This window comes from Triticum aestivum, chromosome 3A (assembly GCF_018294505.1).
Source record: "Triticum aestivum cultivar Chinese Spring chromosome 3A, IWGSC CS RefSeq v2.1, whole genome shotgun sequence".
Taxonomy (NCBI): Eukaryota; Viridiplantae; Streptophyta; class Magnoliopsida; order Poales; family Poaceae; genus Triticum; species Triticum aestivum.
Genome location: NC_057800.1, coordinates 50,589,029 through 50,661,117, shown reverse-complemented (window position 1 = coordinate 50,661,117; position 72,089 = coordinate 50,589,029).

The following is a 72,089-nucleotide window of genomic DNA, read 5'->3' as shown; positions in this document are numbered from 1 at the left end:
ACTGGACTGATACCTTGATTCTCAAAACTGAGGGAAATACTTATGCTACTTTGTTGCATCACCCTTTCCTCTTCAAGGGAAAACCAATGCATGCTCAAGAGGTAGCAAGAAGGATTTCTGGCACCGTTGCCGGTGAGATCTACGCACAAGTCAAGACTTACCAAGTACCCATCACAAACTCTTATCCCTCGCATTACATTATTTGCCATTTGCCTCTCGTTTTCCTCTACCCCACTTCACCCTTGCCGTTTTATTCGCCCTCTTTTCCGTTCGTCTCTTTTTGCTTGATTTGTGTGCTTGTGTGTTGGATTGGTTGTTACGATGTCTGTGCCAAAAAGTATTGATCTTTACCATAGAAGGTTGGAAGAAATTGAAAACATCGTTAGAAGTTTTATGTCCTTGCAATTTGAGCATAATAATTTCTTCAGAAATGATCTTAAAGAGAAAAAATGTTTTATGGAGTATATGAATAAAGAGCTCGATGATATGTCTAAGGAATTTTATGGTTTGAAATCTTAGTTTGCTCATCTTGAAAAATTAATAGCCCAAATTTCAGATAAGCAGGCCACCTTAGTTAATAAGATGGCTGCCAAACCAGAAGTATTAGACGATAATAAGGATGAAGGTCTAAAAGTGATTGATGTGTCTCATATTAAATCTTTGTTTTGCAATATGAATCTTGATAATGATGGGACTGGACATGAGTCAACTTTAGCTAAAAGGCGTCCCAATGATTCGGAGTTTTTAGATCTTGATGCAAAAATTGGTAAAAGTGGGATTGAAGAGGTCAAAAATTTACATAGTAATGAACCTACTATTTGGATTTCAAGTAATTTAATTATGATAATTGCTCTTTGATAGATTTTATTTCCTTGTTGCAATCCGTGCTAAATTCTACTCATGCTTATAGTCAAAACAAAGCTTTTACCAAACATATCGTTGATGCTTTAATGCAATCTTATGAAGAAAAGCTTGAATTAGAAGTCTCTATCCCTAGAAAACTTTATGATCAGTGGGAACCTACTATTAAAATTAAAATTAAAGATCATGAATGCTATGCTTTATGTGATTTGGGTGCTAGTGTTTCCACGATTCCAAAAACTTTGTGTGATGTGTTAGGTTTTCGTGAATTAGATGATTGTTCTATAAATTTGCATCTTGCAGATTCCACCAATAAGAAACCTATGGGAAGGATTAATGATGTTCTTATTGTTGCAAATAGGAATTATGTGCCCGTGGATTTCATTGTTCTTGATATAGGTTGCAATCCTACATGTCATATTATTCTTGGTAGACCTTTCCTTAGAACGATTGGTGCAATTATTGATATGAAAGAAGGAAATATTAGATTTAAATTTCCATTAAGGAAGGGCATGGAACACTTCCCTAGAAATAAAATTAAATTACCTTATGAATCTATTATGAGAGCCACTTATGGATTGCATACCAAAAATGACAATACATAGATCTATTCTTGTTTTTATGCCTAGCTAGGGGCGTTAAATGATAGCGCTTGTTGGAAGGCAACCCAATTTTTTTTGTTTTTTGTTTTTTTGTTCCTGTTTAGTAATAAATAATTCATCTATGTTCTGTTTAGATGTGGTTTTATGTTTTTAATTAGTGTTTGTGCCAAGTAGAACCTTTGGGAAAACATGGGGGAAGTCTTTGCGATCTTGCTGTAAAAACAGAAACTTTAGCGCTCACGAGATTTGCTGCCATTTTTTACTGGAGAGTGATATTAGGTTGATTATTTTTGAAGATGATTAATAAAAAAATTCCTCACGTCCACCAATTTGTTTCAGAATTGTTGGGGTTACAGAAGTATCCGAAACCTACAGATTACTACAGACTGTTCTGTTTTTGACAGATTCTGTTTTTCGTGTGTTGTTTGCTTATTTTGATGAATCTATGGCTAGTATCGGGGGGTATGAACCATAGGGAAGTTGTAATACAGTAGGTTTAACACAAATATAAATAAATAATGAGTTCATTACAGTACCTTGAAGTGGTGGTTTGTTTTCTTATACTAACGGAGCTCATGAGATTTTCTGTTGAGTTTTGTGTTGTGAAGTTTTCAAGTTTGGGGTAAAGATTTGATGGATTTTGGAATAAGGAGTGGAAAGAGCCTAAGCTTGGGGATTCCCAAGGAACCCCAAAAGCCTAAGCTTGGGGATGCCCCGGAAGGCATCCCCTCTTTCGTCTTCGTTCATCGGTAACTTTACTTGAGGCTATATTTTTATTCACCACATGATATGTGTTTTTCTTGGAGCATCTTGTATGATTTGAGTCTTTGTTTTTAGTTTACCACAATCATCCTTGCTGTACACACCTTTTGGAGACACACACATGAATTGGAATTTATTAGAATACTCTATGTGCTTCACTTATATCTTTTGAGCTAGATAATTTTGCTCTAGTGCTTCACTTATACCTTTTTAAGAGCACGGTGGTGGTTTTATTTTATAGAAATTATTGATCTCTCATGCTTCACTTATATTATTTTGAGAGTCTTTTAGAACAGCATGGTAATTTTCTTTGGCTATAAAATTAGTCCTAATATGATAGGCATCCAAGATGGGTATAATAAAAACTTTCATAGGAAGTGCATTGAATACTATGAGAAGTTTCATACTTGGTAATTGTTTTGAGATATGAAGATGGTGATATTAGAGTCATGCTAGTTGAGTAGTTGTGGATTTGATAAAATTAGTTTCGGTAGAGAAATTTTTGTCACGAGAAAGTTATTTGTCCCTAGACAATCGATAACTAGACCGGTAATCATTATTGCAATTTTATTTGACGGAGAGACATAAGCTAACATAATTTTTATTCTTGGATCATATGCACTTATGATAGGAACTCTAGCAAGCATCCGCAACTACTAAAGATCATTAAGGTAAAACCCAACCATAGCATTATAAGGCATCAAGTCCTATTTACTCCCATACGCAAACAACCTACTTACTCGGGTATGTGCTTCTATCACTCACGCCACCCACCATAAGAAAATCATGAACATATTGCAAACCCTACAGCGGGTCCATGCTGCGAGGCCCATCTTGAGTTATGGAGAAAATTGTTCTTCCTTGTCCTCCGCTCCCAAAAGGGACCCTTATTCGAGGTGGGTGGTGCCGAGATATGGCGCATAGCCAGAACCAGATACCTGTCTGGCACGCCGAAGAATGCGTCCGAGGAGTGGCCCTCGGAGTGGTTTTATATTGAAGACGTAGCCCTCCCCGACCTAGTCCGAATGGGCCTTCCCGAATTTTCTAGCGCTCCATTAAAGAAACGCCATAGTTGGCGCCCTCGGAGCCTCGAGGAGGAAGATAGCACGGAAGTCAAGATGTTAATGGACAAGATAAAAATACTCGCCCAATCCGGACTATCCATGATCGAGGTCATGGCAACTTCCATAACGCAAGGCGTCCAACCACTCCACTCCAGAGGACTCCCCATGTGTACTACAACGGGGAGGATGATACATCTCACTACGGGCGTTAGTGTCCAGATGACTTTGCCGCCCTAGCCGCCATGCTGGCGGATCTTTATAAAGGAGAGAAAGAAGAATTCACTCGCCTTAAGTGCCGGGACGGATTCTCCATGTACAACCCCCCTAGCTGGGCAAGCTTTCGATCCAGAATCTTATTCAATCCTTGTCTTAAGCCACAACTAGTTGGACTCAAACCGACCATCTTTAACAGGAATGGCGGAAGGCTACCGCGGGGATCTATTGCCCCGCTCCGCAGCTGGAGAATCATATTTGGGACCTAGATCCCGGATTTGAGGAGGATCCGAATATATTTGTAGAGTTTAAGGATGGGGTCTTCTATCTGGCGAGCTATGGCGGCACATAGGTGGCCATTGTAGCTGATTACCCCGGTCTCCTGCCATCTTCCCACGTAAGTGCCCAGGGAGCATCTCCTCCAAAAGAGCTTCCACGTTATGCCTCACCCACCGCACTGTCTCATGCTCCGAAGGGGAGGCGCTCGGCGCGCCATGCTGCCCCGGAGGCGTCTCATAAGAGAGTGGCACCTGCGCCAGGCGGGTCTTCGAATAGGAAGGTAGATGACAACACTTCCGAGCCTTCGTCAAAGAGGTATGGACTCGAATACGCCCCCTGGAAGTCACATCAAACTGTGACATTGTCCGCTGCATTTTATCAAGAAGAGTGTTCGCCGGACTATGTCCGGGGATCCTGCCGGTCGCGCCTCTACCAATCAGGTTCCAGACCCTGCCTCTGGAGCGGGGGTTGATACGGGAGTGACGCCGAATTGCCCTCCTTCAGAGGATTCAGATGATGTTTCCGTCACGAACTCTGAAGTAGAGAGCGCCATGAATCATCAATGACGGAGGGCCGCTCTTCGCGGCCCCAGCTTTACTAAAGGGGCGTTCAATGCTTCAGCTCGGCTGATGCATACATCCGACGTGCTCGGGATGGGCTTGCCAAAGCCACTGACCAGAATTTGAAAGATATGCGGGTAAGTATGCGTTGTATTGATCTGGTAACCATATACCAGTAGCCCCCGAGACTTGAAGCAGTTGAAACGACTGATTTAAGGATCATTGTATAAACAGGCACTCACGGAGAAGAACAACATGCTATCTCTGGAGCTAGAATAGTGCCGGGCCCAACTAACTGATGTTCCCCCGAACTGGGGAAGTCCAAGGAGGCATCAAAGGGTAAGGTTCCCTTCTATCCGGAAAATGTAATCATGTGCTAGTTGTGTTTATATGAAGAAATATTGCTGCATTATACGATGGCAGGCTCGTTGGCTCAGATGGAAGAGAAGCTAAAGGCCGTACAAGCGGAGAAGGAACATGCCGAAAGGCAAGAGGCCGTTGGTCAACGTGTACTGACACGGACCAGGGACGAAAAGAACAAGCTGCAGGATGCCAATACCCAGCTCGGCGAAGAGGTGAAGGATGCGCAGACCAATCTAGCGGATGCTGTAAAAGACAACAAAAAGCTACGAGGCGGCATATTCACTATGCCTTTCAAATTTAAACTCGTACAGTTCGCTGGGGCTACTTCTGATAGGTTTATTCCTGTAGGTATTTTTACTGGGCGGCCCAAAGAAGAGGCATCCAACTTTCAAGGCGATATGTTACAAGAGCTGTCCGAAGTGTATGAGCGAGCTCGGAAAGTGATGCGGAGCGTTGCAAAGGATTTATGGCCATCCGAATCCCTCCAGGAAGTATGGAGCAACTTGTGAAGTTGTTCAAGGGAGCTCGGTGCCACTTCAGATTATGGAAGATATCTACTTGTCGGGAAGGTGCATGAGAGGCTTGGGCCATGGTGAAAACACGCTATACCGGACTTGATCTGAATCATATGGCCCGGGTCGGACCTCGGGAGTCAGATGGACAAGAGATTCTGGTGAGCTTGGTATATGACCAAGTAAAGATAGCCGCGCAGTTTTCACAACATGACTGTAAGCTAGACATCCTGTTAGACGGCATAAAGGAAGAAGTTTTTGAGTCCAAGTGACTATGTACTTCAATTAACAATTTTATCCCCTAGCCGAATTGTAAAATGATTGTCATGGCAGAACTTTTCGCTTCGACCTCCGAACCTGAAGGTGCATAGTGTTTCCGAATATCGGGCCGTTAATAAATACCGGGGCATGCGTGGAAACCAGGTGTAGGGGTCATAATTGCTTAAACAGACAAGTTGTATTCGGCTAGCTATTTTATATTACTCATTGATTGAAAGAAACATCTTCCAAAGAGAATAGCTCCGTTAAGGGTTCCTTTCCCTGGGTGAACATGCGTTAGTAAGCATGCCTGAACTGTGATTCGAAAAATCGCAGTATACATAATATCTGGGGGTTCATAGTGCAACGAGGGTAAAACGTATTTAGTCCGCCGACCGATTATTCCCTTAAGAATGCTAGCTTTTGCCTTCACCCAGTCTGAGGTACAAGTCCAGATGAGCCGGCTGTAACAATCGCAGAGGTGCTCCCTTTATGCCCTAGCCGAACTAACGGGAACATAGGGCATAAGCACAGGAGCCAGGTAACCCAGCTTGGCAAAAACTTAAGTCATAAAGGTGCATATCATGGCGAAGAAAAGGTATATATGAAAAAAGGACATATATGCGATGAGCTTGATGCTCCGAAAAATGATAATAAGCTTCTGCAAAAGAAGCCCCCAGGTGTTATGGGCATGTATATTTAAGGATGTGTACCTCACTAGTGTACGATCTAGCTGTACAAGAGCTATAAAGATAAAGAAAAACATGTACAGAGAGAGAAAATGGAAAGAGCAGAAAAAGAAACAAACAATGAGTTCGGCTCTAGGTGTAGAATCTTCGGAGTCTGGCGGCATTCCACGAGTTTGGCTCTAAGCGAATGTCCGATGCGTCACGTCGACGGTACGCACCTCCAGTGAGAACTTCATCTATAATGAAGGGACCTTCCACTTGGGCATGAGTTTGTCCTTTTTCTTTTCTGGCAAGCTTAGAATGAGTTCACCAACATTGTAGGTCTTAGCCCGCACCTCCCTGCTTTGGTATCTGCGAGCTTGTTGTTGATAGAATGCGGAACGGGCTTTTGTAACATCATGCTCCTCTTCCAGGGCATCTAGACTGTCCTGCCGATCTAGCTCGGCTTCTCTCTCTTCGTACATGTGCACTCGAGGTGAATCATGAATAATGTCGCAGGGCAAAACGGCCTCCGCGCCGTACACCATGAAAAATGGTGTGTAACCGGTAGTGTGGTTGGGCGTCGTCCGCAGCCCCCATAGTACGGAGTCGAGCTCCTCAACCCAGTGTTTGTTCGACTCTCTTAAAGATCATACTAGTCTGGGCTTAATGCCTCTCATGATAAGACCATTAGCTTGTTCGACATGACCGTTTATTTGGAGGTGATAGACGGAGGCATAATCGAGATTGATGCCCAGGTTAGCACACCATTTTTTCACTTCGCCGGCTGTAAAATTGGAGCCGTTATCGGTGATCATGCTGTGTGGGACACCATAACGGTGTACGACGCCAGATATAAAGTCTATCACTGGTCCGGCTTCTGTCATTTTAACTGGCTTGGCCTCTATCCACTTAGTGAATTTATCTACCATGACCAGCAGATATTTTTTTTTATGGATTCCCCCTTTGAGGGGTCCGACCATATCAAGCGCCCAGACCGCGGAAGGCCAAGTAATGGGGATTGTCTATAAGGCGGTAGGTGGCATATGGATCTGATTGGCGAAAAGCTGGCATCCCACACAACGTTGGATAAGGTCCTGTGCATCTGCTCGGGCCGTCTGCCAGAAGAAACCGGTACAGAAGGCATTGCTCATAAGAACCCAGGCTGCGACGTGGTGACCGGCAAGACCAGCATGGATATCGTCCAGGAGCTGCCGTCCTTCTTCTTCAGAGATACATCTTGGAAGTATTCTGATACGTCTCCAACGTATCTATAATTTTTGATTGTTCCATTCTATTATATTATCTGTTTTGGATGTTTAATGGGCTTTAATATACCTTTTTATATTATTTTTGGGACTAACCTACTAACCAAAGGCTGAGTGCAAATTGTAGTTTTTTTGCCTATTTCAGTGTTTCACAGAAAAGGAATATCAAACAGAATCCAATCGGAATGAAACCTTCGGGAGAGTTATTTTTGGAACAAACGTGATCCATGAGACTTGGAATGGACGTCAAGAAAGAAGCGAGGAGGCCACGAGGCAGGAGGGCGCTCCCAGGGGGCCAGGCGCGCCCCCACCCTCATGGGCCCCTCACAGCTCCACCGACCTACTTCGTCCTCCTATATATATACTCAAATACCCTGAAAACATCCAGGAGCACCACGAAACCCTATTTCCACTGCCGCAACCTTCTATACGCATGAGATCCCATCTTGGGGCCTTTTCCGGCGCTCCGCTGGAGGGGGAATCGATCACGGAGGGCTTCTACATCAACACCATACCCTCTTCGATGATGTGTGAGTAGTTTACCACAGACCTTCGGGTCCATAGTTATTAACTAGACGTCTTATTCTCTCTCTATTAGGATCTCAATACAAAGTTCTCCTCGATTCTCTTGGAGATCTATTCGATATAATTCTTTTTACGGTGTTTTTGTCGAGATCCAATGAATTGTGGGTTTATGATCAAGATTATCTATGAAAAATATTTGATTCTTCTCTGAAATCTTTGATGCATGATTTAAATATCTTTACAAGTCTCTTTGAATTATCTGTTTGGGTTGGCCTACTAGATTGATCTTTCTTGCAATGGGAGAAGTGCTTAGCTTTGGGTTCAATCTTGCGTTTTCCTTTCCCAGTGACAGCAGGGGCAGCAAGGCACGTATTGTATTGTTGCCATCGAGGATAAAAAGATGGGGTTTATATCATATTTCTTGACTTTATCCCTCTACATCATGTCATCTTGCCTAATGCGTTACTCTATTCTTATGAACTTAATAGTCTAGATGCATGTCGGATAGCGGTCGATGTGTGGAGTAATAGTAGTAGATGCAGAATCATTTTGGTCTACTTGTCGCGGACGTGATGCCTATATACATGATAATGCCTAGATTTTCTCATAACTATGCGCTTTTCTATCAATTACTCGACAGTAATTTGTTCACCCACCATAGAATTTGCTTCAATGAGAGAAGCCACTAGTGAAACCTATGGCCCCCGGGTCTATTCTCCATTATATTATTCTCCCGTCGACAAGCTATTTCTGTCGCCGTTTATTTTGCAATCTTTATTTTCCAATCTATACAACAAAAATACCAAAAATATTTATCTTATTATCTCTATAAGATCTCACTTTCGTAAGTGACCATGAAGGGATTGACAACCCCTTTATCGCGTTGGTTGCGAGGTTCTTATTTTTTTTGTGCAGGTACGAGGGACTTGCATGTAATCTCCTACTGGACTGATACCTTGATTCTCAAAACTGAGGGAAATACTTATGGTACTTTGCTGCATCATCCTTTCCTCCTCAAGGGAAAACCAACGCATGCTCAAGAGGTAGCAAGAAGGATTTCTGGCACCGTTGCCGGGGAGATCTATGCACAAGTCAAGACTTACCAAGTACCCATCACAAACTCTTATCCCTCGCATTACATTATTTTCCATTTGCCTCTCGTTTTCCTCTCCCCCACTTCACCCTTGCCGTTTTATTCGCCCTCTTTTCTGTTCGTCTCTTTTTGCTTGATTCTTGTGTGCTTGTGTGTTGGATTGGTTGTTACGATGTCTCTGCCAAAAAGTATTGATCTTTACCATAGAAGGTTGGAAGAAATTGAAAACAACGTTAGAAGTTTCATGTCCTTGCAATTTGAGCATAATAATTTCTTCAGAAATGAGCTTAAACAGCAAAAAGGTTTTATGGAGTACATGAATAAAGAGCTCGATGATATGTCTAAGGAATTTTATGGTTTGAAATCTCAGTTTGCTCATCTTGAAAAATTAATAGCCCAAATTTCAGATAAGCAGGCCACCTTAGTTAATAAGATGGCCGCCAAACCGGAAGTATGAGACGACAATAAGGATGAAGATCTAAAAGTGATTGATGTGTCTCCTATTAAATCTTTGTTTTGCATTATGAATCTTGATAATGATGGGACTGGAGATGAGTCAACTTTAGCTAAAAGGCGTCCCAATGATTCGGAGTTTTTAGATCTTGATGCAAAAATTGGTTAAAGTGGGATTGAAGAGGTCAAAAATTTACATAGTAATGAACCTACTATTTGGATTTCAAGGAATTTAATTATGATAATTGCTCTTTGATAGATTGTATTTCCTTGTTGCAATCCGTGCTAAATTCTACTCATGCTTATAGGCAAAACAAAGCTTTTACCAAACATATCATTGATGCTTTAATGCAATCTTATGAAGAAAAGCTTGAATTAGAAGTCTCTGTCCCTAGAAAACTTTATGATGAGTGGGAACCTACTATTAAAATTAAAATTGAAGATCATGAATGCTATGCTTTATGTGATTTGGGTGCTAGTGTTTCCACGATTCCAAAAACTTTGTGTGATGTGTTAGGTTTTCGTGAATTTGATGATTGTTCTTTAAATTTGCATCTTGCGGATTCCACCATTAAGAAACCTATGGGAAGGATTAATGATGTTCTTATTGTTGCAAATAGGAATTATGTGCCCGTGGATTTCATTGTTCTTGATATAGATTGCAATCCTACATGTCCTATTATTCTTGGTAGACCTTTCCTTAGAACGATTGGTGCAATTATTGATATGAAAGAAGGAAATATTAGATTTAAATTTCCATTAAGGAAGGGCATGTAACACTTCCCTAGAAAGAAAATTAAATTACCTCATGAAACTGTTATGAGAGCCACTTATGGATTGCATACCAAAGATGACAATACATAGATTTATTCTTGTTTTTATGCATAGCTAGGGGCGTTAAATGATAGCGCTTGTTGGGAGGCAACCCAATTTGTTTTGTTTCTTGTTTTTTTGTTCCTGTTTAGTAATAAATAATTCATCTACCTTCTGTTTAGATGTGGTTTTATGTTTTTAATTAGTGTTTGTGCCAAGTAGAACCTTTGGGAAAACTTGGGGGAAGTCTTTGCAATCTTGCTGTAAAAACAGAAACTTTAGCGCTCACGAGATTTGCTGCCATTTTTTACTGGAGAGTGAGATTAGGTTGATTATTTTTGAAGATGATTAATAAACAAATTCCTCACGTCCACCAATTTGTTTCAGAATTGTTGGGGTTACACAAGTATTCCAAACCTACATATTACTACAGACTGTTCTGTTTTTGATAGATTCTGTTTTTCGTGTGTTGTTTGCTTATTTTGATGAATCTATGGCTAGTATCAGGGGGTATGAACCATACGGAAGTTTTAATACAGTAGGTTTAACAAAAATATAAATAAATAATGAGTTCATTACAGTACCTTGGAGTGGTGGTTTGTTTTCTTACTAACGGAGCTCATGAGATTTTCTATTGAGTTTTGTGTTGTGAAGTTTTCAAGTTTTGGGTAAAGATTTGATGGATTTTGGAATAAGGAGTGGCAAGAGCCTAAGGTTGGGGATTCCCATGGAACACCAAGGTAAAATTAAAGGACAACCAAAAGCCTAAGCTTGGGGATGCCCCGGAAGGTATCCCCTCTTTCGTCTTCGTCCATCGGTAACTTTACTTGAGGCTATATTTTTATTCACCACATGATGCGTGTTTTGCTTGGAGCGTCTTGTATTATTTGAGTCTTTGCTTTTTAGTTTACCACAATAATACTTTCTGTACACACCTTTTGGAGACACACACATGAATCGTAATTTATTAGAATACTCTATGTGCTTCACTTATATCTTTTGAGCTAGATAATTTTGCTCTAGTGCTTCACTTATACCTTTTTAAGAGCACGGTGGTGGTTTTATTTTATAGAAATTATTGATCTCTCATGCTTCACTTATATTATTTTGAGAGTCTTTTAGAATAGCATGGTAATTTGCTTTGGTTATAAAATTAGTCCTAATATGATAGGCATAAAAAATGGGTATAATAAAAACTTTCATAGAAAGTGCATTGAATACTATGAGAAGTTTGATACTTGATAATTGTCTTGATATATGAAGATGGTGATATTATAGTCATGCTAGTTGAGTAGTTGTGGATTTGATAAATACTTGTGTTAAAGTTTGTGATTCCCGTAGCATGCACGTATGGTGAACCGTTATGTGATGAAGTCGGAGCATGATTTATTTATTGATTATCTTCCTTATGAGTGGTGATTGGGGACGAGCGATGGTCTATTCCTACCAATCTATCCCTCTAGGAGCATGCGCGTAGTACTTTGTTTCGGTAACTAATAGATTTTTGCAATAAGTATGTGAGTTTTTTATGACTAATGTTGAGTCCATGGATTATACGCGCTCTCACCCTTCCATCATTGCTAGCCTCTCTAGTACCGCGCAACTTTCGCCGGTACCATACACCCACCATATACCTTCCTCAAAATAGCCACTATACCTACCTATTATGGCATTTCCATAGCCATTCCGAGATATATTGCCATGCAACTTACCACCGTTCTGTTTGTTATGACACGTTACATCATTGTCTTATTGCTTTGCATGAACATGTAGTTGACATCGTATTTGTGGCAAAGCCACCTTTATAATTCTTTCATACATGTCACCACTGTTCAAGATATCTTCCGATATGCCAAAAAATCGGCCTATTTATCGCTTACCTCTGTCAGACCGATAAGATAAATCGGCCGATATGGCGATAAATCGACCGATATGCCGATAAACTGGCCTATTTACCCCTTATCATGGGTCGACCGATAAGTTCCCAATAAGCGATATCCCCAACATTGCATGTCACTCTTGATTCATTGCACATCCTGGTACACCGCCGGAGGCATTCACATAGAGTCATATTTTGTTCTAGTATCGAGTTGTAATTTTTGAGTTGTAAGTAAATAAAAGTGTGATGATCATCATTATTAGAGAATTGCCCCAAGTGAGGAAAGGATGATGGAGACTATGATTCCCCCACAAGTCGGGATGAGACTCCGTATGAAAAATAAAAAAGAAAAAGAAAAAAGAGGCCATAAAAAAGAGAAAAGTCCCAAATAAAAAAATGTGAGAGAAAAAGAGAGAAGGGACAATGTTACTATCCTTTTACCACACTTGTGCTTCAAAGTAGCACCATGATCTTCATGATAGAGAGTCTCCTATGTTGTCACTTTCTTATACTAGTGGGAATTTTACATTATAGAAGTTGGCTTGTATATTCCAATGATGGGCTTCCTCAAAATGCCCTAGGTCTTCGTGAGCAAGCGAGTTGGATGCACACTCACTTAGTTTCTTCTATTGAGCTTTCATACACTTATAGCTCTAGTGCATATGTTGCATGGCAATCCCTACTCACTCACATTGATATCTATTGATGGGCATATCCATAGCCCGTTGATACGCCTAGTAGATGTGAGACTATCTTATCATTTTTGTCTTCTCCACAACCAGCATTCTATTCCACATATAGTGCTATGTCCATGGCTTACGCTCAAATATTGCATGAATATTGAAAAAGTTTGAGAACATCAAAAGTATGAAACAATTCCTTGGCTTGTCATCGGGGTTGTGCATGATTAAATACTTTGTGTGATGAAGATAGAGCATAGTCAGACTATATGATTTTGTAGGGATAACTTTTTTTGGCCATGTTATTTTGAGAAGACATGATTGCTTTGTTACTATGCTTGAAGTATTATTATTTTTATGTCAATATTAAACTTTTGTCTTGAATCTTTCGGATTTGAACATTCACGCCAAAATAAAAAAAATTTCATTGAGAATTATGCTAGGTAGCATTCCACATCAAAAATTCTATTTTTATCATTTACCTACAAGACGACGAGCAAGAATTAAGCTTGGGGATGCTTGATACGTCTCCAACGTATCTATAATTTTTTATTGTTCCATGCTATTATATTATCTGTTTTGGATGTTTAATGGGCTTTAATATACCTTTTTATATTATTAATGGGACTAACCTACTAACCAAAGGCCCAGTGCAAATTGCTGGTTTTTTTTGCCTATTTCAGTGTTTCGCAGAAAAGGAATATCAAATGGAATCCAAATGGAATGAAACCTTCGGGAGAGTTATTTTTGGAACAAACGTGATCCGGGAGACTTGGAGTGGATGTCAAGAAAGAAGCAAGGAGGCCACGAGGCAGGAGGGCGCGCCCAGGGGGCTAGGCGCGCCCCACCCTCCTGGGCCCCTCGCAGCTCCACCGACCTACTTCTTCCTCCTATATATACTCATATACCCTGAAAACATCCAGGAGCACCATGAAACACTATTTCCACCGCCGCAACCTTCTGTACCCGTGAGATCCCATGTTGGGGCGTTTTTCGGCGCTCCGCCGGAGGGGGAATCGATCGCGGAGAGCTTCTACTTCAACACCATAGCCTCTCTGATGATGTGTCAGTAGTTTACCACAGACCTTTGGGTCCATAGTTATTAGCTAGATGGCTTCCTCTCTCTCTTTGGATCTCAATACAAAGTTCTCCTCGATTCTCTTGGAGATCTATTCGATGTAATTCTTTTTGCGGTGTTTTGTCGAGATCCGATGAATTGTGGGTTTATGATCAAGATTATCTATGAACAATATTTTATTCTTCTTTGAAATATTTTAAGCATGATTTAAATATCTTTGCAAGTCGCTTCGAATTATCTGTTGGGGAACGTAGTAATTTCAAAAAAATTCCTATGCACACGCAAGATCATGGTGATGCATAGCAACGAGAGGGGAGAGTGTGATCTACGTACCCTTGTAGATCGACAACGGAAGCGTTTGGTTGATGTAGTCGTACATCTCCACGGCCCGGCCGATCAAGCACCGAAACTACGGCACCTCCGAGTTCTAGCACACGTTCAGCTTGATGATGATCCCCGGACTCCGATCCAGCAAAGTGTCGGGGAAGAGTTCCATCAGCACGACGGCGTGGTGACGATCTTGATGTACTACTGTCGCAGGGCTTCGCCTAAGCACCGCTACAATATTATCAAGGACTATGGTGGCAGGGGGCGCCGCACACGGCTAAGAATATGATCACGTGGATCAACTTTGTGTCTCTAGGGGGTGCCCCTGCCTCCGTATATAAAGGCTCAAAGGGGGGGGTGCGGCCGGCATAGAGGTGGCGTGCCAGGAGGAGTCCTACTCCCTCCGGGAGTAGGATCCCCCCCCCCCAATCCTAGTTGGAATAGGATTCGCGGAGGGGGGAAAAGGAGAAGGGGGGCCGGCCCCCTCTCCTTGTCCTATTCGGACCAAGGGAGGGGAGGGGCGCGCGGCCCATCTCTGGTTGCCTCTTCTCTTTTCCACTAAGGTCGACTAAGGCCCATATAGCTCCCGGGGGGTTCCGGTAACCTCTCGGTACTCTGGTAAAATCCCGATTTCACCCGGAACACTTCCGATATCCAAACATAGGCTTCCAATATATCAATCTTTATGTCTCGACCATTTCGAGACTCCTCGTCATGTCCGTGATCACATCCGGGACTCCGAGCAACCTTCGGTACATCAAAACGTATAAACTCATAATATAACTGTCATTGAAACCTTAAGCGTGCGGACCCTACGGGTTCGAGAACAATGTAGACATGACCGAGACACATATCCGGTCAATAACCAATAGCGGGACCTGGATGCCCATATTGGCTCCTACATATTCTACGAAGATCTTTATCGGTCAGACCGCATAACAACATACATTGTTCCCTTTGTCATCGGTATGTTACTTGCCCGAGATTCGATCGTCGGTATCCAATACCTAGTTCAATCTCGTTACCGGCAAGTCTCTTTACTCGTTCCGTAATACATCATCCCGCAACTAACTCATTAGTTGCAATGCTTGCAAGGCTTAAGTGATGTGCATTACCGAGAGGGACCAGAGATACCTCTCCGACGATCGGAGTGACAAATCCTAATCTCGAAATACGTCAACCCAACATGTACCTTTGGAGACACCTGTAGAGCACCTTTATAATCACCCAGTTACGTTGTGACGTTTGGTAGCACACAAAGTGTTCCTCCGGCACATAGGAGTTACATAATCTCATAGTCACAGGAACACGTATAAGTCATGAAGAAAGCAATAGCAACATACTAAACGATCGGGTTCTAAGCTAATGGAATGGGTCATGTCAATCAGATCATTCAACTAATGATGTGATCCCGTTAATCAAATGACAACTCTTTGTCCATGGATAGGAAACATAACCATCTTTGATTAATGAGCTAGTCAAGTAGAGGCATACTAGTGACACTCTGTTTGTCTATGTATTCACACATGTATTATGTTTCCGGTTAATACAATTCTAGCATGAATAATAAACCTTTATCATGATATAAGGAAATAAATAATAAGTTTATTATTGCCTCTAGGGCATATTTCCTTCAGTCCCCCACTTGCACTAGAGTCAATAATCTATATTACACAGTAATGATTCTAACACCCATGGAGCTTTGGTGCTGATCATGTTTTGCTCGTGGAAGAGGCTTAGTCAACGAGTCTGCTACATTCAGCTCCGTATGTATCTTGCAAATCTCTATGTCTCCCACCTGGACTAGATCCCGAATGGAATTGAAGCGTCTCTTGATGTGTTTGGTTCTCTTGTGAAATCTGGATTTGTTTGCCAAGGCAATTGCACCAGTATTGTCACAAAAGATTTTCATTGGACCCAATGCACTAGGTATGACACCTAGATCGGATATGAACTCCTTCATCCAGACTCCTTCATTTGCTGCTTCCGAAGCAGCTATGTACTCCGCTTCACATGTAGATCCCGCCACGACGCTTTGTTTAGAACTGCACCAACTGACAGCTCCACTGTTTAATATAAACACGTATCCGGTTTGCGATTTAGAATCGTCCGGATCAGTGTCAAAGCTTGCATCAACGTAACCGTTTACGATGAGCTCTTTGTCACCTCCATATACGAGAAACATACCCTTAGTCCTTTTCAGGTACTTCAGGATGTTCTTGACCGCTGTCCAGTGATCCACCCGTCTACGATGAGCTCTTTGTCACCTCCATATACGAGAAACATATCCTTAGTCCTTTTCAGGTACTTCAGGATGTTCTTGACCGCTGTCTAGTGATCCACTCCTGGATTACTTTGGTACCTCCCTGCTAGACTTATAGCAAGGCACACATCAGGTCTGGTACACAGCATTGCATACATGATAGAGCCTATGGCTGAAGCATAGGGAACATCTTCCATTTTCTCTCTATCTTCTGCAGTGGTCGGGCATTGAGTCTGACTCAACTTCACACCTTGTAACACAGGCAAGAACCCTTTCTTTGCTTGATCCATTTTGAACTTCTTCAAAATCTTGTCAAGGTATGTGCTTTGTGAAAGTCCAATTAAGCGTCTTGATCTATCTCTATAGATCTTTATGCCTAATATGTAAGCAGCTTCATCGAGGTCTTTCATTGAAAAATTCTTATTCAAGTATCCCTTTATGCTATCCAGAAATTCTATATCATTTCCAATCAGTAATATGTCATCCACATATAATATCATAAATGCTACAAAGCTCCCACTCACTTTCTTGTAAATACAGGCTTCTCCGAAAGTCTGTATAAAACCAAATGCTTTGATCACACTATCAAAGCGTTTATTCCAACTCCGAGAGGCTTGCACCAGTCCATAAATGGATCGCTGGAGCTTGCACACTTTGTTAGCTCCCTTTGGATCGACAAAACCTTCCGGTTGCATCATATACAACTCTTCTTCCAGAAATCCATTCAGGAATGCAGTTTTGACATCCATCTGCCAAATTTCATAATCATAAAATGCGGCAATTGCTAACATGATTCGGACAGACTTAAGCATCGCTACGGGTGAGAAGGTCTCATCGTAGTCAACCCCTTGAACTTGTCGAAAACCTTTTGCGACAAGTCGAGCTTTGTAGACAGTAATATTACCGTCAGCGTCAGTTTTCTTCTTGAAGATCCATTTATTCTCAATTGCTTGCCGATCATCGGGCAAGTCAACCAAAGTCCATACTTTGTTCTCATACATGGATCCCATCTCAGATTTCATGGCTTCAAGCCATTTTGCGGAATCTGGGCTCACCATCGCTTCTTCATAGTTCGTAGGTTCATCATGATCTAGTAGCATGATTTCCAGAATAGGATTACCGTACCACTCTGGCGCGGATCTTACTATGGTTGATCTACGAGGTTCAGTAGTTTCTTGTCCTGAAGTTTCATGATCATTATCATTAGCTTCCTCACTAATTGGTGTAGTTGTCGCAGAAACAGGTTTCTGTGATGTACTACTTTCCAATAAGGGAGCAGGTACAGTTACCTCGTCAAGTTCTACTTTCCTCCCACTCACTTCTTTCGAGAGAAACTCCTTCTCTAGAAAGGATCCATTCTTAGCAACGAATGTCTTGCCTTTGGATCTGTGATAGAAGGTGTACCCAACAGTCTCCTTTGGGTATCCTATGAAGACACATTTCTCCGATTTGGATTCGAGCTTATCAGGTTGAAGCTTTTTCACATAAGCATCGCAGCCCCAAACTTTAAGAAATGACAACTTTGGTTTCTTGCCAAACCATAGTTCATAAGGCGTCGTCTCAATGGATTTTGATGGTGCCCTATTTAACGTGAATGCGGCCGTCTCTAAAGCATAACCCCAAAACGACAGCGGTAAATCAGTAAGAGACATCATAGATCGCACCATATCTAGTAAAGTATGATTACGACGTTCGGACACACCATTACGCTGTGGTGTTCCGGGTGGCGTGAGTTGCGAAACTATTCCGCAATGCTTCAAATGTACACCAAACTCGTAACTCAAATATTCTCCTCCACGATCAGATCGTAGAAACTTTATTTTCTTGTTACGATGATTTTCAACTTCACTCTAAAATTCTTTGAACTTTTCAAATGTTTCAGACTTATGTTTCATTAAGTAGATATACCCATATCTGCTTAAATCATCTGTGAAGGTGAGAAAATAACGATATCCGCCACGAGCCTCAACATTCATCGGACCACATACATCTGTATGTATGATTTCCAACAAATCTGTTGCTCTCTCCATAGTACCGGAGAACGACGTTTTAGTCATCTTGCCCATGAGGCACGGTTCGCAAGTACCAAGTGATTCATAATCAAGTGGTTCCAAAAGTCCATCAGTATGGAGTTTCTTCATGCGCTTTACACCGATATGACCTAAACGGCAATGCCACAAATAAGTTGCACTATCATTATCAACTCTGCATCTTTTGGCTTCAACATTATGAATATGTGTATCACTACTATCGAGATTCATCAAAAATAGACCACTCTTCAAGGGTGCATGACCATAAAAGATATTACTCATATAAATAGAACAACCATTATTCTCTGATTTAAATGAATAACCGTCTCGCATTAAACAAGATCCAGATATAATGTTCATGCTCAACACTGGCACAAAATAACAATTATTTAGGTCTAATACTAATCCCGAAGGTAGATGTAGAGGTAGCGTGCCGACCGCGATCACATCGACTTCGGAACCATTTCCCACGCGCATCGTCACCTCATCCTTTGCCAGTGTTTGCTTAATCCGTAGTCCCTGTTTCGAGTTGCAAATATTAGCAACAGAACCAGTATCAAATACCCAGGTGCTACTGCGAGCTCTAGTAAGGTACACATCAATAACATGTATATCACATATACCTTTGTTCACCTTAGCATCCTTCTTATCCGCCAAATACTTGGGACAGTTCCACTTCCAGTGACCAGTCTGCTTGCAGTAGAAGCACTCAGTTTCAGGCTTAGGTCCAGACTTGGGTTTCTTCTCTTGAGCAGCAACTTGCTTGCTGTTCTTCTTGAAGTTCCCCTTCTTCTTCCCTTTGCCCTTTTTCTTGAAACTAGTGGTCTTGTTGACCATCAACACTTGATGCTCCTTTTTGATTTCTACCTCCACAGCTTTCAGCATTGCGAAGAGCTCGGGAATAGTCTTATTCATCCCTTGCATATTATAGTTCATCACGAAGCTCTTGTAGCTTGGTGGCAGTGATTGGAGAATTCTGTCAATGACGCAATCATCTGGAAGATTAACTCCCATCTGAATCAAGTGATTATTATACCCAGACATTTTGAGTATATGCTCACTGACAGAACTGTTCTCCTCCATCTTGCAGCTATAGAACTTATTGGAGACTTCATATCTCTCAATCCGGGCATTTGCTTGAAATATTAACTTCAACTCCTGGAACATCTCATATGCTCCATGACGTTCAAAACGTCGTTGAAGTCCCGATTCTAAGCCGTAAAGCATGGCACACTAAACTATCGAGTAGCCATCAGCTTTGCTCTACCAGACGTTCATAACATCTGGTGTTGCTCCAGCAGCAGGCCTGGCACCCAGCGGTGCTTCCAGGACGTAATTCTTCTATGCAGCAATGAGGATAATCCTCAAGTTACGGACCCAGTCCGTGTAATTGCTACCATCATCTTTCAACTTTGCTTTCTCAAGGCACGCATTAAAATTCAACGGAACAACAGCACGGGCCATCTATCTACAATCAAACATACATAAGCAAGATACTATCAGGTACTAAGTTCATGATAAATTTAAGTTCAATTAATCATATTACTTAAGAACTCCCACTTAGATAGACATCCCTCTAATCTTCTAAGTGATCACGTGATCCAAATCAACTAAACCATAACCGATCATCACGTGAAATGGAGTAGTTTTCAATGGTGAACATCACTATGTTGATCATATCTACTATATGATTCACGCTCGATCTTTCGATCTCAGTGTTCCGAGGCCATATCTGCATATGCTAGGCTCGTCAAGTTTAACCTGAGTATTCTGCGTGTGCAAAACTGGCTTGCACCCGTTGTAGATGGACGTAGAGCTTATCACACCCGATCATCACGTGGTGTCTGGGCACGACGAACTTTGGCAATGGTGCATACTCAGGGAGAACACTTTTATCTTGATAATTTAGTGAGAGATCATCTTATAATGCTTCCGTCAATCAAAGCAAGATAAGATGCATAAAAGATAAACATCACATGCAATCAATATAAGTGATATGATATGGCCATCATCATCTTGTGCCTGTGATCTCCATCTCCGAAGCACCGTCATGATCACCATCGTCACCGGCGCGACACCTTGATCTCCATCGTAGCATCGTTGTCGTCTCGCCAATCTTATGCTTCCACGACTATCGCTACCGCTTAGTGATAAAGTAAAGCATTACAGCGCGATTGCATTGCATACAATAAAGCGACAACCATATGGCTCCTACCAGTTGCCGATAACTTGGTTACAAAACATGATCATCTCATACAATAAAATTTAGCATCATGTCTTGACCATATCACATCACAACATGCCCTGCAAAAACAAGTTAGACGTCCTCTACTTTGTTGTTGCAAGTTTTACGTGGCTGCTACGGGCTTAAGCAAGAACCAATCTTACCTACGCATCAAAACCACAACGATAGTTTGTCAAGTTGGTGCTATTTTAACCTTCGCAAGGACCGGGCGTAGCCACACTCGGTTCAACTAAAATTGGAGAAACTGTCACCCGCAAGCCACCTATGTGCAAAGCACGTCGGGAGAACCGGTCTCGCGTAAGTGTACGTGTAATGTCGGTCCGGGCCGCTTCATCCAACAATACCGCCGAACCAAAGTATGACATGCTGGTAAGCAGTTTGACTTATATCGCCCACAACTCACTTGTGTTCTACTCGTGCATATAACATCAACACATAAAACCTAGGCTCGGATGCCACTGTTGGGGAACGTAGTAATTTCAAAAAAAATTCCTACGCACACACAAGATCATGGTGATGCATAGCAACGAGAGGGGAGAGTGTGATCTACGTACCCTTGTAGATCGACAATGGAAGCGTTTGGTTGATGTAGTCGTACGTCTCCACGGCCCGACCGATCAAGCACCGAAACTACGGCACCTCCGAGTTCTAGCACACGTTCAGCTTGATGACGATCCTCGGACTCCGGTCCAGCAAAGTGTCGGGGAAGAGTTCTGTCAGCACGACGGCGTGGTGACGATCTTGATGTACTACTGTCGCAGGGCTTCGCCTAGGCACCGCTACAATATTATCGAGGACTATGGTGGCAGGGGGCGCCGCACACGGCTAAGAATATGATCATGTGGATCAACTTTGTGTCTCTAGGGGGTGCCCCTGCCTCCGTATATAAAGGCTCAAAGGGGGGGTGCGGCCGGCCTAGAGGTGGCGCGCTAGGAGGAGTCCTACTCCCTCCGGGAGTAGGATTCCCCCCCCCCCGAATCCTAGTTGGAATAGGATTCGCGGAGGGGAGGAAAGGAGAAGGGGCCGGCCCCCTCTCCTTGTCCTATTCGGACCAAGGGAGGGGAGGGGTGCGCGGCCCATCTCTGGTTGCCTCTTCTCTTTTCCACAAAGGCCCACTAAGGCCCATATAGCTCCCGGGGGGTTCCGGTAACCTCTCGGTACTCCGGTAAAATTCCGATTTCACCCGGAACACTTCCGATATCCAAACATAGGCTTCCAATATATCAATCTTTATGTCTCGACCATTTCGAGACTCTTCGTCATGTCCGTGATCACATCCGGGACTCCGAACAACCTTCGGTACATCAAAACATATAAACTCATAATATAACTGTCATCAAAACGTTAAGCGTGCGGACCCTACGGGTTCGAGAACAATGTAGACATGACCGAGACACGTCTCCGGTCAATAACCAATAGCAGGACCTGGATGCCCATATTGGCTCCTACATATTCTACGAAGATCTTTATCGGTCAGACCAGATAACAACGTACGTTGTTCCCTTTGTCATCGGTATGTTACTTGCCCGAGATTCGATCGTCGGTATCCAATACCTAGTTCAATCTCGTTACCGGCAAGTCTCTTTACTCGTTCCGTAATACATCATCCCGCAACTAACTCATTAGTTGCAATGCTTGCAAGGCTTAAGTGATGTGCATTACCGAGAGGGCCCAGAGATACCTCTCTGACGATCGGAGTGACAAATCCTAATCTCGAAATACGTCAACCCAACATGTACCTTTGGAGACACCTGTAGAGCACCTTTATAATCACCCAGTTACGTTGTGACGTTTGGTAGCACACAAAGTGTTCCTCCGGCACACTTGAGTTACATAATCTCATAGTCATAGGAACATGTATAAGTCATGAAGAAAGCAATAGCAACATACTAAACGATCGGGTGCTAAGCTAATGGAATGGGTCATGTCAATCAGATCATTCAACTAATGATGTGATCCCGTTAATCAAACGACAACTCTTTGTCCATGGATAGGAAACATAACCATCTTTGATTAACGAGCTAGTCAAGTAGAGGCATACTAGTGACACTCTGTTTGTCTATGTATTCACACATGTATTATGTTTCCGGTTAATACAATTCTAGCATGAATAATAAACCTTTATCATGATATAAGGAAATAAATAATAACTTTATTATTGCCTCTAGGGCATATTTCCTTCATTATCAGTTTGGTTTGGCCTACTAGATTGATCTTTCTTGCAATGGGAGAAGTGCTTAGCTTTGGGTTCAATCTTGCAGTGTCCTTTCCTAGTGACAGCAGGGGCAGCAAGGCACGTATTGTATTGTTCCCATCGAGGATAAAAAGATGGGGTTTATATCATATTGCTTGAGTTTATCCCTCTACAACATGTCATATTGCCTAATGCGTTACTCTGTTCTTGTGAACTTAATACTCTAGGTGCATGCTGGATAGCGGTCGGTGTGTGGAGTAATAGTAGTAGATGCAGAATCGTTTCGGTCTACTTGTCGCGGACATGATGCCTATATACATGATCATGCCTAGATATTCTCATAACTATGCGCTTTTCTATCAATTGCTCGACAGTAATTTGTTCACCCACCGTAGAATTTGCTTTCTTGAGAGAAGCCACTAGTGAAACCTATGCCCCCGGGTCTATTCTCCATTATATTATTTTCCCGTCAACAAGCTACTTCTATCACCATTTATTTTGCAATATTTATTTTCCAATCTATACAAAAAAATACCAAAAATATTTATCTTATTATCTCTATCAGATCTCACTTTCGTAAGTGACCGTGAAGGGATTGACAACCCCTTTATCGTGTTGGTTGCGAGGTTCTTGTTTGTTTGTGCAGGTACAAGGGACTTGCGTGTACTCTCCTACTGGATTGATACCTTGGTTCTCAAAACTGAGGGAAATACTTACGCTACTTTGCTGCATCACCCTTTCCTCTTCAAGGGAAAACCAACGCATGCTCAAGAGGTAGCATATTCCGGCAGCACTCTTCTTGTAGAGCTCTCCTTCATGAACCTTGTAGGCTTTCGAGCGTCGAACAATGCATCGAGCCTCATTTTGGTCCTCAGGGAGTTCTCGCCTATTAAGGTAGGCCAAGAAGAGTTCGGTCCATGGGGCAATTACTGCCATTATTAGGTGGGCCAATGGTGTTGTTTCGGTGGTTGAGCCCTCGATGATATCGAAATTGTGTTTGGATTTTTGGGGTATAACCAGATCCGTACTAGGGCTGCCGCTCTCATCCTGCCACACCACGGATGGCTTGAAGAGCCTTTCCAAAAAGATGTTAGGCGGGACGGGGTCATGCTTGGCGCCCATACGAGCAAGGGCATCCACTACTTGATTACTTTCTCGAGCCACAAGATGAAACTTGAGTCCCTTGAACCGAGATGATATTTTGAGTACGGTGTTACGATAGGCCGCCATCTTCGGATCTTTAGCGCAGAAGTCTCCGCTTATTTGGGATATTGCGAGGTTTGTATTCCCGCGCACCTCCAGGCATTGTATGCCCATAGAGACAGCCATCCGGCTGCGTTATTGGAGTCCGTGTATAATATTTGGAGTAAATACTGGACTGTGTCTCCTGTGGGGGACGTTAAGACAACGCCCGCTCCTAAACCAGCCAGCATTTTAGAGGCATCGAAGTGCATGACCCAGTTGGAATATGTACCGTACTCTTTAGGGAGTTTGGCTTCTGTCCATTCGGCGATGAAGTCAGCCAATACTTGGGATTTAATGGCTCGGCGTGGTTTGTATGTGATATCAAATGGCAAGAGCTCAATGGCCCACTCAGAAATCCGGCCTGTAGCGTTGCGGTTGTTTATTATGTCATTGAGTGGTACTTCGGAAGCCACCATGATCAAGCACTCTTGGAAGTAGTGTCGTAGCTTCCGGGATGCCATGAAGACCGCATATGCTATCTTTTGGTAATGAGGGTATCGGGATTTCCATGGTGTGAGGACGGTGGATACATAGTATACCGGTTTCTAAAGTGGGAATTTATGTCCGTCCTCCTCTCGTTCGACGACAAGCACCGCACTCACCACCTGGTGTGTTGCAGAGATGTATAATAACATGGGTTTGCCATGTTTGGCACGGCCAGGATTGGGTTGCTCATTAAAAGAGCTTTTATTTCTTCCAGTCCGGCTGTTGCCGCATCCGTCCACTCAAAGTGGTTGGTGCGTCGGAATAGGCCGTTTAGTGGCAATGCTTTTTCTCCTAATCTGGAGATAAAGCGGCTTCAAGCTGCCACACATCTGGCTAGTTTTTGGACCTGTTTAAGGTCTGTTGGTGTAGCCAATTATGACAAAGCTCGGATTTTGGCTGGGTTTGCCTCAATTCCTGTATTGGAAATTATGAAGCCCAGCAGCTTTCTGGCGGGAACGCCAAAGACACACTTTTCGGGATTGAGCCTGATGTCATATGCACGGAGGTTGTCGAATGTGAGACTCGGGTCGTCTACTAGTGACTCAACGTGCTTAGTTTTGATGACGACGTCATCCACACACACACACACACACATACCCTAAAATGGACTCATTTTCTGTACTCTTGGGAGTATGTACTCCCATCTTCAATATACCTCGTATATGCATTGATTATACCCCTTATCATTCTCAATATATTTCATTAAATATTCTAAGATACCTCAATACAAGTTTTGTTGAAAAAATATCATTTACGACCTACTTTTTGCAATATACCTTTTTCACGTACAAACAAATCAGTATATACGTAAACCTTTGAAAATATGAGGCACACATGATTTTTTTTCATGAAATCCATTTTAGGGTATCTAGTAATTATTAATGAAGTATATTAAGAATAATAATAAGCTATAAAAGATTGATCTATGTGGTATATGAGGAGCGAGAGTACATACTCCCAGGAGTACACAACCATTTTCCTATTATATATATATATATATATATATATATATATATATATATATATATATATATATATATATATATATGCTTCGACCGTTTTGCTGATTTGTTTCTCCAGGCATGTTTGAATCATGCGTTGGTAGGTGGCACCGGCGTTTTTCAGCCCGAAGGGCATAGTGTTGAAGCAGAAAGGCCCCTATGGGGTAATGAACGTTGTTGCGGCTTGATCAGAATCCTTCGTTTTGATTTGATGGTATCCGAAGTATGCGTCGAGGAAACACAGTGAGTCATATCCTGCGGTAGCGTCAATGATCTGATCGATGCGGGGAAGGGGAAGGGATCCTTAGGGCAAGCCTTGTTTAGGTCTTTGAAATCGATGCACAGGTGCTAGGATTTATCCTTCTTTGGTACCATCACCAGGTTTTCTAGCCAGTCCGGATGTTTTATTTCTCTGATGAACCCGGCTTCAATTAAATTGGCTAGTTCCTCCCCCATAGCTTGTCGTTTGGGTTCGGAAAAGCGCCGCAGTGCTTGCTTGACCGGCTTGTATCCTTTCAATATATTGAGGCTGTGTTCGGCCAACCTGTGTGGGATTCCTGGCATGTCAGAAGGGTGCCAGGCGAATATGTCCCAGTTCTCACGCAGGAACACGTGTAATGCGGCATCGACTGTAGGGTCCAGTTGTGCCCTGATGGAGGCTGTCTTCTTGGGGTCCGTCGGGTGAACTTGAAATTTGACTATTTCGTCTGCTGGTTTGAAGGAGATGGATTTGGGGCGCTTATTGAGGACTACGTCGTCCCTACCCATCGTGGAGCATACTACGGTCAATTCTTCGGCCGCAGGGGCCTCGGATAGTGCCTCGAGGGCAAGAGATGCGGTTTTGTTTCCAGCGCGGAGTGCTATGTCCGGATCACTGGCGAGAGTGATAATACCGTTGGGCCCGGTCATCTTGAGCTTCATATACCCGTAATGAGGTATGGCTTGAAAGTGCGTGAATGTGTCTCGCCCTAACAGGGCGTGATGTTCGCTATTGAAAGGGGCCACTTGCAAGGTTAACTCTTCGGACCGATAGTTCTCCGGCGTGCCGAATACCAAGTCGAGCTTAATTTTTCCCGTGCATCTTGCTTCCTGACTGTGATTGATTCCTCAAAAGGTCGTATCACTTTGCTCAATGCGGCTTCTATCTACTTGCATTTTACTGGGTGTGTCCTCGTAAATGAGGTTCAATCCGCTGCCGCCGTCCATGAGCACTTTAGTGAGTCGAAAGCCATCCACAATTGCGTTGAGGACCAAGGTGGCTGGTGTCCGGACTGAACGGAATTTTGGTTCATCATTGGCATTAAAAGTTATTGCCGTGTCGCTCCAGGGATTTATTGCTGCAACTCGGCAGACTTTGATGAGGTCATGTAGTGTTCTCTTACGCCGTTTGTTTGAAGCGAAAGTCTCGAAGACCGTCAGTACTCTGAGGTCGTCGTCTTTCGGAAAGTGTGGCTCTGAGGTATTTTTGGTGAGCATATCCTCGCCGCTCTTGGCTACTTGCCGGAGTATCCAACATGCTCTAAGGCTGTGGGTTGGTTCGGTATCCTGTGTCGTGTGTATTTTGCATGGCCTATCAAGCCATCCTTCACAAAAGGTGCCACGTCCCATAATGGGTTTAATTTTCTTGCCTATGGGGTCGGGTGCTCCATGAGGGTGCATCCTTTTTGCCTGCCAGGGGGTGGCGTGAAGGCTGGTGGTTCCTAGCGAGCTGTCTGAGTTTTCCAGGTGCTTTCCATTGCACAGTAATTCTGTACTATGGTTGCCAAGTCAGCGAAGTGCAGTATGCGACGGCGGTTGAGGGCGTTGAGGATTCCTTTATCCGTGCAATTATTGTGGAATGATGAAATCGCGTCCTCATCGCGGCAATCTTTAACCTTGTCTTCGACAAGGAGGAATCTAGCTCAAAAGTGAAGGACTGTTTCCTGAGGCTGCTGCCGTACGTACATGAGGTCACATATATCCGGGGGACCGGAATTTCTTGGCGAATATTGGTTCTGGTGGGTGGGTGGCGTAAAATCCGAACCCTGACTCAATGTGGAGTCCAGAGTTTGAAGAACTTCCGAGTTCATCAGTTCGGGATCCGGGATGTCCAATGATTACTTAGGCTCAATGTCCGATTCTAGGTTCGGAGGACCGAGAGTGTCACCCTGTAGACATATATCTAGCTCTATGAGCTCAGAAATCTGAACATAGCTTGTTTTCAGTATAGGGGAAGAGTTGTTGTTGCTTTTCTCCTCTATGACCGCTATCTGATGGGTGATTGGCAGAGATTTGATTTCTCTCTGATCGGGTTTAAGCCCAATCTGATCATAGTCCGTAGCGACTCCGAGGGCGGCGATGCGATCCAGGAGTTCATTTAAGGATGACAAATCTACCGGATCCATCTGCTTGGAGTATTCGGAGTCAACACGGAGATGATTTTCGATGACTTGGGAAGTCATCATCGGCTTAAAGGCCGAACGGGTGGCCATGGTAAAGTTGCCCAGCCGGAGGGTTTGGCCTGAGGCCAGGGCTCCTCCGAAAGTAATACCGTCCTTGATAACAAGGCAGGCCATCAATCCTATTGTCGACGCAACAGAGGAACTCTCAATGAAAGCACCAATGTCGGTGTCAAAACCGGCAGATCTCGGGTAGTGGGTCCCGAACTGTGCGTCTAAGGATTGATGGTAACAGGAGACAAGGGACACGATGTTTTACCCAGGTTCGGGCCCTCTTGATGGAGGTAATACCCTATGTCCTGCTTGATTGACTTTGATGAGTACAGGGGTTACAAGAGTTGATCTACCACGAGATCGTGATGGCTAAACCCTAATTTTCTAGCCTGTATGATTATGATTGCCTCTACAGACTAAACCCTCCGATTTATATAAACACTGGAGGGTACTAGGGTTGTAAAAAGTCGGTTTACAGAGAAAGGAATATTCATATCCGCACAGTAAGCTTGCCTTACACGCCAAGGAGAGTCCCATCCGGACATGGGAGAAAATCTTCTGTCTTGTATCTTTACGGCCCATTAGTCCGGCCGATGTCATATAGCCTGGACGCCCGAGGACCCCTTAATCCAGGACTCCCTCGGCAATCCCTCACACTTACGCGACACGGAGAGCACCATAGGATAGCACCAATAATAAAACATGCAACTCAAACCAATCACAATCATCAATTAACCCATAGGACAAAACAGAACTACTCAAACATCACAGGATAGCCATACATCATTGGGAAATAATATATGGCGTCGAGCACCATGTTTAAGTAGAGATTACAGCGGGTAAAAGAGGGGTTACACCGCTGCATACAGGGGGAAGAGTTGGTGATGACGGCGGTGAAGTTGTTGGTGTAGATCATTGTCGCGATGATGGCCCCGACGGCGTTCCGGCGCCACCGGGAGAGAGGGGAGAGAGCCCCCCTTCTTCTTCTTCTTCCTTGACCTCCCCCCTAGATGGGAGAAGGGTTTCCCCTCTGGGCCATGGCCTCCATGGTGGCAGAGGGGCGAGAGCCCGTGCGAGATTGGATCACTCTCTATTTCCTTCTTGTTTCCGCGCTCCCTGATTCTGCCCTTTCACCATTTCTTAAATTCCCAGAGATCCCTAACTCCGATTGGGCTAAAATTTTGACACGATTTGTATCCGGATATTGGCTTTCTTGCGGACAAAGAAGGGAACCAACCGCCTTATGGAGTGGTCACGAGGGCCCAGGGCGCTCCCTACCCCCGGGGAGCGCTCCTCACCCTAGTGGGCCCCTTGGGCATTGTCTCGCGTTGATTCCACTTCCCAAAATTCACATATATTCCAGAAAAATCTCCACTAGTTTTTATCCCATTTGGACTCTGTTTGATATGGATTTTCTGCGAAACAAAAAACATGCAACAAATAGGAACTGGCACTGGGCACTGGATCAATTTGTTAGTCCCAAAAATAGTATAAAAAGTTGCCAAAAGTATGTAAAAGTTGTAGAATATTGGCATGGAACAATCAAAAATTATAGATACGATGGAGACGTATCACCGGTAGGCACCACATTTTTTCAGGCACGTAGCTCAGGGTAGCAACCAAACACCCCCTGAGTCATCGTAGGTGTGGCGCTTGGGCAGATGGAGGTGCTTCTTCTTCGTGTTTATCTTCCAGGCTCCGAACCTCCTTGAGTTTATCCATCTGTACATAGTTGACAGAGCTCTATCATAGATTCGTGGCATCTCCTTTGGGGCATGGAGGTTAAGGTCTCCTATTGTAGTGTCATTGAGGTCAAAAAATGTAGGAAAAATAGCTAAGACGGGTTAGGAGTGTTTACTACAACATTCTTAATATATCAACCATACAAAACATAGCCATTGCAATTGGTATTAAATTGAACTTGACAAGTCAGACTTGGTAAATCCCGAGGGGTAGTTGATGAAGCACTTCATCTGGGTTCAGGGCCTGGACCAAGTTGGCAGCGTCCGAAGCGAGGTGTTCCTTCGGGTCAACATACACAGCGACCAGCTCGCCATCGACCGCCATCAGCTACTCGACCTCCACGTGATATGTGGTTGGGCTTACACGTCGATGCTTTGGAGTAGGGGTGTGGGGATTTGAAGTCATGAGGGTGTTTCGCATGTGTCGTCTAGAAATCAGGCCAGGGCGGTGATGGATATCGGTGGGTTACCTGACTGGATCGATGATGCTTGTGTAGAACGTAGATGTGGTTGAAGCTATGGTTGCAGCGGAGGCGTTATAAGATGCTAGGAGGGGGGAAAGGGTGAGAAGATACTACTGAAATGTGATGCATCGGGATGAGGTGGGATGAATAAATTCTAAAATTTCATGCCTACTGAAATGTGGCTACGAAATTCGAAACTTACGCGGGAAAAACACAAAACACAGACAAAGCGCATAAAATACTTGTGTGCGAGAAAAGAGATAATTGGCAAATCATGTCTCCAAAAAATTGTACATGTGTATTTTATTAAATCGGTCATGGGCGGTCGTGATGGTACATGTGCGATGTTAGAAAACATCGCACACATATCTAATTTAGGGATCAGTACTGCAGATGGCACGCCATAACAACCGTGTGTTTTGATATAATAATTACTATATTTATCAGCATCTATAGTCATAATCTGCAAATTTAAAAATATCTTTCATTGAAGTAGGGCTATCAACGTACATGAACGAGGCGAAGTTAACACTCAATGAACAATCACCAGTTTATCAAATGCAATTAAGTTTCAACCAACCTCGTTCACAAAGCTTGTTGCCATCCAGTGGCTCAGCCATTTAGGCTGTTTTACGTGCGCCTCGCATGGTGAGGTGGGACTAAAAACTAGCTCCGGCGAGGTCGTCTCCGACGCGTGCACCGAAGCAGAAGCATGTTTTGCGGAGATGAGAGAGCAAGGAGCTCTGGGTGGCTGCGGGTGTGATCGACCCGGTTGGGTCAACTTTTTTGACCAGCCACTGATCAGGCGGACATTGCGGATGTTTAGCAAGGAAATAGGGTCGGGGTCCAGCTGTAGATGCTCTAAAACTTTAGTGAACGTATGCTAAGCAATGTGTGTTAATTATAGGTACCAACATAAATTCCTAGATTCTAATTTGCTCCAAAAACTAGTAGTAAAGTAGTACTGGTAGATGATAATAATTAAATAAACAAACATATGAGCAACACACACACTAACTACTTCGCAATGCTGGCCAGACGCCATCGTTCTCCTTCTCGTCCTTGTCGGTGGTAGCGCACTATGCTTGGATCTCTACCCAACTCTCCTCGGCATCACGGTAGCTACCGCCGTGATCCTGGTAGGTGGATGCATTGGGCCATGCTGGCCAGACATTGTCATTCTCCTTCACGGCCTTGTCAGTGGCAGCCCATCGTACTTGGACTCTGTTTACATCGTACATAGCAAACAGAGTCCAAACATTACGAAACTTTTTAACGAATTTTTTCTGGACAAAAGAGACCCCTAGAAGCTTCGGGAGGAGTCCATACTACAAACAAGGAGACGACAAGGTAATAGGGCATGCCCTAGGGAGGTAAGCGTGCCATGTTACCTTGTGGGACCAACGTGGCTCCGTCTGACCTAATTTCACTACTATAAATTCTCAAATATTGGAAAATCCCCATAGAGCCACCGAAACAACTTTTCCTCCACAGTAAGTCTCTGTTCATCTGTGATCCCATCGGGAGACCTTTTTCGGCACTCTACCATAGGGGGAATCGATCACGGAGGGCTTCTATATCAACCTTGCTCTGTCGATGATGTGTGAGTAGTTTACAACAGACCCACGAGTCCATAGCTAGTAGCTAGATGGCTTCTCTCTCTTTGATCTTCAAAACAATGATCCCCATGGAGTTCTATCTGATATAATCTTCTTTTGCGGTGTGTTTGTTGGGATCTGATGAATTGTGGGTTTATGATAAGATTATTCATTGAAAGTAATTGAGTCTTTTCTGAACTTTATTATGCATGATTATTATAGCTTTGTATTTCCCTCCGATATATCCATTTGGTTTGGCCTACTAGATTGATTTATCTTCAGTGCGAGAGGTGCTTTGTAATGGGTTCAATCTTGTGGTGTCCTCACCTCATTACAGAAGGGGTAGTGAGGCACATATTTACTGTTGCTACTAAAGATAAAATGGTGGGGTTTATTCATATTGCATGAGTTTACTTTGTCTACACCATCTCATCTTGCTTAAAGCATTACTCTGTTTGTCATGAACTTAATACCATAGATGCATGCTGGATAGCGGTTGATTGGTGGAGTAATAGTAGTACATGCAGGAAGGAGTCGGTCTATTTGTCACGGACGTGATGCCTATATATGTGAATAACATCATAACTATGCAGTTTTCTATTAATTGCCCAAAATTAATTTGTTTACCTACCGAATGCTATTATTTCGAGAGAGAAGCATCTAGTGAAAACTATGGACCCTGGGTCTACTTTAATCATATAACTAAAACCAAAAATACCTTGCTGCAATTTATTATCTTTTATTTTGTTTTGCAATTTATCTATCTAGCACTACAAGATTTAATCCTTACAAGTAACGAGTTCAAAGGGATTGCTGACCCTCTTGACCGTGTTGGGTACAAGTATTTGCTTTTGTGTGTAGGTGCTATTATATTGCTTCACCCTTCCGCTTTGGGGAAAATCCCAACGCAACTCAAAAGTAGCATGGTGTTACCAGGGCACTTAACTTGCCACACGACTACGAGTGAAAATCGCTCCGGGTGGCAAAGTTGGCATGGACAACTCGACATTAAAAGCGAGCTCGCACACATGCAAGCATACTTCTATATCGTGCCATCGAACATCTTGCTAACGATTTCTTGTATGAAATAGTTTGTGATAAAAACTGTATTTTGGAAACTGGTCTCGAATAGTACATGATACTTTGCATAGTGTTCAAATATTTACAACAACATGTTGAGGTCATACCGTGACACCATGCCAGGTATCATGTTTTTCACACATTGTTTTCATTTTCTATAGTTAAAAAACAAATAAACGACACGTTTCTAGTTGACTCTTCTTAGGCATATCCTTAAACTTTCTCTTCATTTCTTGTAAAAGGCATGAAAATCTACTCAATACCACAAGCATGATTTTTCACAACATTTTTTTGCACTTTTTCATTCACCGACGATTTGAATCTGAATTACATGCTTTAAATGCCTAGAAAATGCACATATACCCTAAATATAGGAAATGGCACTGGAATTAGGCAAATTCTAATATTGTGCTTTGTAGGGTCACTACTGCAGGTTGCTGCTAATGCGACACTACGATCAGAGACCCTCCGACAAAACTGTGTGTGATGCCATAATCACAAACGATGGTGTAAATAACCATCAAAAAAGGTGCAAAACATTTGCAATGGAGGATGCATCAAACACAGTTCAGATTTTAGTTGCGTGTGTGATGCAGGGCATACGGTTCAGCTCAGTTAACTGTTTGCGACAAGAAGGAACAAAAGAAATGGGCAGCCAGATGAAGGTGTGTGCAATATACAGCATACGGTTCACTCGGATGAACTGTTTGTGATTAAGCAACACAAAAGAAATGGGCAGCCAGATGAAGGTGTGTGCGACATACGGCATGCAGTGCACTCGGATGAACTGTTTGCATTGAGACAAGAGAAAAGAAACGGTTCAATATAACAAGATGTGTGTGATACGCGGCAAACAGGTCTGTAATCAGAAATGTGTGCGAAGACCGATAATAACACAGACGATTGCTTCTAATTCATCCGTTTGGGATTGATGAATTCATCACCGACGGGTTCTCTAGTGTGGTCCATCTTCATCTGATCATCTTCTACTTCTTGTGCTAGCTCGATGTTCCTTCTATGCTAAGTTCCCATTAATTGATGGCGCTTTATTAACACACCACCGTTTCCCGCCATTTCCTCACATGTTTCCCGCCACCCAGCGATAGTGCGCATAGGAGGCGCGCGATGCACGGAGGCGACAAGCGCAGCCTGTAGCACATCCACCTTTTCCAAGCATACCACCCCACCAAAGTGCCGCCTCTGCCATCAACCTCGTCGACGACGAAAACGAGCATGCGCCATGGCCCGTCGAGGCTGAGGCACTCCCCGGCAACGCGATGGACAAAGCCGTGATGCGCGTCATCGCTAGGGTTGAGTAGACCTTTGGCGCATGGCGCTTGAGCGCCGTGGATCAAGATAGGCATGTCAGCGCCCACAGGCTGCAGCTCGCCGCACAACATGATCGATGGCGCACCGGAGAGCAATCTAGGCGCGTCCATGCCCGATAGGCTGCGGCTCACTGCACAGCGAGACGGTTGGAGCGCCGCCGAGAGAGAGGCGCGGCGCGCCGCACAGCAAGAGCGGATCCATCAGCGCGTGCCTGCTGTCGACACGGCGTTGCAGCTGGGTACACATCCTGCAAGTACCCCCATTTTCGCCAGGAGTGGGCAGAGGCTCTCAGCGCCGTACTTGCACAAGAGGCCGACCGCGCCGTACTTGCACCGGACTGTCAGGACCCCGATTCTAAGTCACACCGATCTAGCCTGTAACACCTCATATCACCTTGTGGCCTCACACACGATATTCCCACGGGTGTCGCATTACCATGGCCCGGGACCGTTTGCGCCTTTTGGCTCACGTATATGATAGTGTCGCTAGCATCCATATGACAGAGAACCCGGGCCGACATGGCTAGTCGTGAACCCAAAGCGGCACAAACTTACGGGGACAGGCATACATGAATCAACATCGAGCATGTCGGTCAGCAGCGTGTGAATCCGGGCTGTAGCACTGGGCTAACAGGACTCCGGGAACCCGGGCTGTAGCAGGCTAGGCAGGACTCCGGATGTCACCGCGTGATATTTCCCCGAAGGGACAGACACAGGAACGAAGTGAATCACATGCCAGCCAGTCAAGTGTTCCGGAGCAGTAGTGCTGGGCTAGCAGGACTGTGGTGAACCGGGCTGTAGCGGACTACTATGGCTCATGGAAGCACTAGACTACATTTCCCCATAAGAGAGGCTGCCAAGGATAAACAACTAGATTGTCGGATCCCACACATACCAAGCATTTCAATCATTCACACAATATGCTCGATATGTGTAAATACAACATGGCATCACAACAAAACTCTACAACTCAAAGTACTTTACTTAAAGGCTCCGGAGAGCCATACATAACATGTTCATATAGGTAGGGGTCACATGACCTGACACTCAAGTCATACAAACATACAAGCACATGCGGAAGCAAACTAGTCTAAGTACAGACACTAGAAAGAAAGAAGGCTTGACGAAGCCTGTCTATCTACATAGGGCCCTCCATGGCTCAGAATCACCACCTGGGTGGCAAGTCACTCATCGATGTCGAGATCTACGTAAAACCCGTCGGAGGGGGCGGTGTTGTCGTCTGAAAAAAGTAATTAAAGCGACATGAGTATAAAGGTGCTCAGAAAGTCTTACAACAGATCCTACTACACATGCACATTCTTAAGAAGGTAGTGGAGTTATAGCAGCAAGCCAGCTTTGACTCTTGGCTAAGCTATCCTATAAGACACCACTTGTAAAATAGTTTTCGCACACGAGTCCACTAATCACCATCACAATACTCCACCATGGATGTCACATCCCTAGAATATCTGAGTGTAATAGTTGCATCCGTGAGCATGCATCATGTTTAAATTGAATAAACTTGAATTGAGGGAATTTGAAAGCCTCAAAATCTTTTAAAGGAAGGGCAAGAACCCTTTAAATTGCATTCACCGAATCCAAAATTCCCTAAAAATAGTTTTGAGAATTTTGGCAAGGGTTATATACCAAACCAAAATTTTGGAACATTTTTAAGGAATTATTCAGTCCTTGAATTTAAAACAATATTCTATTTGAATTTGAAAATATATTCAAATATATATATGGATGTGTTTTTAAATGCTCTATGATAATTTATGTGCATTTGGAAATGTCCAATGAGCAGCATAAGTTATACTTAGAGGATATTTGGCACTGCTTTGATTTGTTCTATATTTAAAACAGTGGCAAGTTTAAATAAAGAAAACAAAATAGAGGAAATAAAACACACAAAGGAAGGGCCTTACCTGACTTACCTTCCCAGCCCAACTCCTGTTCTGGCCCAGCCCACAGGAGCAACACCGTCTTCTTCCTCCTGCCAGGAGGAGAAGCAGCAGCGTGCCTGCATGCGCGCGGCCGACGACGCCACCTCCTGCTCCAGCGCGACGTCCCAGCGCTTCCAGCCACACCTGTGAGATGCTCGCGGCCCCCTCGATCCTTTCCTCTCTCTCCAGACCTCCTTCCCCTTCTCTGCTCTCTCTCCAGCGACCACCCAAGCGGAGCCCGTCGTCGCCGTCCACTGCCACCGCAGCCACCGTCCACCCCTCGCCTTGTTGACGCGTCCAGAAGATTCGCCATCGTCTCCTCCATCGTCTACACCAACCCGTTCGACCGCGGGAGCCCTGCAGCATCGTCCCCGAGCTCATCTTCAACCTTTGGCCGCCGACAACTTCATCATCGATTCGCGGGATATAGCGCGCCCCGGCCTCTCCTTCGTCTATGTTCGACTCCTAGTGAGCTCGCCCCTCTTTCCGCTCTGCCCCCCTGCTTGCTCCCGTCCTCTAGCCGCAGCCCCGAGATCACCCGAGGCCGCCGTCCGCCATGGCCGATGAGGTCCTCGCCCTGAGCACTTCCGCTCGTTCCAGTAGCACCAACGTGCTCCTGGAGCTCCCAGGAGTCCGACCCGCCGCTTAGCTCGCTCGTTAGCCAAGCATAGCGCCTCTCCCGTGCTAAGCCAAACTCCGGCCGCCGTGTGCCGTTGCTGCAGTCAACATTTTGGGCCACCCCAGCTCCTCCCAGTTGCTCCATTAGATGTGCGCGAAGCCCAGCAACCAATAGCCGCTAACCACGCCCGAAACCATCCCCTATAGCGCATTCCAATGGTGTTTCCGTCATCGGTTTTGGTCACCGCCGGCCGAACTCCGGTGAAGTCGACGTGGCCCCATCATTAGCTGCTAATGACCACACTAATCAACTCCATGAGCAACTGTCACATGAGCCCCACGCCCTTAATTAACCACTGTTAATTCTTGTTTAGTTTAATTTAATTACAGTGGACCCACGCACCAGAGTTGACCGTGCTGACGCGGCCGTTGACCAGACCCACATGTCGGTGACCCTAGACTGCACTCTGAGACTGACCAGTGGGCCCTACTGGTCAGGTTTGACCTGGACCGGCCTGTTGACCCTGCTAACGTCACCCAGACGCAATGCTGATGCAGTAATTGATTTTCTAGATTTAAAATAAATCAGGAAATTCCAAAAAATGCCCAAAACTTCTAAAAATCATAGAAAATTATCTATAACTCCAAATAAGATAAATTATATATGAAAAATGATTAGAAAAATCCAATCTATCCATCTGTACTGTTTGAATGCATGTTTGAGCAAGTTAACCTCACTTTTTAGGATGAAACATGATTAGGACAAATTTGATAATAGATTTGGAGTTGGAATTTGATCTAGCTTTGAATTCCACTTCAATTAAAATGACTTTTTGTTGCATTAGCCCAAGTCACAGCATATTGCCATGTGATCATCATGCATCATATTGTGCATTGCATTGATTGTGTTCTTCCTTGTTTGCCGGTATTTGTCCCCTCTCGGTAGACGACGTTCCGATGATGAGATCGATGACACCGATGAAGAACTATATTATCTTCAAAAGTGCCACGCAAGCAAAAACCCCTTGTTCATTCCAATACAATCCCACTCTCTCGCTCCTGCTCTCTTTTACTGCATTAGGAACACAATGTTTCAATTGTTACGTGCTACGGTAGCTGAACCCCTTTCCTCTACATGACCTGTCATTGCCAAAGTAAATAGATGAAACCAACTAGCATGAGTAGGAGTTGTTTGAGCCCTGATGTGCCTACTAATTCATGCTTGTTTGTCACGCCTGCTGCTGCTTAGAGTTGAGTCAGGTCTGATTCATCGGGGATGAATTGGAATGGTGATGAACATGTCCTACTATTGAGAGCTAAGTGTGTGAACACGTTTTGGTAAAGGTAGCGGTGAGAGGCCATGTAGGAGTACATGGTGGGTTGTCTTATTGCAGCCGCCCTCAGAAACTGTTCTGTTTTTGTGATCCATGAACAGTTACTACCACACATTGGGCTCCGGGCGCTCCAAGCTCTCTCGACATATTAATCAACTTGATCTCTGTCCAGGAGTTGCAACTAGTTTCTGGTGTTTCTAGGTAGTGTTAGTAGTCTACCAAGTGGCACCCGGTACAGGTGGGCTTGGGACAGACTAGGCACAGTGTCATGGTGTACCAAGTGGCACCCGGATGGTGGGCTTGGGAACCCTGCTCACATCGTTTGGGGCCGTGAGCGACACCCCGGCCGGATCTCCTTGCGGATGGACCCGAATAGGCGATAAACCTCGACTAGAGACTTGTCGCTTAGTCAGGTCATGGCCGACCCCATCGCTAGGCTCCCGCTTGAAGGTTGTCGAGATACACGATGTGTACATGGTGGTAAGTGGCGAGAGCGTGTGTGAAGAAGTACACCCCTGTAGGGTTATCATTATCTATTCGAATAGTCGGATTCCTCGGATTTGGAAATTTGGACCCCTTGCATAGTTCATAGACAAGTGAAAGTGGATACTCTAAAATGCACAAGATAAGTGTGAGTGCTATGGATGGCGTTCTCGCAGGGAGACGGGAGCGGATCCATAGTGGTGTATTGGTATGGTGAATATGTGGACTCGTGTGCGCCAACTCAAAAGAGTTGCTTGCAGTTGTAGTTCAGGTTAGACACTCAGTCAAAGCTGGCTTGCTGCAGTTAAACCCCACCATCCCTTTGTTGATAATGATACATATGTAGTTAGTTCTGATGTAAGTCTTGCTGAGTACATTTGTACTCACGTTTGCTTAATTTATGTTTTTGCAGAGAGACTTCAGTCTCACTAGTAGTTCCGCATGGACTTCGATGTTTAGCTCGTTACCTCAGCTACGATCTTGTACCCTTGGGAGGGTCTTGTAGATAGTCAGGCTTCTCGGCCTTTTTCATTTGTAGTTTTTTGTATTCATACATGTTTATGCTTCCGCTCGATGCTTGTATGCTCTGTATGTTGGGTCATGAGACCATGATTGTAATACTTGGCTCCTCGAAGTCTATTGAATAAATACTTGAGTCGTAGAGTTATGTTGTGATGCCATGTTGTATTTCACATATCGAGCATATTGTGTGTATGATTGAAATGCTTGGTATGTGTGGGATCCGACAACCTAGTTGTTTATCCTTGGTAGCCTCTCTTATGGGGAAATGTAGTCTTGTGCTTCCATGAGCCATAGTAGTCCGCTACAGCCCGGTTCACCGGAGTCCTGCAAGCCCAGCACTACTGCTCCGGAGCACTTGACTGGCCGGCATGTGATTCACTTTGTTCCTGTGTCTGTCCCTTCGGGGAAATGTCACGCGGTGACATCCGGAGTCCTGCCTAGCCTGCTACAGCCCGGGTTCCCGGAGTCCTGTTAGCACAGTGCTACAGCCCAGATTCACACGCTGCTGACCGACATGCTTGATGTTGATTCATGTATGCATGTACCCGTAAGTTAGTGCCACTTTGGGTTCACGACTAGTCATGTCGGCCCGGGTTCTCTGTCATATGGATGCTAGCGACGCTATCATATACGTGAGCCAAAAGGCACAAATGGTCCCGGGCCATGGTAAGGCGACACCCGTGGGAATACCGTGCGTGAGGCCGCAAAGTGATATGAGGTGTTACAGACTAGATCAGTGTGGCTTAGAATCGGGGTGCTGACAGCTTTGGTATCAGAGCCTGACTGCCTGTAGGATTACCAAGCCAAGCTGGTCGAAGTCGTGTCTAGAAATGCTTTAGTTACATAAGGGAATTGATTGTGGATGGGAACATAAGGCTCTTTTTACTCCTTATCTTCATGACCTTCTGATCTGAGTCAACCTCTTCTTTTCTATGGGGTTAAGAACTAGGTTTCTCTTCTGTCTCTCAGGATGACGTGTTACTAAACCGTAGTTGCCTAGGATTGTTGAGTTCAAGCCTCAGTTCAGTTCCTACTACTTCCATGTGTTCATAGCTGGCCTCAGAACCTTGATATTATGATGTTGAGTGGTTATGCCACCATTTTTGCAGGATGTCTCAAATCATTTTGACCATTTACAGCCGTTATGTTGTCCGAGTCATCCTAGGTTTCTAAAATCGTCTGATGCACTTGCAAATCTTTCCTCCATGTTCCCATTGTATTTTTGGGCCAGATTAAGCACACTAATCGGAGTGTTGAGGTACTCCGTTGCCTTGACGTGTATGTTGGAGTTAGTATTATGACCCTAGGTGTCCTCGAGAATTTAGAATGCTTTCGTATCCCCGGTGTGATGATTCTGGCCATCATTCTTGAAAGCATCTCGTGATGTTATTTAGTTAGTAGGTATTCTATTCCTGGGTTTTGAACCCGAGATTCACTCCACTCACCTCTTGTTGATAGTGTTTGCTAGTTCCTTTAGGATATTAGTAACCTTTGCGATAATCCTCGAGGTCCGTGGTATTTCCTTCTTCCAAATACCATGAACTGCTTATGGCAGAAGTTCTTTTGAACCAAAAGATCACAACCAGAGTGCTCTTGATGAGTTCTCCATTTTACATTGTGAATCTGCCAGTTCTACCTTTCTACATGGGTTATCTGGAAGAAACCTGTTGAACTTGGTTCGACATATTAATCTATGCATCCACAACTCAGAAAGATATATGTCCTCTTGAGTTGTCCCTCTTCATTTGTATTCCGACCATCGCCTATCAATTGATAGTCAGGAGTAATTGTGCATCCGTGTTATCGATGCTTATTATTCTTGTGGTCCGTTAAGCCATTCTATTTCAGAATGACTAGGAGAAACAAACTCTAGTACCTCATCCATATCCAGGATTGGGTCAAAGTAGTTGTGTTCTGCAGATCAAATGCCAAACCAGCTTTTGCTCTGTTCTACCCTGAAGTATTACCCCCTTTATGTTAGGATTGTCATGAGAATTGCACCATCTCTCATGAATTCTTGACGCAGTGATACTTCTTGCCATCATTTTTCATTCTTTGGTCCCCTATTGCCGCAACTGGAACACCGACAAGTGAACCATGATGTGTGAAATCAATACTCCTAGCAACTGTGTTGCTTGGTAGTTAATGGACACTAATATCATTCTTAGCGTGTTGGTTATCGAAACACTATTCTAGGATTGATCGTGCTACCTTGTTCTTATTTCTGGTGCACTCTTCGATCTTTGAGTTAGGGTTGAATCCCTTGCTCTCTTGATCATATCGTCTTGTATGAAAAGCAAGATTGTTCTCGAGCTTAGTAACATATCGGTGGTTCGTGATTTTCCGATTATCTTCTCGGAAGTATCACCAGGTTTCCCCCGGACCGTTATGTTGAGCTCGCGATCAAGTTGGTTTTCTTATAAACCACCCTTCTCCAAGAACCTGTGCAGGAAATCCCTGAGCTAGTTGGTTGAGCTAGAGAACAACTTGGAGAGTTGGAAGATGAAAGCTTGTCCCACTTAGTTCATCTCCAAAGGGATATCCTTGTGTGTTGTGTGTGTGTTGAAGAAAGATGATATCTTCATTGATTGGTCCTCATGATCAGTTGTTGGATCTATTTGTCTTGTCAAAACTTTGACTTGAGTATGGGCTATCGTCAAGTCAAATCAGAACCAACGATGTTCGTAATGTTGTCTTACTCATGCTTGATCCCTCGAGCATACACCATTACATCTTTTGGTCTGACCAATGCTATCACCGTGTTCACATGATGGTGGAAGTCTAGTGATATGGAAATTCCGATGAGTTGTTGTTGAACCCATCAGCAGCATTTTGTCTCCCCCATGATTCATATTGAACATCAACATAGTGTTGAAAACTTTGTAAGCAATGCCTTCGTGTTCCCTTCATGAAGCTTATGCTTGGATGAAAGAAGTGACTTTCTCCAAGTTCATGTTCTTTAGGTGTAAGTTGCCGCCATGGACTTTAGAAAGGTTTGTTTTGTTTCCCTTGGATCATCCCAAATCAGTCATGCATACGTGCGAAATACTCTATGGTTTGGTAGATTAATTACCTCCACTCCATATGTGTTCCTAGCACACCAAGCCACTGATTGACTTGTTCAAGGAAAAGAAGTCTATGCTTGGGATCTAATCCATGGACTTGCGTAAAGACTTCAAAATCCTTGATGATGGTTCCTGACCAGAACTCGATAGTGTTTTATTATAAGACTACTACGTGGTCATGCTTGTCTTGGACAGCGTGTTCACAGGTTTGTAGCAGAACCATCTCATGTTTTGTAGCTTGCTATCGTAGTTCATTTCCTGAGAATCTCGCAATGTCATCTCGTCGGTTTGTGTTGCAAACTTTCCTTTTCAGACATGCCGTCTGAAGTATCATGTTACCAACCAGATTTGAATCTCAGGCAGATATGATGGTTGGAAAATCCCCAACATTTGCATCTTGTTCCCAGCTTGCACCGCCATTGTGCCAATTTCCCATGGGTTGCTCTCTCAGTAATTGCTGTTCAGGATCATCTTCAAAAGTGGTCCTACCATGGGTCCCATCCATTTCCGTTCGTTCTAGTCTGAGTATGTCATCCTTTTGAACTCCTTCAAATGATCGATTGTGATTGCCTTAGGCTGCTATAGAGAGTTTCAATGATCTTTGTATCAAAAGTAATTCTTTTTGCCACTTAAGGGAATAATTCTACGAGTCACCTTCACTAAGGTGTCAAGTTATGGAATCATGGCAATCATATCCTTGCTACTTTGAACCATGCATCATCTTACTTAGACATGGAATTGTTGCTTACCAATGAACCTCCGTCATCTACTTCTTTTGTTGCTCCCCGTGTGTGTTTTGTGTATCAAATCAAGAGGTGTCCTTACATCTCACTCCGTGAGTTGATCTTGAGTGTTCGATCTTCGAGGAGATCGTTTTCTGTAGAGTTTTCTTTTGTCATCATTGTGTTGGATAAAGATCTCGAAGCAAAGACGTCCATATCAACTTGAAGCAATGAATCAACATCTTCAAGAAGGGCAAGTGGATCATGAAGATTTTGATAGTTTTGTGACCCCCCCTTTACTCTTACCTCACGTCTTGAATCTCGGGACGAGATTCTTGTTTAGTGGGGGTGAGTTGTCATGTCCCTAGAATATCTGAGTGTAATAGTTGCATCCGTGAGCATGCATCATGTTTAAATTGAATAAACTTGAATTGAGGGAATTTGAAAGCCTCAAAATCTTTTAAAGGAAGGTCAAGAACCTTTTAAATTGCATTCACTGAATCCAAAATTCCCTAAAAATAGTTTTGAGAATTTTGGCAAGGGTTATATACCAAAGCAAAATTTTGGAACATTTTTAAGGAATTATTTGGTCCTTGAATTTAAAAAATATTCTATTTAAATTTGAAAATATTTTCAAATATATATATGGATATGTTTTTAAATGCTCTCTGATAATTTATGTGCATTTGGAAATGTCCAATGAGCAACATAAGTTATACTTAGAGGATATTTGGCACTGTTTTGATTTGTTCTAAATTTTAAACAGTGGCAAGTTTAAATAAAGAAAACAAAACAGAAGAAATAAAACACATAAAGGAAGGGCGTTACCTGTACCTTCCTAGCCCAACTCCTGTTCTGGCCCAGCCCACAGGGGCAACACCGTCTTCTTCCTCCAGCCAGGAGGAGAAGCAGCTGCGTGCCTGCATGCGCGCGGCCGACGACGCCACCTCCTGCTCCAGCGTGACGTCCCGGCGCTTCCAGCCACACCAGTGAGACGCCCGCGGCCCCCTCGATCCTCTCCTCTCTCTCTCCGGACCTCCTTCCCCTTCTCTGCTCTCTCTCCAGCGACCACCCAAGCGGAGCCCGTCGCCACCGTCCACTGCCACCGCAGTCACCGTCCACCCCTCGCCTTGCTGACACGTCCAGAAGAACTGTCATCGTCTCCTCCATCGTCTACACCAACCCGTTCGACCGCGGGAGCCCTGCAGCATCATCCCCGAGCTCATCTTCAACCCTTGGCCGCCGGCAACTTCATCATCGATTCACGGGGTACAGTGCGCCCCGGCCTCTCCTTCGTCTACGTTCGACTCCTAGTGAGCTCGCCCCTCTTTCCCCTCTGCCCCCTGCTTGCTCCCATCCTCTAGCCGCCACCCCGAGATCACCCGAGGCCGCCGTCCCCCATGGCCGATGATGTCCTCGCCCTGAGCACCTCCGCTCGTTCTAGTAGCACCAACGTGCTCCTGGAGCTCCCAAGAGTCCGACCCGCCGCTTAGCTCGCTCGTTAGCCAAGCATAGCGCCTCTCCCGTGCTAAGCCGAACTCCGGCAGCCGCCTGTCGTTGCTGCAGTCGACGTTTTGGGCCAGCCCAGCTCCTCCTGGTTGCTCCAGTAGATGTGCACGAAGCCCAGCAACCCATAGCCGCCAACCACGCCCGAAACCATCCAGTATAGCGCATTCCCGTGGCGTTTTCGTCGTCGGTTTTGGTCACCGCCGACCGAACTCCGGCGAAGTCGACGTGGCCCCATCATTAGCTGCTAATGACCACACTAATAAACTCCATGAGCAACTGTCACATGGGCCCCACGCCCTTAATTAGCCACTGTTAATTCTTGTTTAGTTTAATGTAATTACAGTGGACCACGCACCAGAGTTGACCGTGCTGACGCGGCCGTTGACCAGAACCACATGTCTGTGACCCTAGACTGCACTCTGAGACTGACCAGTGGGCCCCACTGGTCAGGTTTGACCTGGACCATCCTGTTGACCCTGCTGACGTCACCCAGATGCAATGCTGATGCAGTAATTGATTTTCTAGATTTAAAATAAATCAGGAAATTCTAGAAAATGCCCAAAACTTCTAAACATCATAGAAAATTATCTATAACTCCAAATAAGATAAATTATATATGAAAAATGATCAGAAAAATCCAATCTATCCATCTGTACTATTTGCATGCATGTTTGAGCAAGTTAACCTCACTGTTTAGGATGAAACATGATTAGGACAAATTTGATAATAGATTTGGAGTTGGAATTTAATCTAGCTTTGAATTCCACTTCAATTAAAATGACTTTTTGTTGCATTAGCCCAAGTCATAGCATATTGCCATGTCATGATCATGCATCATATTGTGCATTGCATTAATTGTGTTCTTCCTTGTTTGCTGGTATTTGTCCCCTCTCGGTAGACGACGTTCCGATGATGAGATCGATGACACCGATGAAGAACTATATTATCTTCAGAAGTGTCAGGCAAGAAAAACCCCCTTGTTCATTCTGATACAATCCCACTCTCTTGCTCCTGCTCTCTTTTACTGCATTAGGACAACAACGTTTCAACTGTTACATGTTGCGGTAGCTGGACCCCTTTCCTCTGCATGACCTGTCATTGCCACAGAAAATAGATGAAACCCACAAGCATGAGTAGGAGTTGTTTGAGCCCTGATGTGCCTACTCATTCATGCTTGTTTGTCATGCCTGCTACTGCTTAGAGTTGAGTCAGGTCTGATTCATCGGGAATGAATTGGAATGGTGATGAACATGTCCTACTGTTGAGAGCTAAGTGTGTGAACACGTTTTGGTAAAGGTAGCGATGAGAGGCCATGTAGGAGTACATGGTGGGTTGTCTCATTGCAGCCGCCATCAGGAACTGAGTTCTGTGTTTGTGATCCATGAACAGTTACTACCACACATTGGGCTCTGGGCGCTCCAAACTCTCTCGACTTATTAATCAACTCGATCTCTGTCCAAGAGTTGCAACTAGTTTCTGGTGTTTGTAGGTACTGTTAGTAGTCTACCAAGTGGCACCCGGTACAGGTGGGCTTGGGACAGACTAGGCATAGTGGCACGTTGTACCAAGTGGCACCCAAATGGTGGGCTTGGGAACCCTGCTCACATTGTTTGGGGCCGTGAGCGACACCCCGGTCGGATCTCCTTGCGGATGGACCCGAATAGGCGATAAACCTGGACTAGAGACTTGTCGGTTAGTCAGGTCGTAGCCGACTCCCTCGTCAGGCTTCCGCTTGAAGGTTGCCGAGATACACGATGTGTACATGGTGGTAAGTGGCGAGAGCGTGTGTGAAGAAGTACACCCATGCAGGGTTATCATTATCTATTCGAACAGTCGGATTCCTTGGATATGGAAAATTGGACCCCTTGCATAGTTCATAGACAAGTGAAAGTGGATACTCTAAAATGCACAAGATAAGTGTGAGTGCTATGGATGGCGTTCTCGCAGGGAGACGGGAGCGGATCCATAGTGGTGTATTGGTATGGTGAATATGTGGACTCGTGTGCGCCACCTCAAAAGAGTTGCTTGCAGTCGTAGTTCAGGTTAGCCACTGAGTCAAAGCTGGCTTGCTGTCGTTAAACTCCACCATCCCTTTGTTAATAATGATACATATGTAGTTAGTTCTGATGTAAGTCTTGCTGAGTACATTTGTACTCACATTTGCTTAATTTATGTTTTTGCAGAGAGACTTCAGTCTCACTAGTAGTTCCGCATGGACTTCGACGTTTAGCTCGTTACCTCAGCTACGTTCCTATACCCTTGGGAGGGTCTTGTAGATAGTTAGGCTTCTCGGCCTTTTTCATTTGTAGTTGTCTGTATTCAGACATGTTTATGCTTCTGCTCGATGCTTGTATGCTCTGTATGTTGGGTCATGAGACCATGATTGTAATACTTGGCTCCTCGGAGCCTATTGAATAAATACTTGAGTCGCAGAGTTATGTTGTGATGCCATGTTGTATTTCACATATCGAGCATATTGTGTGTATGATTGAAATGCTTGGTATGTGTGGGATCCGACAACCTAGTTGTTTATCCTTGGTAGCCTCTCTTATGGGGAAATGTAGTCTTGTGCTCCCATGAGCCATAGTAGTCCGCTACAGCCTGGTTCACCGGAGTCCTGCTAGCCCAGCACTACTGCTCCGGAGCACTTAACTGGCCAGCATGTGATTCACTTCGTTCCTGTGTCTGTCCCTTCGGGGAAATGTCACACGATGACATCCGGAGTCCTGCCTAGCCTGCTACAGCCCGGGTTCCCAGAGTCCTGTTAGCCCAGTGCTACAGCCCGGATTCACACGCTGCTGACCGACATGCTCGATGTTGATTCATGTATGCCTGTCCCCGTAAGTTAGTGCCACTTTGGGTTCACGACTAGTCATGTCGGCCCGGGTTCTCTGTCATATGGATGCTAGCGACGCTATCATATACATGAGCCAAAAGGCGCAAACGGTCCCGGGCCATGGTAAGGCGACACCCGTGGGAATACCATGCGTGAGGCAGCAAAGTGATATGAGGTGTTACAGACTAGATCGGTGTGACTTAGAATTGGGGTGCTGACAGTGGATCCACCCTTGTCATCCTACGAGAGGGCCACCCGTGGTACTCACAATTGTCTTGAGTCTTTTAGTAGTAACCATTAACTTGTCTATGAACTGTATAGGCAACCAAGTAATCCTTTACCGCGGACGCGACTATTCGAATAGATGATGTTAACCCTGCAGGGGTGTACTTCTTCATACATGCTCTCACCACTTATCACCGTTTACACGACATGTACTCAGCAACCTTCAAGCGGAATCCCAACGATGGTGTCGGCCACGGCCTACCTAAACACTCAAGTCTCTAGTCTAGGTCTATCGCCTATCCAGGTTCCATCCGCAGGGAGTCCGGCCGAGGTTTTCACATACGGCCCCGAGCGATGTGTACAGGGTCCCGAGACACCAAACGGGCGCCCGGCATACCCGGCCACGGTGTATCTACCGCATCATAGCCCACCCCTAGGGTCAGCGCTACGCAGGGCCACCAACACATAACCTATAAACACCAGAAACTAGTTGCAAATCCTGGATAGAGGACTAGGGTGGTTAAGAAGGCGAGAGGGTCAATTAAGGATCCCAATGCATGGTAGTAATTGATTCTTAAATCTCACTTAAAGATCTCGGTGCTTAAGGACGGTTCCAATGAAACAACCCACCATGTACTCCTACATGGCCTCTCATCGATACCTTTACCAAATCATGTTCAACACACCACTCACATTACCGACATATTCATTTCACTCTAGCCCATCACCTAGATGAACCAGACCTGACACAACTCTAAGCATAGCAGGCATAGCAAGGTAGGAACACAGACATGGCTCAATCAACTACCACATGCTAGTGGATACTCCTACATGCTAGTGGGTTTCATCTAGTTACTGTGGCAATGACAGGTCATGCAGAGGAAAAGGGTTCAACTACCGCAGCACACAGCAGTTTGAAAAGTTGTTGTCTTAATGTAGTAAATGAGAGCAGGAGCGAGAACATGGGTTTGTATCGATATGATCAATGGGGCTGCTTGCCTGATGGAGTAGTAGTAGGGTACTACCCTTCAGTCGGATATTCGAAGGTATCCTCGATGGCAGAACCTACCATGAAAGACACCACAGAACACAATCATCACATGGCAATACGCAACAATATGATGCATGCTATGACATGGCAATATGGTGTGTCTTGGCTAATGCATTGTAAAACATGTTGGTTTGAGTCTATTTGAATCAAAGATTCAAATGGAAGCTCATGTTATTAAGTCATATAAGTGCATTAGCTTGTTTCACTTAAACAACAAGGTTAAAGTGTTCTTTCATGCATGAAACCATTATATATGGAAAGATTGAATTTTTCTGATCAAATTTCATATATAATTCTTTGCATTTGGAGTAACAGATTAATTGTTATGAATTTTTGAAGTTTGTAGTATTTTCTGGAATTTCATATATAAAAGTAAATCCAGAAAATACTTATTGCGTCAACAGTGCGTCATGGTGACGTCAGCGGTCAATGGAGCCGGTCCAGGTCAAACTGACCAGTGGGTCCCGTCTGTCAGTAGTTAGTTAAACTAACTAAGTTTAGTTAGCGCTAATACTGGGTTAATTAGCAGGGCGGGCCCCACTTATCATAGACCCAAGGGATCAAACTAGGCCCACCCAAGGTCAAACTGGGTCAGCAGGGTCAAACTCGCCGTCGTTTAGCCGCCGGCGAGGCCAGACACGGCGGGGCGATGCGGGTTTTGTGCTCCGGCGAGCAAAACAACTATGGAGCACATCTACGTGATGCGGGGAGTGAGCCGCGTCGAGTGGTAGTGGTGGTTGGGCTCGGGGTTGCAGGAAACGACGCCGACAACGAGCGTGGCGGTGGCCAGAGCTCGGGCTCGTCGCTAGGGTGCACGGCAAGGGGCGTGTGGTGGTGCTACGGGTTCCTGGCGATGCGGTGGGTGTAGTGGACAAGGTGGTGTGGCCGTTGGGTGGCCAGAACGTCGTCGGCGACGAGCACGATGGCGGCGCGTTGCGGTGAAGCTTCGTGCGGTTGCTACGGTGCTCGAGAAGGCAAACAAAGAGGATGGGGAGGTGGCTGAGCTCACAGCGAACACAACGGAGCAGACGGCGAGGTCGGGGATGAGCTGGTGCGGCGGGGACGGCGAAAGGGATCTCCGGCGGTGGCAGAGTCGGGCAAGGTCGTTGCAGTGGCTTCGGGGCAAGCGAGCGCTCGGGGCACGGCTTTCTCAAAGGAGAGGCGGGCGGCAGAGCTTCTGGACACGGTGGCGCGGCGCGAGGACGACGGAGAGCGCGGCTATATCAGCGGTGCGGCGGCAGGGGCGTCGGCCATGGCGGGAGAGGGCGAGGGAGAGAGGCAGGGGAAGAATGGGTGTGTCCAGGCGGTCGAGGCGACGACGTGGGGCTCGCCCAGGTGTCCATGGGCGCGAGCGGCAAGCAGGTGGCGCGGTGGCGAGCTCTCGCGCGCCGGCGTCACCTCCTGCCTGCCTGCCTAGCGGGAGGAAGCAGTTGGCTAGCACGGGCCAGCACAGTGCTGGGCCGCCAGGTGGGCCGGGAGGTGGGCTGCGGCCAGGTAAGCGGTTTTTATTTTATTTATGTTTTCTTTTATTTCTGTATGTTTGTGACATTTCTAAAAATACCTAGGCATCTCCAAAAATCACCAAACTGCACATGCTCACTGTATGGAACATAACCAACATGGAACATTTCAGTATGGGATTATTTGGACATTTAAAATATTTACTAGCATTTAAATGCCCAAATGCAAGTTACATATGATTTAATTCAATGATCTTGTGATGACCTAGAAAAATGTGAACCCATTTTTTCAGAGGTTCTAACCCAAGACAAAAAGGGTGGACTTTTTAGAAGGGCATTTCAGGTTCATTGAAAATGATTTTAGTAAACCCTAGTTGTTTTCAGGGGGGTGCTAGGGGTTCTATCATCCCCATTTCAAGTTTCTGGAAAAGTAAAAATGATGCAACACTCTAATGCATGAACTAGCTAGGATGTGACAACTCACCGCCACTCAAAAGAATCTCGTCCCGAGATTTAGGGTCCGGCGGGAAGAAGGTGGGGTACTCAAGTCAAAGACGATCCTCCCTTTCCCAAGTGGCATCTTTCTCGGAATGGTGTGACCATTGAACCTTGAGAAACTTGATGTTATGGCGTCGAGTGGTACGCTCGGTTTGATCAAGGATGCAAACGGGATATTCCCGATATGTGAGATTATCTTGGAGATCAAGCGTTTCGTGGTCCACTCCATGGATAGGATCCGCGAAGCAACGCCTGAGTTGAGAAACGTGGAAGACATCGTGAACTCTGGAAAGATGCAGAGGTAGTTCCAATTGGTAGGCAACTTCTCCTCGTTTGGCAAGAATGTGAAAGGGTCCAATGTAACGAGAAGCCAATTTGCCTTTGATACCGAAACGATGGGTTCCCTTTAAAGGAGTAACCCAAAGTTAAGCCTTCTCGCCGACTTCATAAGTCATGAGCTTATGTTTGCGGTCATATTGGCTCTTTTGACGAGATTGGGTTGTTTTCAATTTCTCACGAATAATACGAACCTGCTCTTCTGCTTCTTGAATCATATATGGGCCAAAGAGTTGTCTTTCCCCGGTTTCTGACTAGTTAAGAGGCGTTCAGCATTTTCATCCATAGAGAACTTCGAAAGGAGCTTTGCCCAAGCTAGCTTGATAACTATTGTTATAAGCGAACTCGGCGAATGGAAGGCATTTCTCCCAATCCATACCAAAAGAGATGACAGAAGCTCAGAGCATATCCTCCAGAATTTGATTGACTCATTCTACTTGACCACTTGATTGGGGGTGGAAGGCGGTGCTAAAGGAGAGACGAGTTCCCATAGCATTTTGGATACTTTCCCAAAATCGAGAGGTGAAGAGACTTCCACGGTCTGAGTTAATCTCCAATGGAACACCATGAAGAGACACTATTCAGGAGATGTACAAGTCAGCTAGCTGGCTAGCGGTTATACTCTCACGAACAGGTAGGAAGTGGGCTACTTTGGAAAGATGATTGACAATGACGAAGATAGCATTATTCCCTTTCTTGGTCCTGGGAAACCCGGTAATGAAATCCATACCGATTTTATCCCATTTCCATTCAGGAATAGCCAAAGGTTGAAGGGTGCCACCAGGCCGTTGATGCTCTGCTTTAACACGACGACAGACATCGCAACTAGCAATGTATTGAGCAATTTCTCTCTTCATCCTAGTCCACCAAAACCTCTGGCGTAGGTCTTGATACATTTTAGTACTACCGGGATGAATAGTGAGAGGGGATTCATGAGCTTCCTTAAGGATCAGTTGTCGTAGTTGCTGTTTCTTGGGAACCACTAGGCGGTTCTCAAAGAAGACAACACCTTGATCGTTCACAAAGAAACATTTAGCAGCTCCGCTAGCAATGTTCTGCTTGATCTGAGATATCCCCACCGATGGGCGGTTATGATCTGGTCCATAAGGGTCGGTTTCACCACCAAGGTAGATAGGAATCCCTGAGGAACAATGTGAAGATTAAGCTTCCGAAATTCCTCATGGAGAAGTGGTTGACCTTGTTGTAACATCAGGTTGTTACAATAGGATTTACGACTTAGTGCATCAGCCATAACATTGGCTTTTCCCAGGGTGTAAGTTATCCCTAAGTCGTAATCTGAGATCAACTCGACCCAACGTCTTTTCCTGAGATTCCAATTCCGTTGGGTGAAGATATATTTCAGACTTTGGTGATCGGTGAAGATCCCGCAACGATTACCGAGAAGGTAATGTCGCCAAGTTTTAAGTGCATGGACTACAGCTGCAAGTTCTAGATCATGTGTGGGATAGTTTTCCTCGTGTGGGTGTAGTTGCCATGAAACATAGGCAATTACCTGACGATCTTGCATGAGTATGCAACCTAGTCCTTGTTGCGAGGCGTCACAATAGATAATAAAGTCCTTGGAGAAATCTGGTGGTACCAGTATGGGAGCATATGTCAGGCGTCTTTTCAGTTCCTGAAAGCTGAACTCGCACAGTGGGGTCCACTCGAACTTTTTATCTTTCTTGAGGAGTTCAGTTAGAGGTTTAGCAACCTTGGAGAAATTCTCGACGAAGCGGCGACAGTAGCTTGCTAAGCCAAGGAAGCTCCGAACTTGCTTGACTGTTTCAGGTGGAGTCCAATCAAGGATAGCTTGAACTCACTCAGGATTGACAGCAATACCCTTACCAGAGATTACATGGCCTAGGTAGGTCACTTCTGGCAACCAAAATTCACATTTGGAGAATTTGGCATAAAGGCGATGCTCTCGGAGTTTCATCAATACCAGCCTTAGATGTTTGGCATGTTCTTCCTCATTCTTGGAGTAGATGAGTATATCGTCAAGGTTTACCACGATGAATTTATCCAAATACTCCATGAAGATCGACTTCATTAACCGAGAGAAGGTGGTTGGGGCATTGGTTAAACCGAAGGACATGACGGTGTACTCATATTGGCCATAACGAGTAACAAAGGCCGTTTTGGGAATGTCCCCGTTTTTGATTTTGATTTGATGGTAGCCCAACCTCAAATCCATTTTGGAGAAGACTGGGGATCCAGCGAGCTGATCGTACAGATCGTTGATCCTGGGGAGCGGATACTTGTTCTTGATAGTGACCAAGTTGACAGGTCGGTAATCTACAACCATCCGATTCGTTCCATCCTTCTTCTTGACGAAGAGGACGGGGAAAGCCCATGAAGAAGAACTAGGATGGATGAAACCCTTTTTCAAGGACTCATCGAGTTGTTTCTTAAGTTCAGCTAGTTCTAGGGGTGCCATCTTATAAGGTCTTCTGGAAATTGGAACGGGTTCCTGGTACAAGATCTATCACGAACTCGACATCCCTGTCAGGTGGAACACCTGGCAATTCTCCTGGAAAGACATCCGGGAAGTCATGGACTACCGGAATATCTTCAAGGTCTGGAAGGGGGTTGGCATTTAGGGAGTAAAGTTGGTGCTTGGCCACTCGAGTTAAGACATTGACTGTCTTGCTCGATGGGTGAGTAAGTTGAACGGTTCTAGTGGCACAATCAATCTTAGCATAATGGGCTGACATCCAGTCCATACCCAAGATGATGTTTATGTCCGAGGACTTGAGAGCTATTAAGGATGCAAGGAAGAAAAGTCTATCGACACGAATTTCATTCCCATGGCTTACTCTAGAAGTTTGCCATCTAGAGCCAGGGGTTTGAATTTCCATGGAAGTCGGCATGTCACAGAATGTCATGTTATGCAATCGAGCATAGCTCTCAGATATGAATGAATGAGATGCTCCGATATCAAAAAGAACAGATGTCGGATGGCAGTTAACAAGAAGCGTACCAAGGATGACGTTAGGATCATCATGAGCCTCCTTAGTTGAGACATAGTTGACATGGCCACGTGCAGTGGTGGCTGGCTTGGCGTAGTATGTCTTTCCCACTGGCTTACCACGGCCAACGGACTTTCCATACTGGTTGGGGTTGTTGTTCTGGGGACACTCTCGACTGTAGTGACCCGGCTCTCCACACTTGAAACATGTCACAACATTGGGGCGTGGAGCAAGATTAGCAGCGGGGCCACCATAGGTCTTAGGCGGTGCGAACTGCTGGTTGGGGCGAGGCGCCTCAAAGGATGGCCTCGGAGTGAACCTGGGTGGCAGAGCTGTGTTTGGAATCCACACCCGGCGCTTCTGAGATCCAGAGCCGGATGAAGAACCAAAGTCACGGGAGTGCTTGTGTGAAGCGTCATAGTTAGTCTGACCTGTCTCAGCACTGATGGTCTTATTGACCAGCTTCTGGAAGGAGGTGCACTCGTGCAGATGAAGATCACGGCGAAGCTCGGGGCTAAGTCCCTTGCAGAACCTTGCCTTCTTCTTGGCGTCCGTGGATACCTCTTCAGGAGAATAACGTGCCAGATTTCCAAACTCAAGGCTGTATGCGTCCACGGTCAGTCTGCCTTGGGTGAAATTACAGAAATCTTCCCGCTTACGATCCATGAGACCCTCCGGAATGTGATGCTCACGGAAAGCCTCACTGGATTCAGCCCAAGTAGTGACTTGGCCAGCCGGGCGCATAGCCTCAAAGTTTTCCCACCAAAGGCTAGCTGGGCCTTCGAGGTGATAGGCAGCGTAGGTAACCTTATCAGCTTCGGCTATGTTGGCAGAAGTAGCTTATGGGTGATGCTGCGAAGCCAATCATCTGCATCGAGGGGCTCAACGGAAAGATTAAACGTCGGTGGGTACAACTTGACAAAGTCATTGATTGACGCCAAGTCGTTCCTCTAATGACGTGCAGTATTCTGCTCAATCCGCTCCAGCAAGCGGTTAGTCTCACGCTTGTTTCTTTCTGCCTCCAGCATAACTTCGGCCAGAGAAGGTGGGTGAGGCAGATTCTCATCCCTAGCTGCACTAGCTTCACCCTGCTCCGAGGCAGCAGGGTTGCTGCGGGTGTTGACCATCCTAGGAAAAACAAGACAACGGTTTAGACAAGGATGGCACAATCTTGGCAAGGAAGTGCGGAATCCAATGGATAACATGGAATGCTGAGATGTTCATTTGCACGACATGGCAATATAGAAACTTCCATATATATATACCATCGGTCATACACACCGTACATAGTTTAGTAGAAGCCCAGGCTAGAGAACAACTACGGTGAAAGACGTTACATCTCATCGGAGGCATTCCAAGCTCCTATACATTATTTTTCTACACCTCCGGAATGTGATACACACCAAGTCGTATCCCATGAGTCACGCAGGACTGTGGAGAATACAACTATTACAATACTAATGAAGCTACTACCAACTCAGACGTTTCCATAGTAATCTTCATAGGGATCACCACCATGTCCTGGGAGCTGAACATGATCATCTGGAAACAGTTAGTCCTGTGGAGCTTGCGGTCCATAGGGACTCGGATGTGGCCTTGGGCCAACAAACGGTGGCATACGGGGTCCACGGGGAGTGGTGATGCCTCCTACATCATGCCAGTCCATACAATCTGGCAGTCCAGACCGCACGGGGTACAAGTCCCTCATGTCCATATACCCATCCTGCACGGCAAGTGCAAACCGAGTTAGAGTGGCCCAGTGGTCAGAATGAGAGTTGAAGAGCTCCATTCGCAAGGCACGATTCTCATGGTCCTTGTCCTCAAGCATCTCTGCGGTGGTGCGGAGTAGTGAATCCTCATGTGTAGAGTCACAGTACATAGCCTGATAGTACCCTTGTGCCCCAGGGAGTGATGCTGGCATGTAGCGGAAATCAATGTTCCGAAGCAAGGCAATTATGGCTTGTATGATAGTCATCATCGAGTAAGTTGCGTCCTGCACGGACATCTTGATGGTAACCCCAAGTCCATAAGAGCAATGGAGGGGTTCAGTAGCTCCAGGATAAGAAGGGTATATCCTCACTGTACAAAAGTATTGGCTCTGATTGAAGTCTCGAAACTGCTCCTCGACGGTATACTCAGGATACCATCGATAGCCTGTCTCGATCATCACTCGGACCAGCATGGTCGTGTGACCAGGTACATCAAGGCACCGAGTCAGACAAACCACTTGATTCTGGGAAGGGGTGGCCATCTGAAAGCATGAAATAATGCAAAGGCATTAGAATCTTCTAGGAGAAATCGGACAGCATAACAGCTGTAAATGCTCAGAAAAATATTTGAGACATTCACAACAGTTGGAAAAACCGCTCAACAACATCATATCAAGGTTCTGGTTCAACTGACAACAAACTAGAAGTAGTAGAAACTGAACTGAGGCTTCTAACCAACAATCCCATAAGTTACTACGGATTAGTAACACGTGAACCTGATAGAGAGAAGAGAGCCTAGTCCTTAACCCATGTAGAATGAGAAGAGAATGACTCAAATCAGAGGGCATAAGGTAAAGGAGTAAAAAGAGCCTTACGTTCCCTCCCACAATCAATTCCCCTACATATAACTAAAGCATTTCTAGACTCGACATCGACCAGTTTGGCTCAACGAACCTACAGGAAGTCCGGCTCTGATGCCAATGCTGTCGGGACCCCGATTCTAAGTCACACCGACCTAGCATGTAACACCTCATATCACCTTGCGGCCTCACGCACGGTATTCCCACGGGTGTCGCCTTACCATGGCCCGAGACCGTTTGCGCCTTTTGGCTCACATATATGATAGTGTCGCTAGCATCCATATGACAGAGAACCCGGGCCGACATGGCTAGTCGTGAACCCAAAGCGGCACAAACTTACGGGGACAGGCATACATGAATCAACATCGAGCATGTCGGTCAGCAGCATGTGGATCCGGGCTATAGCACTGGGCTAACGGGACTCCGGGAACCTGGGCTGTAGCAGGCTAGGTAGGACTCCGGATGTCACCGCGTGACATTTCCCTGAAGGGCAGACACAGGAACGAAGTGAATCACATGCCGGCCAGTCAAGTGTTCCGGAGCAGTAGTGTTGGGCTAGCAGGACTCCGGTGAACCGGGCTGTAGCGGACTACTATGGGTCATGGAAGCACTAGACTACATTTCCCCATAAGAGAGGCTTCCAAGGATAAACAACTAGATTGTCTGATCCCACACATACCAAACATTTCAATCATTCACACAATATGCTCAATATGTGTAAATACAACATGGCATCACAACAAAACTCTACAACTCAAAGTACTTTACTTAAAGGCTCCGGAGAGCCATACATAACATGTTCATACAGGTAGGGGTCACATGACCCGACACTCAAGTCATACAAACATACAAGCACATGCGGAAGCAAACTAGTCTGAGTACAGACACTAGAAAGAAGGCTTGACGAAGCCTGTCTATCTACATAGGGCCCTCCATGGCTCGGAATCACCACCTGGGTGGCAAGTCACTCATCAACGTCGAGATCTACGTAAAACGCGTCGGAGGGGGCAGTGTTGTCGTCTGAAAACAGTAATTAAAGCGACATGAGTACAAAGGTACTCGGCAAGTCTTACAACAGATCCTAGTATACATGCACATTCTCAAGAAGGTAGTGGAGTTATAGCAGCAAGCCAGCTGTGACTCTTGGCTAAGCTATCCTACGAGACACCACTTGTAACATAGTTTTCGCACACGAGTCCACTAATCACCATCACAATACTCCACCGTGGATCCTCCCTCGTCATCCTACGAGAGGGCCATCCGCGGTACTCACACTTATCTTGAGTCTTTTAGTAGTAACCATTAACTTTTCTATGAACTGTATAGGCAACCAAGTAGTCCTTTACCGCGGGCGTGGCTATTCTAATAGATGATGTTAACCCTACAGGGGTGTACTTCTTCGTACATGCTCTCACCACTTATCGCCGTTTACACGACATGTACTCGGCAACCTTCAAGGTGAAGCCCAACGAGGGTGTCAGCCACGGCCTACCTAAACACTCAAGTCTCTAATCCAGGTCTATCGCCTATCCAGGTTCCATCCGTAGGGAGTCCGGTCGAGGTTTCCACATACGGCCCCGAACGATGTGTACAGGGTCCCGAGATGCCAAACAGGCGCCCGACATACCCGGCCACGGTGTATCTACCACATCAAAGCACACCCCTAGGGTCAGCGCTATGCACGACCGCCAACACATAACATATAAACACCAGAAACTACTTGCAACTCCTGGACAGAGGACTAGGGTGGTTAAGAAGGCGAGAGGGTCAATTAAGGATCCCAATGCATGGTAGTAATTGATTCTTAAATCACACATACAGATCTCGGTGCTTAAGGACGATTCCAATGAAACAACCCACCATGTACTCCTACATGGCCTCTCATCGATACCTTTACCAAATCATGTTCAACACATCACTCGCATTACCGACATATTCATTTCACTCTGACACAACTCTAAGCATAGTAGGCATAGCAAGGTAGGAACACACACATGGCTCAATCAACTCCTACACATGCTAGTGGGTTTCATCTAGTTGCTGTGGCAATGACAGGTCAAGCAGAGGAAAAGGGTTCAACTACCGCAGCACACAGCAGTTTGAAACGTTGTTGTCTTAATGCAGTAAATCAGAGCAGGAGCGAGAACATGGGATTGTATCGATATGATCAATGGGGCTGCTTGCCTGATGGAGTAGTAGTAGGGTACTACCCTTCAGTCGGATATTCGAAGGTATCCTCGATGGCAGAACCTACCATGAAAGATACCACAGAACACAATCATCACATGGCAATACGCAACAATATGATGCATGCTATGACATGGCAATATGGTGTGTCTTGGCTAATGCATTGTAAAACATGTTGGTTTGAGTCTATTTGAATCAAAGATTCAAATGGAAGCTCATGTTATTAAGTCATATAAGTGCATTAGCTTGTTTCACTTAAACAACAAGGTTAAAGTGTTCTGTCATGCATGAAACCATTATAGATGGAAAGATTGAATTTTTCTGATCAAATTTCATATATAATTCTTTGCATTTGGAGTAACAGATTAATTGTTATGAATTTTTGAAGTTTGTAGTATTTTCTGGAATTTCATATATAAAAGTAAATCCAGAAAATACTTATTGCGTCAACAGTGCATCATGGTGACATCAGCGGTCAATGGAGCCGGTCCAGGTCAAACTGACCAGTGGGTCCCGTCTGTCAGTAGTTAGTTAAACTAACTAAGTTTAGTTAGCGCTAAACCTGGGTTAATTAGCAGGACGGGCCCCACTTATCATAGACCCAAGGGATCAAACTAGGCCCACCCGAGGTCAAACTGGGTCAGCGGGGTCAAACTCGCCGGTGTTTAGCCGCCGGCGAGGCCGGACGCGGCGGGGCGATGCGGGTTTTGTGCTCCGGCGACCAAAACGACGGCGGAGCACATCTACGTGATGTGGGGAGGGAGCCGCGTCGAGTGGTAGTGGTGGTTGGTCTCGGGGTCACCGGAAACGACGCCGACGATTAGCGTGGCGGTGGCCGGAGCTCGGGTGAGCTCGGGCTCGTCACTAGGGGCACGGCAAGGGGCGTGCGGTGGTGCTACGGGTTTCTGGCGATGCGGTGGGTGTAGTGGACAAGGTGGTGTGGCCGTTGGCTGGCCGGAGCATCGTCGGCGACGAGCTCAGCGGCGGCGCGTTGCGGTGAAGCTTCGTGTGGTCTCTATGGTGCTCGAGAAGGCAAACGGAGGGGATAGGGAGATGGCTGAGCTCACGGTGAACACGACGGAGCAGACGGCGAGGTTGGGGACGGCGAAAGGGATCTCCGGCGGTGGCGGAGTCGGGCGAGGTCATTGAAGTGGCTTCGGAGCAAGCGAGCGCTTGGGGCTCGGCTTGCTCGAAGGAGAGGAGGGCAGTAGAGCTTCTGGACACGGTGCCGCGCCGCGAGGACGACTGAGAGCGCGGCTATGTCGGGGGTGCGGCGGCAGGGGCGTGGCCATGGCGGGAGAGGGCGAGGGAGAGAGGCAGGGGAAGAATGGGTGTGTCCAGGCGGTCGCGGCGATGACGTGGGGCTTGCCTAGGTGTCCACAGGCGCGAGTGGCAAGCAGGTGGCGCGGTGGCGAGCTCTAGCGTGCCGGCGTCACCTCCTTTCTGCCTGCCTGGCGGGAGGAAGCACCTGGCTGGCACGGGCCAGCACAGTGCTGGGCCGCCAGGTGGGCCGGGAGGTGGGCTGCGGCCAGGTAAGCGGCTTTTCTTTTATTTATGTTTTCTTTTATTTCTGTAAGTTCGTGACATTTCTAAAAATACCTAGGCATCTCCAAAAATCACCAAACTGCACATGCTCACTGTATGGAACATAACCAACATGGAACATTTCAGTATGGGATTATTTGGACATTTAAAATATTTACTAGCATTTAAATGCCCAAATGCAAGTTACATATGATTTAATTCAATGATCTTGTGATGACCTAGAAAAATGTGAACCCATTTTGTCAGAGGTTCTAACCCAAGACAAAAAGGGTGGACTTTTTAGAAGGGCATTTCAGGTTCATTAAAAATGACTTTAGTAAACCCTAGTTGTTTTTAGGGGTTGTGATATGTCTCCAACGTATCTATAATTTTTTATTGCTCCATGCTATATTATCTACTGTTTTGGACTATATTGGGCTATATTTTCCACTTTTATATTATTTTTGGGACTAACCTATTAACCGGAGGCCCAGCCCAGAATTGCTGTTTTTTGCCTATTTCAATGTTTTGGATAAACAGAATATCGAACGGAGTCCAAACAGAATAAAATCTTCGGGAACGTGATTTTCTCACCGAACGTGATCTGGGAGACTTGGACCCTACTGCAAGGGATCAAAGAGGAGGTCACGAGGGTGGGGGCGCCCCCCCTAGGGCGCGCCCCCCTGCCTCGTGGGCCCCTTAGTGCTCCACCGACGTACTCCTTCCTCCTATATATACACACGTACCCCCAAACAACCAGAACAGGAGCCAAAAACCTAATTCCACCGCCGCAACTTTCTGTATCCATGAGATCCCATCTTGGGGCCTGTTCCGGAGCTCCGCCGGAAGAGGGCCGTCATCACGGAGGGCTTCTACATCATCCTAGCCTCTCCGATGAAGTGTGAGTAGTTTACCTCAGACCTTCGGGTCCATAGTTAGTAGCTAGATGGCTTCTTCTCTCTCTTTGAATCTAAATACAAAGTTCTCCCCCTCTCTTGTGGTGATCTACTTGATGTAATCTTCTTTTTGCGGTGTGTTTGTTGAGATCGATGAATTGTGGGTTTATGATCAAGTCTATCTATGAATAATATTTGAATCTTCTCTGAATTCTTTTATGTATGATTGGTTATCTTTGCAAGTCTCTTCGAATTATCCGTTTGGTTTGGCCAACTAGATTGGTAGTTCTTGCCATGGGAGAAGTGCTTAGCTTTGGGTTCGAACTCGCGGTGTCCTTACCCAGTGACAGAAGGGGCAGCAAGGCACGTATTGTATCGTTGCCATCGAAGATAACAAGATGGGGTTTATTTCATATTGCATGAATTTATCTCTCTACATCATGTCATCTTGCTTAAGGTGTTACTCTGTTTTTGTCAGGACCCCGATTCTAAGTCACACCGATATAGCCTGTAACACCTCATATCACTTTGCGGCCTCACGCACGGTATTCCACGGGTGTCGTCTTACCATGGCCCGGGACCGTTTGTGCCTTTTGGCTCACGTATATGATAGTGTCGCTAGCATCCATATGACAAAGAACCCGGGCCGACATGACTAGTCGTGAATCCAAAGTGGCACTAACTTACGGGGACAGGCATACATGAATCAACATCGAGCATGTCGGTCAGCAGTGTGCGAATCCGGGCTGTAGCACTGGGCTAACAGGACTCCGGTGAACCGGGCTGTAGCAGGCTAGGCAGGACTCCAGATGTCACCGCGTGATATTTCCCCGAAGGGACAGACACATGAACAAAGTGAATCACATGCCGGCCAGTCAAGTGTTCCGGAGCAGTAGTGCTGGGCTAGCAAGACTCCGGTGAACCGGGCTGTAGCGGACTACTATGGCTCATGGAAGCACAAGACTACATTTCCCCATAAGAGAGACTACCAAGGATAAACAACTAGGTTGTCGGATCCCACACATACCAAGCATTTCAATCATACACACAATATGCTCGATATGTGCAATACAACATGGCATCACAACAAGACTCTACGACTCAGAGTATTTATTCATTAGGCTTCGAAGAGCCAGATAATACAAACATGGGTCTCATGACCCAACATTCATAGCATACAAGTCAAAGCACATGCGGAAGCTTAACATGTCTGATTACAGACAACTACAAATGAAGAAGGCTCAGAAGCCTGACTATCTACAAGACCTTCCCAAGGGTACAAGATCGTAGCTGAGGTAACAAGCTAAACGTCGAAGTCCACGCGGAACTACTAGCGAGACTGACGTCTCTCTACGAAACATAAATTAAGCAAACGTGAGTACAAATGTACCCAGCAAGACTTACATCAGAACTAGCTACATATGCATCATTATCAACAAAAGGGATGGTGGAGTTTAACTGCAGCAAGCCAGCTTTGACTCAGTGGCTAACCTGAACTACGACTGCAAGTAACTCTTTTGAGGTGGCGCACACGAGTCCACAAATTCACCATACCAATACACCACTATGAATCCGCTCCCGTCTCCCTACGAGAACGACATCCATAGCACTCACGCTTATCTTGCGCATTTTAGAGTATCGACTTTCACTTGTCTATGAACTATGCAAGGGGTCCAAGTTTCCATATCCGAGGAATCCGGCTATTCGAATAGATAATGATAACCCTGCAGGGGTGTACTTCTCACGCTCTCGCCACTTACCACCATGTACATGTCGTGTATCTCGGCAACCTTCAAGCGAAAGCCTGGTGAGGGAGTCGGCCACGACCTGACTAACCACACAAGTCTCTTGTCCAGGTTTATCGCCTATTCGGGTTCCATTCATAAGGAGATCCGGCAGGGGTGTCGCTCACGGCCCCAAACGATGTGTACAGGGTTCCCAAGCCCACCATCCGGATGCCACTTGGTACACCGAGCCACTGTGCCTAGTCTGTCCCAAGCTCACCTGTACCGGGTGCCACTTGGTAGACTACTAACACTACCTACAAACACCAGAAACTAGTTGCAACTCCTGGACAGAGATTGAGTTGATTAATAAGTCGAGAGAGCTTGGAGCGCCCGGAGCCCAATGTGTGGTAGTAACTGTTCATGGATCACAAACACAGAACTCAGTTCCTGAGGACGGCTGCAATGAGACAACCCACCATGTACTCCTACATGGCCTCTCACCGCTACCTTTACCAAATCATGTTCACACACTTAGCTCATACACAGTAGGACATGTTCACCATATTCCAGTTCATCCCCGATGAACCGGACCTGACTCAACTCTAAGCAGTAGCAGGCATGACAAACAAGCATGAATGAGTAGGCACATCAGGGCTCAAACAACTCCTACTCATGCTAGTGGGTTTCATCTATTTACTGTGGCAATGACAGGTCATGCAGAGGAAAGGGGTTCAACTACCGCAGCATGTAACAGTTGAATCACTGTTGTCCTAATGCAGTAAAAGAGAGCAGGAGCAAGAGAGTGGGATTGTATCAGAATGAACAAGGGGGGGTTGCTTGCCTGGCACTTCTGAAGATAATATAGTTCTTCATCGGTGTCCTCGATCAATCGTCGGAACCACGTCTATCGGGGGGGAACAATCACCGGCAAACACAGAAAGAATACAGTCAATGCAATGCAACAATATGATGCATGATCATGACATGGCAATATGATGTGAGTTGAGCTAATGCAGCTAGCAACGATTTAAATGAAGTTGGTTTGAACCCAACGTTCAAATTCAAACTCCATGTAAGACATTTCAAATGCCATTAATTCAAATTGTCTTATACAGCAACTTTAAGTTGTTCAAACATGCATGAAAATGGTATAGATGGATAGATTAGATTTTTCTGATCATTTTTCATATATAATTTATCTTATTTGGAGTTACGGTTGAATTTCTATGATTTTTCAAAGTTTTGGATATTTTTTAATTAAACAAATCATTTCTGATTTATTTAAAATCCAGAAAAGCATTTATGACCTCATCACAGCGTCACTGTGACGTCATCCAGTCAACAAGACGGGTTCAGGTCAAACCTGACTCTGGGGCCCGCATGTCATAGGCTCTGTACTAACAGAGAGTTACTTTTTTTTGTTAAACTAAATTAACCAGGGGTTAGTTTAGCGGGTGGGGCCCGGTGTCAGTGGGTGTGGGTTAATTAGAGCCTAAACTAATTGTTTCCACGTCGGCTAAACAGGGTTTCGCCGCCGGCAACCTCATCTGACAGCGGAGGCATGTCAAAATCGCTGCTCCGGTAGCGGTTCGATGCGCTGAGGGTACCGGTGGAGAGCTCACACTCGTGCGCGACTAGGGGAGGCCTCGGGAGGCGGTGGGGTGGCCAGGAACGACGACCATGGCGGCTTTAGCGGCGGCCGGAGCTCGGGCCAGCATGGGCGCGGTGGCTGCAGCGCGTTAGCCAGAGAGCAGAGGAGCGCGTCGGGATGCTGGGGACCTGGAGAGCATGCGGGGGGGGTTACTAGAGCGAGCGGAAGAGCTCCAGGGCGCGAGGTTCGCCGGCCATGGCAATGGCCTGAGCTCGGTGCTTGCGGGGACGGCAGCTACGGCACGAGAACGAGCAGGGGAGGAGGGGGAAATGAAGGAGTCCTCACAGCGAAGTTTTTTAGTAGCTCATACGGCTCGGGGGGGCCCTCTTCGGCGTGAATCGATGGTGGCAATCCACGGGTTGCCAGCGAGGAAGACGATGATGCTGACGGCGTTGCAGTGCGCCCGGGCTTCTGATCTTCAGCGTTCAGACGAGGACAAGCTTCTCTCTGTGGCTGGACACGGCGCGGGGCCTAGGGTGCGCGGTGGCTACGAGTTTCACGGCGGCGAGCGCTTGACGGTTGCGGCCATGGCGAGGAGAGGGCGAGAGAGAGGGCAGAGGGGGAGAGTGAAACGTCCAGGGGTTCGGGGCGGCGCCAAAGAGAAGGCCCGAGGCGTCGCGGTGGCCTCCATGACGCAGGCGAGCAGGGAGGTGCGTGGCGCCGCGGGCGCGCGTGCGCTGTCTCTCTCCTCTGCCTACTGGCAGAGGTAGGTGATGACTGGCACAGGCCAGGTGGGCTGGGCAGCACAGCTGGGCCGATGAGCTGTAGGTAAGCGCCAGGTAAGGTTTCCCTCCTTTTTATTTTTTTTATTTTGTTCTGTTTGTTTTGATTTAGTTTAGGCACTAAATCATTTTAATAAATTCTGAAAATTATTGTGGATGTTAGATAAACTATTCCACAGCTCCACAAATAACTTCAGAATATTTGGACCATTTAAAATATATATAGCATTTAAATGGCTCCAACTCAAATACTTTTGTGTTAATTCAAGAATCCAAAAATGACCTAAAAATATATTCATCATTTTTAGCAGAGGTTTGCACCTTAACCAGAAATCATGAACTTTTCTTAGAGCATTTTGGGTTCATTGAAAAAGATTTTATTTGATCCTATTTGAATTTCATGTGGTGCTAGGGTTTGATCATCCCCATTTCAAATTTCAAACGATATAGACATGATCCATGGATGCTTATGAAACTAATTGCAATCAAATTCTAGGGCTGTGACAACTCACCCCCACTAAACAAGAATCTCGTCCCGAGATTCAAGGCGTGAGGTAAGAAGACAAGGGGGGCACAAAGCTAACACCATCTTCTCGATCCAATTGCTCTTCTCGAAGATGTTGATTCATTGCATCATACTGATCTTGACATCTTTGCTTTCGACATCTTCACCCAACACGACAAGGGAAAGAGAGGGAAGCTCTACAGGGTTTGATCTTCACGAAGATCAAGCAAATGATGATCAACTCATGGAATGAGATGTTGAACATCTCTTGAGCTGAGAGGCAAAACACACCTTAAAATGATGGAAGAAACAATTGACGAGGGTTCACTAGGTAGGCAACAATTCCACACCTAAGAGGATGGTGAACGGTTGTCAACGTAGCGAGGAGTTGAGTTGCCATGATACCAACGGGGCTCCTCAGGGAAGGTGACTCGTAGAATCATTCCTTAAGTGGCAAAAAGAATTACTTTTGATTCAGAGATCATTGAAACTCTTTATACCAGCCTAAGGCAATTTACGAACAATCGTTTGATGGAGTTCGGGAGAACGACACACTCGGTCTAGAATGGATGATGTGAACTACCTTGTTGAAGACAACGCAAGGGATGATTTTGCTTGCGCGTGCTCTCAAGAACTTGAGCATTTCCATATTCATCAACGTTCTACCAACATCCGTGTCGAGGATCCTGGCATCAAATCTTACTACCATGATGAATAGTGATGGACAATGCAGATACAAAGGAAGATAACACCTTCTCAGACTTCCCCTTAGCGAGGCTAAGGAAACAGAATCTGGATGATCGACCGAGAGACATTTAGCACTCCGCTTCTAATGTTCTCCTTGATGTGCTAGCGTAATCCATTCATAGATATGGTTTGATATCTAGGACATCAAGTAAAAGGTCGGACTTCGGGAACACAAAAATCCATAAGGAACAACTATTGGAATAATCCTACGAAATCCTTATGGGGAGGTGGCCAACTTTCTCAGTCGAGATACTACAATAATAAGTCCTCCGGCCGGGTGTGTTGGCCATGACATCCACTTTACCGGGTTACAGAGAGACCAATATTATAGTTATTGAGAAACGTTCCAACCATCATATCTGCCTGAGATTCAGATCTGGTTGGTGTCAGGATATTCCAGACTCATCAAGTCTAGAAAGAAAAATGAAAGTTTGCAACACAATTTGACGAGATGACGTTGCGAGATTCTCAGGAAATGAACTGCGATAGCAAGCTCCAAAGCATGAGCTGGTTCTGCTACAAACCTGTGAACACGCTATCCAAGACAAGCATGACCACGTAGTAGTCTTATAATAAAACACTACCGTGTTCAAGTGGGGAACCATCATCGGGGATATCGAAGTCTTGTGCATTACCATGGATTAGCACTTAACTCCTTTTCCTAGAACAAATCAGTCAGTGGCTTGGTGTGCTAGGGTCACATATGGAGTGGAGGCGGCCAACCTATCAAACCATGATGTACTTCGCACATATGCGTGACTAACTTGGGATGATTCCAGAGGAAACAAAACAAACCTTTCTCAAATTCATGGTGACAACTTACACCTAATGCACGTGAACTTGGAGAAAGTCACTTCTTACACCAAACAGGTATTTCATAAACGGGACATGAAGATAATGCTTACAAAAGTTTCCAACACTAGCTTGATGTTCAACATGAATCAAGGAGGAGACAAGGATGTTGTCGATGGGCTCAACAACAATTCATCCAGGTTTCCATATAGATGGAATTCCACAACTACATGAACAAGACGATAGTGTTGGTCAGACCCAAAAGATATAATGGTGCATGCTCGAGGGGTCAACCAAGAGTAAGCCAACATTATGAATATCATTGGTTCCGATTTTACTTGACGATAGCCCATACTCAAGTCAAAGTTTTGACAAGGTAATAGATCAACTGATCACGAGGATCAATCGATGAAGATATCACCTATCTTCAACACACGCAAATATATCCCTTGAAATGAGCTAAGCTGGCAAGCTTTTATCTTCCAACTCTCCAAGTTATAGTTTAGCTTAACAAACTAGCTCAGGGGGTAACCGACACAGATTTCTTGGAGAATGTCTGGTTTACAAGAAACCAACTCGATCACGAGCTCAACATAGCGGTCAGGTGACAACCTGGTAACACTTCCGAGAAGATTTTCGAAAAATCACGAACCACCGATATGTTACTGAGCTCGGGAACAATCTTGCTTTTCAGGGCAAGACGATATGGTCAAACAAGCAAGGGATTGACACAATCCTAACTCATTGATCGAAGAGTGCACCGGAAATAAGGACTAGGTAGCACAATCAACCTTAGGGTGATGATTCAATAATAAAAACGCTAAGAATGAGGTTATTGTCCAATTAACTATCAAGCAACGGAATTTCTAGGAGCATAGATTTCACACACCATGATTCACTTGTCGGCATCCTGGTTACAATAACACGGAAACCGAGGAATGAATGATGATGGTGAGAAGTATCACTGCGTCAAGAATTCATAACAGGTAGTGCAATTCTCATGACAATCCTGACATAAAGAGAGCAGCACTCCAAGGTAGGACAGAGTCAAAAGCTGGGTTGCATTTTGATCTGTGGGATACAACTGCTTTGACCCAATCCTGGATATGGATGAGGTACTAGAGTTTGTTTCTCCTAGTCATTCGGAATAGAATGGCTTGACGGACCACAAGAATAAAAGGCATCGATAACACGAATGCACAGCTACTCCTGACTATCAACTGATAGACAAAGACCAAAATACAACTAAAGAGGGACAACTCAAGGGACATATAATTTTCTGAGTTGTGGATGCATAGATTAGTATGTTGAATAAAGCTCAACATATTTCTTCCGAAAAATCCATGCAGAAAGGTAGAACTGGCAGAGTCACAGCATAGAATGGAGACCTCATCAAGAGCACTCTTGTTGTGATCATTGGTTCAAAGATCCTCTGCCATAATGGTTCACGGTATTTGGAAGAAGGAAATACCACAGACCTCGAGGACTATCGCAAAGGTTACTAATATCCTAAAGGTACGAGCAACACTATCAACACGAGGTAAGTAGAGTGGATCTTGGGTCAAGAACCCATGAGTGGAATACCTACTACTAGATGGCATCACGGGATGCTTTCGAGAATAATGGCTAGACTCATCACACTGGAAATACAAAACATGGCTAGGTTACTAGATGATCCCCTAGGACACCTAGGGTCATAATAATAATTCCAACATATATGTCGAGGCAATAGAATACCTCAACTCAGCAATTAGTGTGGTTAAACTGGCCCAAAGAAACATCGGGAACGGAAAGAAGGGATTTGCAAATGCATCAGACTATTTTAGAAACCTGGAATGACTCGGACAGCATAACGGCTGTAAATGCTCAAAATGATTTGAGACATCCTGCAAAATGGTGGCATAACCACTCAACATCACAATATCAAAGTTCCGGGATCAACGATCAACATACGGAAGTAGTAGGAACTGAACTGAGGCTTAAACTCAACAATCCTAGGCAACTACTGTTTAGTAACACGTCATCCTGAGAGATAGAAGAGAAGCCTAGTTCTTAACCCCGTAGAAAAAAGATAAGATGACTCAGATCAGAAGGTCATGAGGATAAGGAGTAAAAAGAGCCTTACGTTCCCGTCCACAATCAATTCCCTTATATAATTAAAGCATTTCTAGACTCAACATCGACCGGTTTGGCTTGGTAATCCTACAGACAGTCAGGCTCTGATACCAAAGCTGTTAGGACCCCGATTCTAAGTCACACCGGTCTAGCCTGCAACACCTCATATCACTTTGCGGCCTCACGCACGGTATTCCACGGGTGTCGCCTTACCATGGCCCGGGACCGTTTGCGCCTTTTGGCTCACGTATATGATAGTGTCGCTAGCATCCATATGACAGAGAACCTGGGACGACATGACTAGTCGTGAATCCAAAGTGGCACTAACTTACAGGGACAGGCATACATGAATCAACATTGAGCATGTCGGTCAGCAGCGTGCGAATCTGGGCTGTAGCACTGGGCTAACAAGACTCTGGTGAACCGGGCTGTAGCAGGCTAGGCAGGACTCCGGATGTCACCGCGTGACATTTCCTCGAAGGGACGGACACAGGAACGAAGTGAATCACATGCCGGCCAGTCAGGTGTTCCGGAGCAGTAGTGCTGGGCTAGCAGAACTCCGGTGAACCGGGCTGTAGCGGACTACTATGGCTCATGGAAGCACAAGACTACATTTCCTCATAAGAGAGACTACCAAGGATAAACAACTAGGTTGTCGGATCCCACACATACCAAGCATTTCAATCATACACACAATATGCTCAATATGTGCAATACAACATGCATCACAACAAGACTCTACGACTCAGAGTATTTATTCATTAGGCTCCGAAGAGCCAGATAATACAAACATGGGTCTCATGACCCAACATTCAGAGCATACAAGTCAAAACACACGTGAAAGCTTAACATGTCTGAGTACAGACAACTACAAATGAAGAAGGCTCAGAAGCCTGACTATCTACAAGACCCTCTCAAAGCACTACAACAAAAACATCGCGTATGGTCGCTTTTTCCGGGTCGCTTTTTTATTCGTGTCTACACTCATGAACACTAGCGACCTAAAGACGCTTCTTAAGACGTTTTCAGAGCACCACAAACTTTTAATTGTAATTAGTCTTCAATAAAATAAGTATTTAATTTTAATTAACTTAGAGACGATTTGTGAGATGTTTTCATGTGCGACTCTATTCTTAGAGACGATTTGTGAGATGTTTTAATGTGCGACTCTATTCTTAGAGATAATTTGGGAAACATTTTAATGTGTGACTCTATTCTTATTTTAGACTAAAGACAAGAGATAAATACTCCCGGAGTCTTAGAACTTGTACGGCCAGGTTGGTGCATACAATTGCAAAATACATATTTTCTTTTCGTCTAACTTGCCCTCCTATTCATATACGATGTTTTTTACCGTATCTAGATGTACCCCGTGTACGCGTGGCATGCCAACATGGCGAGGGCCCACCCTCACTGGTTGAGGCGGTGGGTAGCCTGCGTGCACTGTTTTTTCCTTCAGAAAGCATTGTTGCAATTTTTTGCGGGTGCATTTTATTTGTCTACGTAGAAAATCCTAAGCAATTGAACACACAATCTTCTCGATTTGGCCTCATAAATGGCCACTAGACCAGCTGACGTTTGACTTTTAACGAGGACAATTAGATTTATATAAGACGTACAGTAGGAATTAAAAATTTAAAATAGAAATCAAAATAGGAAAAGGGTGTGCAAAAAAGAGAATCCCCCGTTCGAACCTATTGCATTTTAAGCTCGTCGCATGTGCGAGCGCCAATCATCTGGCCACAATGACACTTCTATACTTTAATTTTTAATGTTAAGTTATTAATTATTAATGTATAATAAAATAAAGTAAGGCGCGTTTCTCTAAATTTTTGGTTTGTTCACTATATAGGATTATTTTCGTCCGCCGCAGGAAGCTGCTAAAATCATATGAGAAATGATTGCGTTCAACCGACGAATCATATTTTTATGTCGACCTCCTCCGCCGATCGACACGTGCCCCATGGTCCTGCAGAACACACGCCCTTTTCTAGAAACTTCGCGTGGCATCACATCTCCTTCCCAGTTCTTTCATTTGTCTCTCAGCTCCACCAGGGGGAGACGCTCGCCGCACGCATGACTCTCGTGCTTGCGATTGGTCCGCACCCTCAACCGCAGTTCGCCGTCAAGGCAGGCCTCCACCGTCGCCCTTCCTTCCTCTCGTTTTTCCTCCCCCCACACCCCTCTTTCTTTCCCAACCGGACCGAGCTCTTGAAGCCATGACCACCATCAGAACCTTCTTGGGCCGTCGTTAACATTTTTTGAGATCATTAACATTCTTCTAAAATTTTGAAGTCATGAACATTTTATGAAATCGTGAACATATTTTGAAATCATTAACATTCTTTTACATTTTTGAAATCATGAACTTTTTTTAGAATCACAAACAGTTTTTGAAATCATTAAAATTTTCTTAAATTTTTTAAATCATGAACATTATTTGAAATCATGAACTTTTTATGAATTTGCGAACAGATTTGGAAATCATTAACATTCTTTTAATTTTTTGAAATCGTGAACATTTTTTGAAATCATAAACATTTTTTATATTCATGAATATTTTTGAAATTCGTGAACATTTTTGTACAAATTCGTGAACGTTCTCTTGAACTGTTAATTTTTTTAATTCCCAAACAATGTTTTCAAATCATGAGTATTTTTATGAATTCATGATTATTTTATTCAAAATTCGTAACTTTTTTTGAAATATGGAA